A 72,089-nucleotide genomic window follows, 5' to 3' on the forward strand; every position below is an offset into this window, starting at 1 on the left:
TTGGAAAACAAAAGATTTTCAGAGGAAGCCCTGTTTTTATTATGCATGAGATTGTTATGGGAGGAGATAAAGGGAGTCTGTGACTTACACAAAAGAAGAGGGGAATCGGAGCTTTTGCTGGAATTGAACAGATTATTCCTGGCCTTAGCTTTGTGTACTTTTCCCCAGGAACATGGATTTTTATGTGAGAAAAGATTATTTCTGAATTATTTATTATTTATTTATTTATTATGCCGTCTTCTGTGCCTCATACAATGGGAGATCAGTTACCTGTGGGGTCAGTAAATGGTCCTGGTGGGAGCTGAGGGAAGGGAGTATGCCCAGAGCACACCGCGGGGCTGGGAAACGATGCTGTGGTGGGATGGGACTCACCATCAGCTACGACGGGACACATGGTCCTTCCTGGCAGCGCTCAGCCACCCTGGTCTCCCTTGCTCTGCTCTTGCTCCAAGTGGATGATTAGGCACGGAGAGTCCTGACTGCTCCTTTTGATCCACCATCTACACGACCTGGATGAAATCCCAGACCCAAAGAGTTTTTCCCTTGACTCCAGCCAATATTTCACCTCGTCTTCCAGTAAGTGATGGTGTGTCCTCTGCGGCAGCAAGGGTAGTGCCCTTGCTCGCCACGGCAATATCATCTCCCCATCTTCTAGGCTTCTTCCCTTGTTTTTTGGAAAGAGCCCAGGAGAGCACTGGGAGGAAATACCTCAGCAGTATTTCCCCTCTCTGGCCTAAAGAGAAACCCAGGAAAGCTGGGAGCCCGGGGCTCAGCAATGCGACCTCCCCCCCCGCCACATTTCTGTGTGAAAGAGCTCAACTATGAAGTAGCAAAATTTTCCAGAGGTGACAAGGGAGGACCTTTTGAGGGACCATGCTGGGTACACTTGTATGGGTTGGTGGATTCCAGATGAAGCAAAGAAAAACTCTCCATGGGAAGCTTCTGACTTCATATATTGCTCAAACACTAACCATGTTTAGCACAGGGCTGGATGTGATAAACTAGATTCATACAGCGACCCAAGGAAAAAACAACAGGGGAATGTGGCAAGCAGTCAGTTTTGTGGTCTGAACCTCACAGGAAGGACATGTTTGCAGATCAGACCCCAGCTGTAACAGCTAGGCTGAAGTAGAAGGAGAAGCAGAAGAGGCTGCTTCTTCTTGCAATGCCTTTGAGTTATTTCAAGACTGCCACTTTTGCTCTCAGGCAAAGGTACAGCCACAAGGAAAGGCTGATCTGCTGGTCCCACTACTATTCAAACCAGCTCCATGTCCCCAGGAATGGTCCTGCCGTGCATCCAGCCACTGGTCCTGCCTGGAGCAGAGCTGTGTAGTCAGGATGCCTAGATTCTGTTGTCTTACTCCGATTTGTCCTGCTTTCTGGGGAGGGCGTCACGAGGCAGATGTGAGACAAGTCACCCCGCCATGAAAAAGGAACAATCGTGCTCAGGGGGAAGCTCAGCTTGAGTGTCATCATCTGGTCTTCAGCGCGCTGCTCAAGTGAGTGAGGACTAATTGGAAAGAATCCAGTGGAGACCAGCACCGGGGCTGAAAGACTCGGGGAGGAGAGAGACAGAACTGGGGCTGGTCAGGGTAGAAACAGGAGATGTCAAATATGTAAAAGGCTGTTGCAGAGGGGCAGGGAATAAACTATTCTCCCTGTCCATGGGGGATATGAGAAGAAGTTGCAGGCTTACATTTCAGTAAGAGAGCCTAAGTAAAAACTTTCTAATCATAAAAATAGCTCCTAGTAGAAAAGGCAAGAGATCCTTTATGGGCACTGGAATAATCTATTAGTATAACTGAACTTGTTGTTTACTTCCAGAAAAATGTTGGAAAGCAGTTTTTTTAAAAAGTCTTTTTCATAACTCATAGCAAATCTCCCTCAAGTAAATATCCTTTCCAATCTTCATATATCTGTTGCGTCTTCTACCTCTCCTCCCAGGCAGAGATGAATGTAACAAAGTAGTGGGTGGGAGGAAACACAAACAAATATTTTGTAAGTAATGTACTATATATTGGGCACAGATAGAAATAGCATTGTACTCATTTTGTTTTCATTCTCACCAGCACAAATCAGGTATAAATCTAGTCACCAAACTCCTTCTACACGTAAAAATGGAGAAAGTGAGTGGTGAATGAATATGTCGCAAAGAGTTGAATGCGGATTTTTTGGTAAGCCAGCATCTTTCTTTTATTATCTAGTCATGCTTCTGTGCAAGAAGACTGAGTCCAGTCATTATATGCATTTTTCTCAAGAGCCAACACTGTTATGGGATGTACTGGAGACAGTGTGGGTGGAGCACAATAGTATTAAAAAATAAAGCGATGTCTCCTTTTTTGTTTTCCTGTATAAGAACAAATCATTTATTCCCCACTGGATTTCATGAGTGTGTTATTTACCACTGTTTACTGTAACTAGCTTCCTATTATTACAAAAGTTGGCAGAGTGACCGTGGGTCTGTAGCTTGCCCAGTTGCATTCCAATTCCTTTCTGCCAAAAATTAAAAAATGGGTTTTCCATGCACCTATCACATGTAGGAATATATTTAACTGCATTTCTTAACTTCTACAGATGCCAGCATCATTGTCAGAGAATTGTCAGGAATATGCCTAACCCTTTCTCTCCATCAGAGCATCCCATGAGCATCCAGAGGAGAGGGGGCCATCGCAGGGCTGCAGCACAGCGGCACAATACCCAGCCTAATTTTAACCCAGTTAGCTTGAGTACTACACACAACAGCACTTCACTTGGCCTGAGCTAATTTATCCCAAGGAGAAGGTAACCAGATATTTCTGCGCAACACTTCGTCACTTCTGGATAAACATGCTTTACAGGGTGTCACTGCCAAGTGGATTTATCCAGCCTTTCCCTGGAAAGCGTTGCCCAACACCATACCAGTAGGAAAGTGTGCTGAGCAGTGGGAAAAGCACCCCACAGCTCGTGCCTTTACTTCCACAGGCGTGCAAGGACAGGGATTATGCCTGATCACAGCATGCCCAAGTGTGACCATGGAGGAAAATGTGAAAGAGGGAGTAGATTTGGGGAAACAGCCCCAAAGGAACAGGATTAGCCCAGGAGCAGCCCCACGCTGGGCACAGGACTAGCTTGGGCTTCTCCAAATGCCGCTGGAGCGCCGTGAACATGCTGTGGAAAGGGACTCAGTGGTCTGGGTCACCCCTCTGTGGAGGATGAATAACGTGGTGCTCAGCAGAGTTGAGCTGCATGTGTTTGCACTGGAGAATCTGTTCTGGGTTTCTGTTTTACGTTTCCAAGAGGCCCGTGCCCTTTGTAAATACAGGGGCTGAGTAAGACATGGGAAGAGCCGGTGTGCTTGTGAGAGCACTGGCCCAATAAATGGATATATATTTAACTCTCTGCTTGGTGTTATTTTCTCTCTGCTTGGGCAAACAATATTCTGACTGCTTCCTAGCCCTAATCAAACTGCAGGGTACTAATAAAACAAATCCAAACTAATAAAGCACATTTCGTCAGTATTAATCCTCTTAATGTTATCAGGTTTTCACATCCCTAGATAGGAGTAGTACTGTCTGACATAAAGTTGAGAGATAAAAGTAGGATAAAAGAACCATCACCATACAACAGCATTAAGACAAAAATATAATTGCAAAGGCTGAACTTGATTATTATTTAAAACATGTGTTGGGTGGAGGCACCAGCCAGCAGGAAGCATCTGATGCTGATGAACCCACACAACCTCAGTATGACTGACTTTTGAGTATGAATGTAAAAGATTTAATAATTTCATTTTTTAAGATGTTCTATTTGTTTTGAAAACATTTGGGGTTGCAAAACACATGAATCCTGTAACTATTTCCATAAAGCCTGGAACAGTGGAACAACACTGGGGGGGGGGAACATCGGTATTTTTTTTTTTCTGGGAAGAATTTCCATTAAAATTAAATCTAGTTTAATTATAGCTCCTCAGCAGTGAGTATGTGATTTCTGATTATGTCCCTGGTGGATGCTCAGGTTGGTACTGCTGTAGTTGGATTGAGGTCTGCTCCATTTCATTACTTTTTCCTTGAAGAGAAACCTCACTGGTATTCGTGGAAACCATGTGTCGGTTTGTGCAGTGTGTCATTATGCATTATCATATCATACACTTTAAAAAACATTGCATTGTTGCTTCTGGTTGGATTCTCTTTATGTCGAATACAGATGGCATTATTCTAGGTAATTCTCCTTCTTAATTCCAGCCCTCAAGCCAATCAAACAAAGAGAAAATTGTAGATGGATATGAACTAATTTCTTGGTATATATCCAAAACCCACAAATAATTAGGGATGGGAGAAGCTCAAAAGCTCTGTAGATTTGGTTTGGACGCACACTCAAGCTCGACTCTTGTGCAAAGCTGTAGGGGAACCTCCATAATTAAGGCTGTGCTCCATTACACTGGTGTAAACAAAGTCAGTGGTTACACCAGGGAAAGACAGAGTTCAGAAAATGACCCCCTGGCTGAAGATCTCAGGAGAAAAGATTTTTTGGTGAGATTTCTATTATTTCCTGTTTCTGGTCAGGTTCAGGTCAAGAACAGCTTTCTCACAGTGCTGGGGCACTGGTATTCCCATTCCCGGCGGACCAGGAAGCACTGGGGAGCATGGAAATAAAGCCGAGACAGCCTTTCATAGCGCAGGAAAGCACTGCTTTGGGCTGGGTCGGAGCAACGGGCAAAGGTCGATTTTTATTTTGTCTGAACTTGTTCCTCTGCCCAAAGTGGCGGTATGGAAATAACAGTGTGAGATACGGGACTGCGGTAACGGGTCTGAGCCACCTCACCTATATGGCATGACTTGGGGATTGGAAACACGTCTCCTTGGCAAATGACACTAACGGTGCTTCTTTCCTATTTTTAAGCAGAGGGCATCCCTGATTTTGCTTTTGGTAGCAAGGACAGTTATTTTGTGACCCATGGCTGCTGCTTACCCACACCACCGCCAAATGATATCGCAGCATGACTGAACTCAACAGGGAAAACACAAGCATGCAACGTGCCTGCAATTCTTTGCAACCCAGGCTCAACGCTCAGCATAAGACAACCTCCTGGAAAAGCTCTCTTCTGCAGCTAAAGTGAAGGGAAAGTCTCGAGGTATGGGAAGAGCAAGGCTCACAACATCAAATGTAAGTTGCCAGCTACACCACATCGTGTTGTACCGATTTATCTAGAGTTCTGTACAGTTATTCCAACATGAAAGCATCGGTGTAGCTTAACTACTAACCTGGTCTCCCCTTACTTTGGACACATGCCCCATCCAGCAGACTTCAAAGGCTACAGGCACTGTTCAGGGACACCCAATGCTTCACTGCAAAAGCAGGGGACGTGAGCAATATAGAAGTGCAAAAGAGCTTTAGCAGGAAGCCCAGCCCTTTCTAAATGTCTGCTTTAGATAGCAGCATTCTCCATCTTCCTACCACTTTTCAGAGGCATTGTCGCTAGTGCTGCAGCCCAATGCAATACAGAGCAAAACCAGCTGAAATTTGTGTATTAGCGGGCAAATTTTACTGCTCACAAGGTGAGAATACAGGATGAGTAAGTTTTTTATAAGCCATCAGCTCCTTTGCTCAGACTCACACTCGGGATAACTTGGCAAAGAAGGGTTTTGTGTTGAGCATTGCAGGAGCCTGGAGAAATAGTATCAGAAAGGGGTGCTTTCATCTAAGGAAATAACCTAAACCACTGATGATCAGCCTGTGTGAATCTCTCTTATGTCTGAGTAAGATGCAGCATCAGACCCTGACATTGATGTGGTAGTTGCCCTAGAAAAAAGAAACAAAAAAAAACCCCAAACAAAACAGCATTTTAAAACAAAGACAGCTGGATTGACAGCAACCTACACAGACCGCTGTGGCCAGCAGTGACACTGATTGAGGCAGACTTCTCTAAACTGGCGACAGACTCTGAATGCCAGATCCCACAATCAGTCCTAAATGACACAAGATATAGCTCTATGTAGCTGTTGTGATGAGGGAACTTTCTGTTACAGTAGGAATGTATGAAAATGTTAGATGCATTGTTGGCCTCCAAACATTTTTCCTTCTTGATGCCTTAGACAAGCATTTGGTGAAAGGATATCTAACTTTAAATGGGAAACATCACGAAGCTTTCCAGGGAAAATCTGCACTTAAACAAGGAGTAATCATCCAGCTCCAACCGCTGGGGAAATGCAGCATCCCTGTGCAGAGGTTGGAAGGTTTCATAGCCCCCTATTTGCTGTGTTCGTTCAGCCTTCATTTTTTCATGTTTATTAGAAAAATTGGTGTGGTTTTTTGGTTTTTTTTTTGGGGGGGGGGGTTTACCCCTTTCTCAACAGAAGGGCAGAAAACAGACCTCTGATGCCATTGAGGTTTCTGCCACACAAGTGGTAATAAGGACAGTATCAGTGCTTTCTGCTGGCTGGAATATCAGAGCCCCAAGCTTCAGATGAGCTTGGGGACCACTGTGGTAATGGAAAGTCCAAGACTTTAGGATCATTTCTAACCCTTCAATCCAGGGTAATCACAAAGTGTGGTGCAGTGGCTCTTCGAGCACTTGTCCACAACTATTTCACTGTGGCTCATGTCCTGTGGATGCTCTTCGGGATAAATGCCTACATTTGTCTACATTTTTGCCTACACCCTACAAGGGCCAGTGCCTTTGCTTTGCACACCTTTATGGTCCCTACAGAGTGGCCTCCACCATCTCTCAGTGCTGTCTAACACTGTGAGGTGGCCCTAAGTGTTGGTCAGCAATAATTCTCTAGATTTTTTCCTAAAAACCTCATCCAAGCACCCTGTGATTGTGTGGTAAGAAGTGTAGCTATGGGAGTTTTAATCTCTGAAGGCACACTGGGGTCCCTTAAGAAGGTTATGAAAGATCTGCTTTTGAAAGAAGCAGTATGGATGGGTCCTTCCTGGCCTGAAAGATGCTTAAGCAATCAGAAGCTACAACCACATTAGAACATTTCAGCCACAGTGCTGTTGGGAACAATGCACATCCAAATCTCTGAAGATGGATTTGAGATGCCAGACATGTATTTCTTCTAGTTCTCTTGCAACTATCTCACAACTTAAACAGTTTGCCAGCAAACAGTTTTGGTGAGGGCGTCAGTGCTGGAGGGGACAACGTGGGGAACAGTTTGTGCCAGCCTGCCTTCACCCCGATTCCATAAAATGCCTTCTAATTCTCATTAGGAGGCTTATGTCATGCCCTAAATCATTCATCTCACTCCCCACATAGTCATGGTTTCTAGTGGACATTACTCATGCAGCACCCTCCTTTTCTTCAGTTTTGTTATGGATTCAGAAATTTTTAGCAAAGTCCAGGCCACAGTGCTTTTCTACTTACTCAGACTGAGGCCAAAGATTCATTCTGGATTCATTATGAATTCATATGTAGACTATCAGCTGATCCAAAGTCAGATAATTGACAGAGTACATATAATTATTCACCTTTCTATTTGCAAGGTCTCTGGATCAACAAAGAAACCTCCATTATGAGCCCTGCTTGGATCATACAATTTACTGGGGCAATGTTGGATTACATACAGGCAAGAATAAACCCACGTCTGCATTGATTTCTAACAGTAAGAAATCTCATCAGCCGCTTCCATGAGCAGCCTGAGATGTGGCTGAGGACATGCTGAGGCTCGCTGACCTCATGGCAACGTGTCCTGATGCCACGTCATCTGCCTGACTGCAGTTTGCCTCTATACGAGTTTGCTCACGATCAGTGTATCCATCCAAAGAGCACGGGAGAAACCGGTCATTCACGGTTGCTCCTGCTTCCTCCATCCTTCCCCTTTTCCAGACTCTGATTTATCAGTTGGGTCAGCCTTGAGCCAGTTTCCCTTTTTTGTGCCGCTTTATGCCAAGATGCATGTACAGACACCCCCATTCAAAATTGGATATTTCCTCATAATTGCTTCAGAAACCAAGGACTATGACTCCAACAGATGCACATAAAGATCCTGGCATGTAGAGTAATTTCAGTAATGGACACAACTTTCTCACCCCTTTGACAATCTTATTGTTCAATCAGCGACTGACGATACTCCCGAGGAAACCTCGGCAGATTTGAGGAAAAATACAGCAAACTTCTCACTGACAGTGTCCTCTACCGCATCTCCTGCAGACTCCGTTCCCAACATTTGACCTGTTTGCAGCATCCAAACAGCAAATACAGAACACGTGGCTCCAAAGGGCACCTGGAACCTCAGGTAGTCCCAAGCCTCTCTCAAAACTATAGTGCTCCTTGGGAAGGTGGCCTGACTTTGGCTGGAAGGACTGGATTATTATAAACTCTCCTGTCTGCTTCGTTTACTAGAAGGAGAAGGCCACCCAGATGCCTCCCAGTCCAAAGGAGTTCTCAACTTCCACTTGATCCACCCGTTTACCCCTTCCTCATTTTTTTATCCTCCCAGAAACCTCATGCTAACCACTTGGATCTGCTGTAGAGGACAAAGCTACTTCAATTTATACCGGCCCAGCTCAGCTCACTCAATACGGTGCAGACATGGTGCTACGTAATGGGCAAAAGGCTGTAAATGCGTGAGCAATATTGTCAGCACTTCTAGGGAGTTGTACACACAGATCTACTTAGTTAATAATGAGCCGTGCACACCTTCTGTGCACCTCACTGAACACACATTTAAACATATGGCTGCTGAGATAGAATATATCCTGCCAGCCTTTTTTCTTAATTAAAGTTATGCGAGTTATGAAATACTTTCCTTTATAATAAGCTCTTATTCCTGTGGAGAAATTTCTATTTGTTTTTATCTCATTTGAGCTTCAAGGTTAATCTTAGTTTAAGAATCTCGCTCGCTGTGATAGCAACCTCATTGCGCTTCAGTCTGATCTGTGTGCGTGGGTGTGCGCGCATCCTTTTGTTTCATGCTGAGGCTGGATGCCGCTAGCTGAGTATCCTGCGTGTACTGGTTATCCTACAGACATTAGCAATAGGTGTAGGTGACTGTGAAAATGGTACATGAAGGATATTTTCCAGATACAATTTAGGGCCATAAAAACAAAACCAAAAGGGCAGATGCAGAATTTGTATCTTGCTTTGCAAGACAAGGCAAATGTGAGATATTTCACTTTCTGATCTACTGTAAATGGGAATTTAATTCTGCAATCCTTGATATATATTTACTTATTTTGTTATATGACAGCAGCAAGTGATAATTTATTCCAGCATGAAGAGAGACATTAATAAAGGAGAAAGAATAAAGAGCAAGCCATTTAGATCAAATTAATATACATGAACTAAAACAATAAAAATCCCTGCTTTATCCACAAATAAACTTTTTTATGTCCTGTATACTATATGATGATTCTCATGTTGTATCTTAGCTATGTATTGGACAAATATAGTAGCAATACTGAAATAATCATTCACAGCTATAGGCTCTAAAATGAATGTCTGAATTATTTACACAAGTCCATCTTCCCTTGGACTTTTGGATCTGCAGTAATTTAGAATAATGGCTCATCTCTTTCCTCTAGTTCATCAGTATTATATGTTTGCAGTCAGCAAAAGATGTTCTCTTTCCTCTTTTTTTTCAGGATATGTAATGAGTAACATTTTATGGAAAGATAAAAAGCCACCTTTAAATGCTGCCACTACTGGCCACCACCTTTTTCTCCATTCTTCGAAGGTGCTATGGTATTTCTTACTCTCTCTATCAGCCCTCAAATTCTTCTTTCCACACATATTTCTCCTGAATCCCATCTCAATCTCTCTATTGGCTTTCCCCCCCCCCAGCTCTAATCCTTGTACTGTCTCTTATGACAATCCCTCGCCTACACGTATGTGCTTCAGCTCTCTCCTCATTTATTCTGTTAGGTCCTAAATGATTAGCCACCAGGTACTTCTTATATGTTTCAATTCCATGCTAAAATCACATTCATGTAATGTTCTGGGTGGGAAAATATGTCCCGATATGTTGTATGCTGTCGTAAGGGCTCTGTCTTGAAAATATCCTCTCTCACATAATAGGTTCAATCACAAACCCACTGAAAGTCTTGTAAAATCCCTCTAGACTTCCATGTGTGCACAGGTGGACCCAACGTAACATTTCATCTCTATTTGACATAGAGGGGTGTAAGGGCCTTGTGGAGAAAGTTAGCGCATGGTAAGAGAATTACATTTATACCTTAACAGTCTTGGCAGCCTTTAATCAGCACTTCTGAGAGCAGAGCGGTTCGGTCTAACGGCTCGTGCTTCGAGGAGCGACGAACTCCAGCACCTGAAAATCTCAACCCTCCAGTGATCCCATGTTTTGACTGCAGCACTTCCTCCTCCCTTGAAATATTGGAGTAAGAACTATCTTAAAACTGGGGTGTTATTTATTAAGAATTTTTCTAAAAGAAGACAACATTTGGGGACCAAAATGTGAGCTCTTTGTTATACATAAAAAGGGCTCTGTCTGCCTTTATAGAGAGGGTGCGATTCAATGCATCCATTGTATAACCCCATTTAACCATCAAAAATGTTGCTGAGAACTAAAAGATAAAATATAGATCTACTGTTCATTTTTTCCCCCACTTGATCTTTTGTGTTTGATCATAAATGCACATTGTGAAAAGATGTCTTATACCTCCAAGCTAAACACTGTTTGCTACTCATTAGTGATTTATAAATGATATTTTCTCCCTGGTGACATATCTTTTGATATGATTCTCTAATAATAACATCCACCAATATTAAAATAAGAACATCCCCATGTATTGTGATCACCTTCAACCACATTTCCTCACTAAAATTAAATTTTAGCACACCAACTGATATTGTATGCATATATTTGTCTACCATCATTACAAATCTCCTAAGGGTCTCTATAAAATGATAGTTTTGCCTCTTTGCAGTAATTCTACCTAATGCTCCAAAGCAAGAAACTAATTACATGCTGACTTTTCACTAACTTTGATCTTTCAAAACCCATACTCTGAAGTTTCTATAGGTAATCATATAATTACAATACACTAAGTGGGATGAAATTAGCCATCAACTTTTTTTCTCTAAATAGCATTAACTAAACATTTAATTTAAAAATATTAATCATTCAGTAGCTTTCTATTTATGATATCCTAATATATAAGTTTTTGTATGTAAGATTTCAAAATAAAATCTAATTATATGCACTAATATTTATAACAAATGTCTTATTCTAACACAAAGAGTTTCAGTGGAGGGCTATGCTAAGAATTCTGAAAAATATGTTTAAGGAAGGCCAAGGATAAACGATAGTGGTGTTAGGAAATTACTGAGATTTCTCAAGGGAATCTCTGAGTCTCTCGAAAAAATGACCTCATTTGTATTTTCCCAATGAATTGGTATGATATTTCCTGTAAGAAAAATTGAAAACAATTGTTGCTTTCAGTTGAACTCTATTGCTATAGCAAAAAAAAGATCTTGGATTTCCTCTTTGAAAAATGTAAGTTTAGCTTGCTTTTATTTTCAAGCATAATTGTAAGAAAGTTTGATTTTTTCAAAGAAAACAAATATCACAGCCTTCTTAGACAACAGAGAAATAACTGTGCAGTTCCATGTTTTTTCCCTTTATGCTTCCAACCTGCTATTTTAGCTCAGCAGTAAAACCATAAAATCCTGCCATCCGAAATGCCGTGGCCTCCTCCCTGCATTTCTTGCACACAAATGAAGACAAACACAAATTCCAACATGCACAAAGACGACATGCCTCTGCCTCTCATCAGGGTCTGCACTTATATTTCCTCACATGTAGGTGTCCCACTGACTGCCGCGAGGTCAGGCTTACACCCCAGAGGAGGCAATGAGGAGCTGAATTAACTGTCTTTCATGCCTCCATCCATTTTATACCCTACAGCAAGGAAGGGGCTGCTCGGCATGAGGAAAGGTGGCAAAACACAGCCCTGTGTGAAAACACCTCTCCTGGATGAGCACATAAAATTAAAGAAGAGCTCCGAGACGATGCTTGGCCAGCGACTGTGCGCTGGGAGGAGAAGAGGGATGCTATACGGTAAAATATTAAATCACGGCCGCTGTTCCCGATGCGAGCGGAGGCCGTAGGGCTGTGCCGTGGATCGAAGCGGCGGTCGCTCACCGCAGCCCCGCGCCGGCGGGTGCTGCAACACCCGTCTTACACCGGAGCGCCAGGGTAAGAGATGCAAGGTTTTGTCCTTTCCCTGCCATTTCCCTGCACCCGCCGGCTCTCCCACGAGCCCGGCCCCAAGGCTGAAATACCTCCGACCCCAGCGCGCAGCCTTCCCGGGAGAGAGGGGCAGTCCAAATCACAACCAAGACTTGGAGAGGGGCAGTCCAAATCACAACCAAGACTTGGAGAGGGGCAGTCCAAATCACAACCAAGACTTGGAGAGGGGCAATCCAAATCACAACCAAGACTCATAGAGGGGCAGTCCAAATCACAACCAAGACTCGTAGAGGGGCAGTCCAAATCACAACCAAGACTTGGAGAGGGGCAATCCAAATCACAACCAAGACTCGTAGAGGGGCAGTCCAAATCACAACCAAGACTTGGAGAGGGGCAATCCAAATCACAACCAAGACTTGGAGAGGGGCAGTCCAAATCACAACCAAGACTTGGAGAGGGGCAATCCAAATCACAACCAAGACTCATAGAGGGGCAGTCCAAATCACAACCAAGACTCGTAGAGGGGCAGTCCAAATCACAACCAAGACTTGGAGAGGGGCAATCCAAATCACAACCAAGACCTGGAGAGCACCGGAGCATCCTGGCGGTGGAAGGGGCTGCGGTGCCAGACGCCGCTGGCCCGGGGTGGCTTTGCGGATGACTCAGCAGTGCCGAAAGGAAACACGTTGTTGGTGAAACAGGCCTCTACCTTTACTACATCCCATATGTGCACCTTGTTTGTCTAATAACATTCAAAACCGCAGAAAAATCTGAACACCACATTCACTTTAAAGCTGAATAAACAAAATTTGTTTTGACTTATCATCAATCATGCCATGTGATCACAGGGCATATTGTGTGCAAACGGCAGTTGTTTTATCTGGAGCTTCAACCTTTAAAAAATTCAAAACAGTAAAGTTGTTTATTTGACACCGGTCCTGACCCCCAGACTTTAGCGCTGCATTCTGACAAAGTGAAAGAAAGAAAACACATTTTGCTTCTTCATTGCTGTGGCATAAAGGAAACCCGACTTCTCGGGAGACTTTTGACACATTCCTTGCATTTGAAATGTACCAATAAGAACTTTATCTCATTCTTTTTTATTTTTCTAGAAACTAGAGGAAGAAAGGTGTTTACATGGTATTGCACATGGTAGCAACTCTCATTATGAGGATCTGCAGACACACAGTGTGTGTATTTAGCTTTGGGAATTGCATTACTTAAAAGCCCTGTGGTTAGAAAGATGAATTCAGACAGACAATAAGGAATAACAGTTTGAAAGCCATGCTCATAAGCCGCTTGCACAGATCCAGTTAACAAATCATAGGCTTGCAAATATTTTTTTCCGTGAACTAACTTGAAAACTCATTCCAAACTATCCTTGAAAAAACACAATCTTTTCCCTCCCTTTGTTTCCTCCATCAATAAATAGATGTGAATAGATCGCAATATAGTACCTATATCTCATTTTGTGTTTACATGTGTATCTGTGTCTCTTTGGAAGAGAGAGAGAGAGTGTATTTTGTCTTCAAACATCAGAAATGACAGAGCACCTAGAAAGGCTGCAGATCACTGAATAATATGTGGCCATTAAGTATGATAATGAAAGTTTCTTTCTTTTTTTTTAAACCTCTAAAATTAACATCGTAATTCTCATCTAAGAATGAAGAGCAATTATACATCAGGAATATCTAAAACTTTCACTGCATTCTGTACAGGCAGTTTTGTGCTACTTTAACTTCACCATGCTCAGGACAAACTTTCAGATTCATCATATGGCCCTGAAAAAAACCTAAATGCATTCTGTTATTTAAGTCCTGTGGCATAAAGGAAAACTGACTTCTGGAGAGATATTCGACTTACCCCTTCCATACAACAGGGCTGTGGCTAAGAAGGACCAGAGCTGATTTCTTCTCCAGACTTCCTATTTTATCTTGCATAAGTCCATTCAGTTCTGTTTCCTCACATTTTAAAGATGATAAAAAATAATAATTAACTTCCAAATAAAGATGGCGTGATACCATCTAGTGTAATGTTTTTAAAGTGGTTTGAAGTCCCCAGTTACAGGAATATAAGGGCTACAATAAATGTTCTCAAGGAAAGGCTTGCTGGGAGAAGTAATGTCTTTTATTAGATCAACTGATATATTTGAAAAAAATGGACCCACTTTTGGGCACATGCAGGTTTGCTGCTTCCGTTTCAGCTCTGAAGAAGAACCTATATAACCACATCTGTTGATCTAATAAGGGATATTATGTACGAACCTTACTCCTTTCCAAGTCTGGACCATGTAAGCTTCAACAAACCTGTTTCTGCAACATAAATAATCTGCACAAGGGTCTGTGCAATCTCATAGAGTGTCTCTGGGAGCAACCAGCGTTGGACACTTTGGAGGCAGGTGAAAGAGTCCTTACATTGCATTCAGTGCGGAATAATGGGCTCATCAGTGCTTTCTACTTCATATCCCCAGTGAATGGTCTACCTGTTTTCTTTCTACTTGATCTTTCCCCTCGCTTTTTAAACTTGATGTTCATTTGCTTTTCAAATTCTTATGCTTGTTTCCACCTTAGATTTCATTTACCATGGTTTACATGCAGTCCCCGGGGATTAAGGCTTGATGTTAACAGGTTGGCACAAATAACCTCTTGAACTCATCAGTCTAATCCCACTGATCTGTTTTTATCTTCCTGCTCTCTCTTCAGTGCATCACCCTGTTACTGTATTGAGTGACTGCCACAGAAATGCAGTCCATCCACAGCAAGCGTATTGATGGAACTTCATCCAACAGGGTAAGGAATGAAGTCACTTATAAAACAGAATAGGGGGAAAAAAGAAAGAAAAAGAAAACAGACCTCATTCCCTCCAGAGCAAGAGTCTTAATGTCTTCTTTCCTTCCTTTGTGCTGCCCTTGGGAGGAGGGGGAGAGGTGAGGCTGTGGAAGATGAGTTGGATTTCTGCCATAAGTTGGAAGAAGCTCTATTGAAGATAACGACACACCGTTGGTGTAAGTTGGGTCAGGATCAGGTCAGACTCACAGAGAACCTCCATTCCTCCTCCCCACAGATTGGTGTGCAGCTAATTGTATCTGGGCGAATAATTCTAATAAAGATGTGACCTTTAATGCCAATTGGTGGTTTTAATTTTGATTCATAATCAGTCACCTCAGTCTGATCCCTTCTCATGTGTGAGCAGCAGTGAGGCCACTGTGCATATTTACACACAAAAAACAAATATGGGCCCAGGGAGGCATCCCACGGGGTGAATGCATATATTGCAGATCTTAAAAAGAGATTTGTACATTACTGGATTCTGAAGCAAATAAAAGTGCATAAATTCCTAGGAATCAAAGATAAGTCAAAGGGAAAAAAAAGGCATTCACAAGTAGAAAGCAACCCCCATAGCTCATGAATAGCCTAATTATGAGAGAGCCCCACAGGCAAATGCAAAGTTACCAACACAATTGCCTTTGGAGCTCACAGAGGGGTCAGACGCTACCCTCAGAATATTATCTTCTGTAGCACAGCACCTGGGTCCTGTACTTTACAGTGCCTTTCAAAAATCGCACCAAGGGACAGTCCGAGGAGGTAAGAGCTGACAGAAACTCAACATGGACATTGTTGTAATGCTTGTGCGTTCAAGAATCAGTTGCCTTTTCTCATTGTGAAGCTTCTCTTGACGCAAACACACTCAAAATTGATGCAACTTCTCTTCCTGAAATTCTCTGTTATATCCATAGGTAAAAGACTCCTTGTGGCCTTCAGCACATGGTAATGTTAAGACACACAGTGTAGATACCATCGTGTGGCAGAAAGATTTTGTGATGCTGGAGGTGCCACCTTCCTGCCAAGACACAAACCCCTGGTTTTCTCAATATTGTGAAAGCAGAAACAAGTTTTCTCTACCACCTACCATGCAGCAGAAAGCACTCATTCATCCTGGAGATAAGAATATGCTTGGAACTGTAATGGCATTTTCATTTCTTGGCCAAATACGTTTCAGCAAAATTTGCAACATACTCCGAAACTGCCTGGAGTCAACGATATGCAAGAAATGGCCACAGAAGTGAAGGGTACTGAAGAAAGGTGCTCAGACATAGAGACTTTGGCTCAGAAGGAAAAGCGCAAGAAAAAGCTTTGCCTGTCATCCATGGACTTCAAATTCCTTTGCGAATACAATCTGATCTGATAAAGGCTGCTTTTTGCCTTCCTCATTTGCTCCAGCCAGAGTGAATTTTGCTCTCACTCCCACTCCTATCTCCTCTTCAACCTCCCTTTCCACAGGCTCCTACAATATGAGTTTGCTTTGGGAAATTTGGTCCTTGCTTTACTTCCATGGCTGCACCAACCAACCTGTGACCACCTGGCTCTGCTGATAAGACTATGCAGAGTAAATACAACTGTATGAAGAGTTTGGCTGTCTTATACTACTCCTCTTTTTATAGAAATGCCCTTCATAACCTGAGTGCTAAAGTCATTACGCTCATCTACAGATCACTTAACAGGGCTCATCTCTTTTACAATGCTAAGAAGTACCACCTGCCAATTAAAGGTACAATACGGTCTCTTTAAATCCTTTTCACATTTAATATCACATGTATATTCATGTGCTTAAAGGATATATGTACACTTGCATTTCTGCATATTTCTACCTCTCTTTAGACACTGCTTTTTGCCTGAGACTATGAACATCAAATCGATGCCCTGCACTACATTAATGAATGCAAGGAAAGGAGAGAAATCATGTCTATACCTGTGTCCCTTGCATGTTTGTGTGTACAGGGATGTCTCCAACGCAGGAGTGGAGATAGATCAGAGGCGCTTTTTGATCTGCCTCAATAGTATTTAATGTACCAATCAGTGGTTTGAGCCCACTTCAAGGGGCTGTAACTTCTTGTAGCTAAATACACCCGAGATTACAAAAAGCTAAATGCTCGGTTCATCCCTATCGTGCTCAGGGGGCAAGGCAGGAGCATGCTGACATTGCTCTGTGATCAGTGAAGACGCACAGGGCTGTCCTGGGATCCAGTGCAGGGCTGATCGTGTCTTTTGTGTTCCACAGTAGAATGTCGTTCTGGATTAGCGGTTCATTAGGAAGAGTTCAGGATGGGAGGATGTGAAAAGGCAGAAGAAAAACCTTATCAGTTGAAAATGGAGCTTGCTAAGCTTATGAACGGAGTAATGTAATGCATTTTTCTGCAATAGCAGCCTGGAGAGCTCTGCTGCGTGGTCCTAGAATTCCTAAACATATAAAGTTATCTCTTTATTTTTACTTAATAAAGAAGACCCATTTATCCTATTAGACTATAGCCTGTTTTCCTATTTGCTGTGTTGAGATCCAGGAGCATCATATGGTTTTGAAATAGGCAGTTTAATCGGATTCAGAATTCATTTCTCTCAGAGAGAATCTAGACTGAGTCAGTATATGTGGTTTTAACTAAAATAATATTTTGTTAGACTCTAATATGATGTTAATACCCATATGAGACAGGGTAATACCATTCAGTGTTCATCTTAATTAACTAACATTAACTATCATTAGACTTTTATATGGTACAATGCACATTACTCCATAACTTCAACACAGATCACATACAGCTAGATTATAATGCATAATATCAATCATGGTTTTCTCCAGGCTTTCTTAGCACCTAGCTTTGATTTTAAAAGCTAAGGTCAATGTTAAGTGTTACACTTCGGCTGAAAAAGTTAAAATCAATGTTAATTAACAATGTTAATTAAATGTTAATCAGTTAAATGAAAGCATTTTTCATCCATTTCCCCGATAAATTGTGGTCAGGTAATCTTGCATACGTTGTTTCAGATGTCATACGAATATGTCATCACCCTTGGGATGACTAGGAGGAAAGTCCAAGACAACCATTCTTGCAAAGATAAAACAAATTGCTTATCTCAGTACAAAGGCAACTAAATTGCACTGGAAATCCAGACTCATGAATAGGAAATTAAAGGCACAGCAAGACAATACCACCACTGCTAGTCTCGATGGTGACCACAACAGTATCCTAAATCTGAGGGGTTAGAAGCATTTTGGGTGGCTGTGAGCCTTCGGCTCCTTGCCCAGCCGTGTGGCAACGGGGTCCCTTGGCCTGACTGTATCAGAAGCAAGAATTACTGGAATAATCTTTGTGTGCCCTGAGGACATGTCTGCCCATATCAGCAGCTACACACAGAGATCAGACGTTGGCCCTTAGAGACTGCACTGCTCCGGCAAGTTTATATAGCAGGGCAGGGAAGTGGGGAAAACCTCTTCAGCTCACCCAGGACCTTGGGTGGGTGGTGGGAGCTGAGCCAGGGCTGCTGCCGCTCACTTGCTCCAGGGACCTGTGATAACTGGGGGGATGGCAAGTTTGGTAGGATGTCCAACCTACGTTTCAGCCTCATCAGTGACTTCTGTGGTGCTGGACTGCAGCACAGCGTAAAGGATCTTACACACTGTCAGCATCAGAAATGGTCCACGGTCAGCTAAACACCCGTAGAGCTTAAGACATATTTGATTATACCCAGGGAAAATGCTCGTAAGAAGTAACTCACGTCCCATGGAGCTGACAACATAACAGGAAGGGACAGATGGAAGGTGTGCTATTAGGAGCATTTGGAAGCAATGGGTACTCAAAAGTGGGATGGCTGGCCCAAAATATAATGAAAAAAAATCTTGTAGTTTAACCATAAATCACACTGCTGGCACATCTACCTGGTCAGGTCTGGAGCCTGGTGTGCACACTCCGCCACACCAGCATCTCTGAGTAGTAGTTGTTAGCACGCCTATAAATCACCCATTTGCCGCTTGTTATAAAGACGAGCCCTTTTTTTCTCAATCTAGTCATAAATCTAACTGTCAAATTTCTAGAGCACTTGACGTCTACACATTAAACAATAATGTAGATAATGAATAATAGCAATTTGGTTTGTCTGTGTTCTAGCATTCTCCTCGTGTTTCTGGGGGGTGGGCATTCATTTTCTTGTGTTTTAACTATGTGCAGTGATTGCCTCCTGGGAAAACAGGTATTTGGGGTTCATTTAGTAAAAGAAAAAACAGCTAATTTTTTGTGACTGCAGGTCTTGATTTTGATTGTGGAATTAAAAACTGCATGAGGCAACTACCAGCAGCTCATGGGCCAAAGTAGATGGTCATCGGTAGCCCTAAATTATACCGGTTTGGACATGACTGGAATCCAACCCTATAACAGCAAGTTTTATGTTAGTTATTATAAAATATTAGATGAATACTTGAAGTATACAGAATATTTGAAGTCTACAACTGCCGTATCATGAGTTTATCACGTGAGCAGGCACATTCTAGTACACACTCCTAAAGCTCACAATAGTTTTCATTCAAGTTCAAGAATTTTGTGTATAGTATTGTACCTGGTGTGTATATATATATGTATCCAGTGTGTATATATAAATTTGCACTATTGTATATAACGTATATGTATTACAGACTAGGAAATTTTAAGCAAGACACTGTTCTTCAAATGCCTTAAAGATATTGCTTACAATTAATTGGATTTGAAATTTATGCTCCAGCTGGATTTCAGTCAAACCCACAGTTCCTTGCATGTTACTGAGATGGTTCTTTTGGCTGAGAACTAGGGATCTACCCTGTCATGTAGAAAATCTATTTCAAAAATAAAATAATAAAGCAGTGACATAATTGACTGTGGATATCAGCATTTTGCATGCCAGTGGAAATCAATATTTAAAGTGTGGTTCCACTTTGAAAAAGGTCCATATAAATATATTGTGCCCTCCTCATCAGATCTGTCTGGCCATGTGTTCAGGGAGACAACTCCTGTTTCTGCTGACCAAGCATTATCCTTTCCCTTGTCTTTCCTTTCAAGTAGTACTGAAAAGAAAATGCAAATAAAGAAAATTTAGCACTTCTACAAATCCTCTGTGAGTGATGGCTTTCTGGTAAGTCCATCGCAGTGATTCAGTTTGGCCTGATGTGAACACCAAGTGAAACTTTGGCTCTGCCTCTTCTCTGTGTTGGCCATTGGAAATGCTCAGCCGCAAGAGGAAAAGGCGGCTATGTTGTACCTCTGAAGAGCTCTGAGTTGTCAGCTTTCTTAGCAGAATCTCTTTTGGCATAAAGACCCAAATCTCCCTACAAAGGGAACTGTAGGTGCCTACTGTTGGACAGCCATAGGTGCTCTGCCATATGGCAGAATCTACAACACTGAAGTTAGGTCTCTGGTCCCTCATATATCCATCAGGACGGAGCTCAAGAAGTGCCAGAAATTAGTCAGTTAATAGGAATTGTTGTCTAAATCCCACCTCTTTCAGGTAGAGAGGCACCTTAATTTGGACTGCAAAGTGAGGTCTACTGGGGATCCACAGCCCTGAAGTGAAACATTCAAGCCCTTCCTTCCAAGATGGGAGAAGAGGACAAACATTAATTCCTTCTACCCTCTCCCTCCCTCCCGCAAAATGGATACAAAATATTGTTAAAGTTCTGATATTTTTCCTGGTAGTTAGTGGCTAGAACCACGTCCTGGACATGAATCACCCTGTATAGGTGAATCCACAGCTCTCTAAGAGCATGTTCCCACCTTTCAGCATTAATATTGCTTTAAAGTGTACAGGCTTCCTCTCTTCTCCTGCGATGATCAAATTTTCATGGACTAACTGATTATTTGTTAAAGCTTGGGGTAAGTGAAGGTAAGGAAGGTTTGAACAGCAGAGTAAGCATGAAACCAGGCTATGATGATCATGTCTCCCAGTGGTATGAGGTAGACTTCTACTCCAGCCCATGTTCTGCTAAGTATGTCATTGGTTTAGGTTACGTTTTCAGGGGAGCAGACGATCTTCACAGCACAGCAGTGGATCTACAGTTTAAGCGTTAGATTTATGTTCATCTTGGTTCTCTTTCTGTCCTCCACAGATATTCAACTAACTCCATCAAGAGCTTCAGAAGAGTAAAAAAAGTCCTCTGTAATCCCAGAAGCCTTCTACAATGCCAGCAGACAGTTTCCTGAGAGTAAGGAGATAAAGCTTCAGCTATGTAATAAATTAAAGCTGAAAACAAAGTGTTTTGACGGACATGGCTATGATCATTACCTTCCTTCCTTTCACCTGTCTCCATCTGCCATGGTCCGAGAATTCATACTTGCTCCACGGGCCAGATGAGCAGAAGAAACGTGACTTGTGGAAAGCAGCAAGGCTTGGCACAGGATCCGTGCTGGACTGCCAAACACTGAAAACTGACAACTTCTGGGTATGCCAAACTTTGAGAGGCTTAATGTAGGCTCCTCTGAATTTCAGTGCTTCTAGTGTTAAGGAACAGCTAATTGGGATCTTAGAGAATAAAGTGTTGGGCTAAGTGACGAAAGAGGCAGGTAAGAGTGTAAATCCTGGCTGAATTCACTATTTTGCAAGCTTAGAAAAAAAAAAAAAAAAATTCCACTTCTTCCTCCCCATCTGCCTAGTGTCAAGAGTTAGACCGTTCCTTTCTCTCCCCACTTCTCTACCTTGGGCACAGTGCCACCGTCTTCCGTGGCTCTGGGAGGCAGGAGACCTCTCTGTGCTCACCTCTCCCATTCTAAGTGCTGAAGCTCCCAAATAGGCTATTCCTGTAGTCATGCATCTCACGGGTAGTGCAGGGAATGACCCTGGGATGGTTTTCCTTTTCTCTAAGGAAACCATCTGGGCAAGAGCACAGTTCCTAGCAGGCTGGAGAGTTTGTTCCATGCTGCTTCTGCTGAATAAGATCATTCTGGGAAGAGATCTTTGGCAGGCTCCATCTAGGACAAAGACAGCAGCAGACCCATCATTCCTGCGTGATCACAGAAGAATTTAGCTGAAAACCTCAAACATGTATGAAAAACACACCTAGAATGGCTTTAGTATACCAGCTGAATATGAATAATTGGCTGACCGTCACGGAAGAATGGAAGAAAGCGTTTATAACCCATATAATTATTTCTAAGCAGCAGACACATGACTGAACCCTAGGAGGTACAAAAGAAGAGGTACCAACTTATGCAATAGTTGCAGTGTTGAAACCAAACGGCAGCTCGGGAAATGCCAGAGCGCTTCTGCCCTGGAAATTTCACAATGATGGAGAGAGACTGCTGGCTGAAACGAGCAGCAGTGTTGATGGTGGGAGAGGTAAAGATCACCCACGCTGAAGGCCAGCATGACCCCAGGGCTCTGCACAAGTCAAACTTGTTTAAGCTTAGTTTGATAAGAAAGCCTTGTTTTTAGGAACATTATCTATGCGATTGTTGTTCCACTTCCACAGCCTTTCTATCACATTACTTCTGTGCTGTCTCCCAGTCGTATCCTGTCCAATACTGCACGAGTGCAAAAAAAAAAAAAAAAAAAAAAAAAGAACTGCACTGCTTTGGGCACAAACACAGGTTTTTTTTGTGCAAAATGCAAGCTTCATATATAATGCTACAACCCAGTTAACTTGGTTATGCCATCGGGCCTGAAGTGGATTTCATGAGACATGCCAGAATTGGACACACCTCGTCAACACAAGCCATCTCCGTTTGGGTGAAGACGGGTAAGCAAAGCCACGGCACCCCTGACTTGTCACCCTCCTCGGCCGGGTGTAGGAGACACGTCCACTTTGGGACACCAGCACAAGGGTTGCAGCTCTACCCAGACTTTTGGGATGGTTTCTCATTCCCAACTGCTCAGCGTGGGGGAACTGCAGCAGAATTTTGCTTTGGGAAGAAAATAGGGGTGAGGACAAACAGGAGTGGTATTTTTGAAATAGCTTTGCTACCCAGAGACCCAAAGTTGGAGAGGTAGGGAACAGGCAAGGAAAAAAGCTTTTGGGGTTGAAAGGAAGGCCCACGTGGGGTCATGCAGCTGGGAGATGGGAAACCAAAGGGAGAAAAGACTTGGGTTTGGAACCTTGGGTCTTGATGTGCTTGTTCCAGGATTCCTTTGGTACTTGGTATTTTTAAAAAAGAGCGCTTCATCCTGCCTGTGTATTTGGGAGCTATTCAGTGCTTTAATGACTAAAGGACAAATTAAAAGGAAACGCTGTCCAGGATGAGATCTTGAGGGGTGGGAATAGGGGAGCTGGCAGGTGGGATGAAGAGGGCTCACCCCCTCGCAGCCCTGCTTCATGCTTCTCAAACCTGAAGGGACACATAAGGATGTGTTAAAATTGTCATTTCTTTCTTACTGCACTGAAAAATCTCCATTCTATCCTATACTGAAAACTTTCTTTTTTTTTTTTCTTTGCATCCAAGAGGACAGTGTAGTAACAAACTGCCAAGAAAAGAAACTGTGGTGAGTCACTGAGAGGAAATTTAGTAGAAATGATAACACTTCACAAAAATGAAAATTATTACATTTACTGTACATGGGAACTGTAAAAAGTCCTTTTTTTATTGCACTTGGAGTTGAATAAGAAAGGAGTGACATTTCCACACTGGTATATAATATAATTTGCTTGCCAGCAATTTGTTTTTCTCTTAAATGCAAGATGTATTGACAAATTTCTTAGCAATACAATACTCTTGTCAGAACCTGTGCATGGCCATTGTGACTATGTAGGAGTCTATTTTTCTGGCCTTTTTAATTTTAATAATCCAATATCTTATTTCTCAAAGGAAACTCTTAAGATTTCTGCCCAGCAGCATCTGGCAGTTTCTGTTTTGCAATAATAATAATAATAATAATAATAATAATAATAAAAACCATGGAAAATACATGCAAAGCGTCTCTAACATCTTTTATGGCTGAGGATAAACAAAGAGATTTTTTTCCATTCATCTCTTCAAGCAAACATATCTGAGTAATATCCCTGTAGAAGACATCAAAGTTTAGTATGTTAAATATAGGATTTCCCAGCCCTAGTCTCAGTGGAACATAAGAGGATGATGCATGGAGTAAAAAATTTAGTTACCTTATTTTTCATCTGTGGATTTGGTTTGCTTTCCTAACTGTTTTTGCTATTTATGGAACTCGCATTATAATGAAGCCTGTTTTTCAGCTACAGTGAATAGGACTTTCTGCTGCTGACCTGGAGCTTTTCAATCTGGTATCATAAAGTCAGATGAATAATAGTAATTTTCTAATATGTTGGGTCAGTGATCTGAAGATTCACTTATATGAGGTTTCTTGGGTAAAATAAACTTCCTTATAGAGGACTAGCACAGACTACATGCAGTATTGACTCCTCCGGATAAATTCATAGTTTCAATGAGTTAAGGGCAAAAGATTTCCTGCCTATGGCATTTGAGCTAATGAGCTTGGTAAGGCATAAGCAGGTCTTAAGCGGGTTTTAGGCCTCATGCAGACAGTCTGTGTAGGTGAGAAATTTACATTCAGTCTCGGACAGAAGCATGGATTAATGCAAACCAACTTGTCTTGGATGGAGAGGGAAGCTCCTCTATGTGCACCACAGCAATATGTTCCTTTGATCAACATAAACCAGAAGTCCAAGCTGGTAAGTTCGTTAAAGCGCAGTTACGGAAAAGTTTAGCTCTGTAAAACAAATTAGCCCATCTCGATAGAAGCTTTTTTCCTCATCTGTATCCAAAAGGGGTCTTTCTCTTTTAATTTTCAGATATAACTTCCAATAGCAGGCACCTGGAGCAGGGGCCGGGGGACATGGGCATGGGGGGTCCCACAGATAAGAGAAGCTCCAAAAAATCCATGGAGAGTTTCTTTTGGAGACATCACCTCTGCCTTGAAGAACATTTGTCTTGACTAAATATAGCCCTAAGAAAGGCCCATTGACTGAGATGTGCTAGTCAGACGTGTTTAAGTTACACTGCCTGACTTCAGAAAGAAGAGAAACTAAGAAGGGCAGGGAGCTCTGATACGAGGTATTAGTTAATCAAGCCCAAATATACATCTAAGCTTCTCATTCCTCCATTTGTTTTTCCTTTGCAAAGTTTTAACAGTGTTTTCTTTCCCATAACTGAGTTCCCCTGGACTTTAATTTTCTAATGACAGAAACCAAACACACAAGTTAGTTTTACTGCAGAGGAGAACTAGCTCTAGTGTGAGAGATACATTACAACATGTGAGAGAGGAGTGTTTGTTTTTGTAAGGTTTAAAATATTGTTTCTTTATTTTCCATCCTAACTCTGAGAACTTTGGCATTTGACTAATTTACCGTGCGTTTAAGGCTGGTAGCAATATTGGAAAAGAAATATGATAATCACATGCTGCCACAAAGCATTCTATACCTCGCTCTCTTTTCCAGCTCTAGTTTCACATGTGTTGGTTCAATGGAATATTCAATAGACATTTATAGGAAATAAATTGAGAGATGAATGTAAACCATATGGCATCTGGAGGTTTATTTGTAAAGCCCCTGCATCAAAGCTTTCTCCAGATCACACCATATTAGCTATGTTTTTCCAGTCCAGCAGAATCAGGAAGGTAACCACAGACTTCCTTGATGGAAAACACATGAAAAACAGAGCAAATCTTAATATGTAGCTAGAGCAACTGTTCAAGTAGCATCATTTAGAATAATTTTATTACTAATGTGTAAGGAGCATTGTTTAGTGATGGATTCCAAACCAGAGACCAAATGCAAGTTCATTTGCTAAGCTCCCTGACCATTAATTTGTAGAACTCGCAGCCCATTAAAATGTATCAAACCATACATATTTAGTGTTTGTACTTTTAAAGTACTTAGGACAATTAGATACTTTCTCGAAACAGAAATGCTGCACGGGATTTTTTATAAAAAGACTTTTCCCACACTAAACACTTCATAGCCAATCGCATCCTTCTAAGTAATAAAAATTATTGATTGGACTAAGAAGTTTGTTGTCATACTTATTTATTTTTGTAGCAAAAATAATTTAAGCCGCTCTCAATCTGAAATGCTTACTGTTTGCTCAAGTTTGGCAACAGCCAGCATTGCATCTGAAATCAAATTAAACTGTATTCTCCTGCAATATGTTACATAAATCATTAGGAAATGTCAAGAGCTCGTATATAGTTGTGTTTTGGGTTTTTTTTAAGTTTCCACTTAGTTTCCAAAATAGTTTTCATTTTTCAATGTCAACCCCTTTTCAGCCACTTAGACCAGCTATAATGATTTGTGTGTTAAATTTGCTCGTCACATGAATATTTTTAATAACCCATTTAATATTTAATACGCTGCACATATTTGCTGGGCCAGTAAGTTACAAGCTGCAATGCCAACTCCAAGTTAGTACTCCTAGCGGTGCAAGCATTTACCTTGTGCACCAGAACAACAAGCTCAGAAAGTGAAGTGAAGAAGACAGAAGAGTTTGCAGGGGGGTTGATTTCGTTGCCTTACGACGCCTCATTCAGGAAGCATTTTTGCCTAGGATGAGACAATGGACTAGGGCCTGTTTCAATACTTAACTTCTGGTAGACACTTAAGTCTCTTTGACTTTAATATTAAGCATGTGCTTAAAGACAGACATAAAATGCACTAGCATCTGTAGGAATCTTTCCACTGACTTTAATGGGCTTTGGATTGCACCCTGATATCTCAGCTCAAAATAGCTGTTATTACAGTAATAAATGATTTGTAAAGCCATTCTTTTGAATAGGTACATTTATACTACAAAATCATAATGACTTCTTTAAAAACTCTTACACTGCAAATTCATACATTTGGGATAATTGCTCTCCTCTTCATTAGGGCTTCACACTTCTGTGGCGCTTTCCAGTCCAATGGTTTGAAATCTCATTATGGATTTAGAGAAGTATTTCTACTCCCATTTTACAGATGGGCTAAAGGAGGTGGAGAGAGACAATGGGCCTCATCCAGCGTGGAAAGCTTCCCGATGACTCGGGTGGGTGCTGGACTGTAAGGTCCAGCCTTCCAGAACACACATAGGCACCTATTTCACACTGAAACCTATGGAATTAAGTATCTAAAATCTTTTGTGTATTTAGCCAAAAAACCTCACACTCCATCAAAGCGCAAGAAAGTCAGAGAAAGAAAGGTTTTATTCACAAATCCTACTCTCCGGTGATCTATCAACAAAGTAATTCTTCTGTAATATTCTAGCACGTCTGGCACAGGGAAGTGAGAATGGCATTTGAAGATCCTAGTTAATGTCAAGCATGAATCACTAAGCGGCATCCGGTTCCCAGTCGGAAATGCTCCCTAGTCCGGGGTGGAGGGAAGACCAAGGACATTTGTTTGATAAGAGGCCTTTTAGAAAAGTACAATGGCTTAAGAGGGGGCCTCATGACACTGTACGATTAGCTATTTTCTAGGCAATTTTTTGATGGGGAGAACTTCTAATTGGAGAAAAATGGCAATCTATAACACTGGACTGAAAGTGTTAGACTTCCTACCTAGATATTTTAATTCTTGCTAAGCACCCAGAGTCCCAAGTAAGCAGCAGCGAAGTCAGAAATGAAATAAACCTTTGTGAAATCCAGCTTTGGTTGTTTGAATTTCAAATACCTTCAGAGTTCATGTCATGTGTGGATCGAGCATTTTAGCTTGAGCCCATCTCTAGTTAAAACTCTCTTCTCCTCATCAATCTCATTCATTCATCAACATACAGGTTAGCCTTTAAACATATGGCAGTCAATGAATGCCACTCACAAACCTTAGAAAATAAGTATGCAAGCAACATCAGTTTAAAAATATGCAGCTAACTGCTGGAAGCTATTAAAACCCAAATAAACAAAAGAGATTATACTTCAAAGAAATGTCAACAGTTTTTCCTCTCCTAGAACAGAGCAGTTTTCTTTGCTTCTATCCCCAGCCACATCTGGAAAGTGCTTACTGCTTTACACATCTCTAACGATAAAATTAGTTTATTGATTTTTCAGAATTTCCTGATAGATTTATGCAATTTCCAAAACAAAGGTAAACTCACATCCCAGTTAAAAATCCTGGTGGTAACTACAAAGAATTCACAAAATCATAAAAACACAAAGTTACGCAAAGGAACAAAAACAGTCACTTGCTAAATAATGCTGTACCTCTGCGACTACTGTTAGATAGCAAGAAATTGCAATTTAAATTACTTTCTTGTATATAAATGAAAAAAAGAATTATCTTATGGCTAATTATGGCGGGTGCAAAGTTGAAATGAACCTTCTTTTCCAAATAAATAGAAAGAGATTTTAAAATGAAATCCGCATATTTCATGGAAAGCATTAAGAAGAAAAAGGAATCATAAATCATGACTGCAGATTCAAAGAACTATACAAAAATTACAACTATTAAAGGTATCTGCAACTCTATGCAACTGAAAATTTAGAGTCTATTTTCCACGACAGTAAATTGTGTCGTTTTAGATGGTCCAAATGTTGGATTTTTAATTTGCTTAAAATTCCACATTTGTAGCAGCCAAAACCTGCAAAGGCTGTTAATTTGATTTTGGTTTACAATTAACTAAGCAGTAGCAACTTAGCCTATACAGAAGACTGCCAAGAAAAATGATATCTTTGGTAAATTACCAAGGATCAAAATGTGGACAACAGATTTCTCCCCTCCCACCCCCCACCCCCCGACTATTTTTAACTTACAATGATAGTTTTGATAGAGTAAAAGTATTTAACAGAAAATATAATGACAAGGTGCAAATTTTGCAAAACAGTCCAGAATTTCAAAAGTAGCAGTATATGTTTAAAGGAGACAAAAAAAAACCCCAAACAATTTAAGCATTAAGCATACAGTAAGTGCTCTGTAGTCAAATAAAAAGAAAATAAACTCTAAGAAGACTGCTGCAGAATGGGAAAAAGCAGGTCTAGTTTGTTTATTTATAAATTGGTAACAAGTAGATTCTTTCGCACTAACTAAACCAGACAGTAATTATAAACACAGATTGGTTAAATTCCCTGCACCCTATCAAAGGAAATGAGTTCCTCTCTTTTCCAAACATTGTCATTTGTTTATTGAGCCTCTTTTGGGCTTGATTTCATTAAAAACGATGTAAAGTCCACATCTGCAACCCCCAAAACAATGTTAACCTTGTTAAGCTGATCCAGAGTCCTCATTACAAAAAAATTTGCAGGCAACATAACCAAGCATTTTAAAAGGGAGCCACTGGAATACAGAGCAAAGAATTTGGATTATTTTTGTTCCATTACAGAAAACTTATATTACTATGCAATAGAACAGGAAGCAAACAGTAACCGCCTCAGTAGTTCTGGATAATTAGTTACCTAAATTCTCTGAGGTGAACAAAATGTACTTAGATGGGAGAACATTACTGCTTGTATGCTGAAATAACAGAGTAATCTTGGTTAAAATGAAAATCACAAATACAGGAGGAAAAAGTCATGTTTAAAATCATTAGTCTTTATCAGTAAAGTACAACTGAGTTCCTCATTAAAGTAACAGTTTTATTAAAAAGGGGATGATACTGCTTATATTAGCTAGTGTCAGATATCAGATTTCAACAAACTTTAACACTGTAGACGCTATTAAAACATCATTATTAGAGTTGCCATGCTTGAATGATTTGAACTAAAGTGAATTTCGTGTATTTGTTGGAAGACAGCAATAATAAATCCTGGAGCTCGAGCAGGTGAGACCTGACCTGGACTTTGCAGACAAAAAGTTAAGAAGTTTTGCCCCCAGCATGGCTGGGAGTGGGGTTAGCGAAACTCAGCCCCGTGCCTGCCACCACTGAAATCCTGCCTGAAACAGCTGAAGTGGGACTGGGGTGGTCTTGTCCGCAGGAGTCCCTACGCACTAAAACCAAACGTTCCCCAACACGTGCTTCTGAGCCTGAAGAAGGGCCGGGGAGATGCTGTTACACCTGGTGTATGTTCCCCGCGGGACGTTTGCCTCGTGGTAGCACAACCAAAGCAGAAGAGCAGTACGGGGAATTATCCCGTCTCGCGAGGGTAATGGCTTGGGTTCCATGACTGCGGTGCCTGTCCTAAGAGGTGAGTGCGATTAAGGCTTGTTCCCGCGACTTCAGAGAAAAATACACACGAGGGCAGTGGGATCAAAGACAGAGTAATGTGCACCACCTAATGCTCCTGGACCAATTAGCCTGACAAACTACAGATGTCTTCACAGAACACATTGCATTTATTTACTGATTCATGGCAGCGCTGAGCAACTTGCTATCACACGGCCGCATCCTCTGGTCGGGTAAATGCTGGCTATCTCCCTCCCACCTATGGTGAAGACCAATCAAGGAAAAACGATCAGGTTCCCAAAAGGCAAATCCTTTTTCCACCACTGTTCCTGCCCTCCTCGTTTTCCTGGTGCCAGGGATCGGCTCCCTGACGATGTATCCATGCAACTTTTTCAAATGCAAACTGCCTAAAAATCTGATTTACGGCAGGTTTGCTCCTAACCTTAATCAGGTTCTCAAATGTGGCAAGTACTTTGATAAAATGAAGATAGTGTTTTCTACTTTTACACTCTGCTACCATTTTATGATACTAAATAAAATGCTTTTGATTTTTCAATGTTATGATTAGAATAAAAAACCCCACATATTTGAAATTTATATTTAAAATAAAGAAGGACCATCAAGAAGGGGGGAGAATATTAATGACTCATTTTGATTTCTCTTGGTATATTATTTCCTCTGAGCCCTTATGTATAACTTTAAGTTTGACCCCATACTGAGATTTCCAGCTCAGCTTGTCACAGGGAATTTGGGGCAATTAATGTCTTGAAAGACTATGCTTTTAGAATAATCAGGTCAGGAACTTTGTCTTTCTAAATGCTCTGCTGTTTCTCAGGAATATCTGTGGATTCTTGAAATAATAAGTTACAGTAACACTGGGCCAGATCCTCAGCTGGTGCAAAGTTAGCTTTTCTTCATTAACTTCAAAGGGACTATGCTGATTTACACCAGCTGAGGGAAGATGTGGCCCACGGTGTCCAGGTGGAGTTAAATCATACACATGAGAAATACCTCAGTACCTCCAGGTTTGTACTGAGGTTGAACATAAAAGGCCCGGGTAGCGGGAAATCTATCCCTTTTTATTTTTAAATGCTCAAATGTTTACCAGCTGACCTTCCCCTTTACTGCAGATCTGGGAATCAAGGTGCATACAATAAAGTTCAAACCAATCAACTGCTTTCAGCTGTTCTTGTGCAATGAATTTTTAAACATTTGATCATTAAGACCAATCTATATGCAGGTCAGTTTTCTGAACAGGATGGGAACAGTTTGGGAGCAGATGCCAGGGCACTGACTCATGAAGAGGGACTGCTAAAGAAACACAGAGAGTACATTTATCTTGGGCCACCCATCAGGTGAACACTACCAAGACCATCTCTTTGCTGGATGGATGCACAGATCAAAACAGTTAATCTCTAGTACAGCGCCTTCGTTAATTGAACGGTTCCACAATGGTAGTGCAGAGCTCACCAGCAGCGTTGAGGTGGTTTTCTTGTCGTAAATAAATTTCTCTGCAGTTTTTGGTCCTTCTCCAATTGGTAAATTCTCTAGAAACAGCAATCCATGCAGCTATTTACTTATTTATCCTACAAAATTGCCTGGCAAATGCTCTTAAATATGTGGACAAATTTCAGCTATGACTCTTTGTGATATATTCACTTCCAATACCTAGTACTCTTAACTCACAAGAGTTTGTGGCTGGGCAGCAGCCTCAGACCATTGAGCCCAATCTCCAAATCACTTCAGTGTTATCAGTGGGGCACTGGCTGCACCCTAAAGCCCACATCCACCATCCCAGCCACATCACTGTGTACGTGGGTCCTGCCCTGACCTTTCCAAGCCCCGCTGGCTCACTTGGCCCACCTAGACTGGAAGGTACCTGGGGATTAGTCTCTCATCTGAAGGCGACAGGACTTAGATAAATGTACTCGAGGGTCACACAAAGTCATGTCCAACCCAGAGTGGGAGAAGAGCAGGTGACTGACACAGGTCCACTGGCGCTAATTATGCTTGGAAGCACATTAGACATGCTGGTAATGAGCGGTATTGAAATAGAGACACAGTTTAAGCCTTTCGTTTCCTCGAGATGCATGTGCAATATATCCAGTCTTTATTTTAAAGCCCTCTACTTTCAAAGCTAAGGGGGAAAGCAGGCCAATCCTGGCAGCACTAGGGTTATTGTCCATTTTTAGTTATTATATCTGTAGAGGGGATGATCACTGAAGCTTGCCTGATTTTATCAGGTATCTTAGAAGCTGCCCTTTGAAGGCAGAGCTGCTGTGCTGAAAGCCCATTCCTAACATTATACAGGAATGTTTTGCAATTTGCCTAATCTATATGTTCATTGATTGGATTCCATTTTCTTCCAGTTCAGTGCTCATGATTGTAATGCACACAGCTGCTTTTGTACAGATGTCTTTAGCTGAATACTGTGTTGCACCTAAACAAAAGTATCTAAACACCATCCAGCTAAGTTGCCACCTTGGTGCCTCTGGAAACACCACCAAAAACATCAGAAAGGTCAAATTGATGCATTTGATTTGAGGATGCAATTTACAAATCACAAATCTTTTCTTTCACCATTAGCCCAATTCTACAGGTACTTCAGTCAAGGTGTGTAGGCAATTAATTACTCAAATATATCCCCAAACATCACCTACGGGCTCTTGGTGCTAAACCCTTGGAAATGCCCTTGGAAATGTCAGCACCGGGCTTGAACTACTTGGAGAATTTTAACAGGAAGATTTTTTTGGAGAATATTTGCAGGTGGTGAAATCTGCCAAGGTTTTTGTAGTATATCCAGGCACCGTGATACACTTGTAGCCAAACCAGAGCATATTTGTTTGACCCAAATGATAGCATTTGGGTCAAAGAACAGGTTGACCGATACGACGTGTTACCGCAGGCTGACTGAAAGCGTACTTGCAACCGTACAAAGCAACGAGGAATAGGAAACAGAAAGCTGAAGGTGCAAGTCTAATTCTAACACTTGCCGAACACATCATCTTGGCAAGTAACCCAACTGGTCTGTGCCTCAGTTACACTGTCTAAACTACTGAGATAATAATAATACTTAATCACCTTTGAAAAGAAGCGAGAGATCCTCAAACAAAAGCGGCGATAAGTGTGAAATATTCATTATAATATTAAAGAACAGATGGCCAAAGCAGAGATCCAGTTAAAAGGACTGCACAGAGTTATAAGAAACCTCTTGCTGTGACGTATGCACTTTACGATGTGCATTCCCTCAGACAATACATGATGAGTCGGCTGCAGCAGTTTATGTTCTGGATTAGAGCATACACATAAATAAAGCTACGTTTTTATGTGATCCCAACAAATAAATGGGAAGCACGGACAGGAATGTCTAGCTGATGGAAAAATGAGACACCACAAACAAACCACAGCTTGATGATAAAAAAAAGAAGTCTAAGATTTATATGGCACAGCTGGCTATGTGTAGTGCTTTTGTAAGCCTACAGCATCTGGTCACTTGTTTTAAATGTCTGAATAGATAGAGGCTTGAACCTTGCACAACTCTGGAAAAAGAGGCAATGTTTCATAGTAAACCACACAGCTACACATTGCACAATGCCCGGGCGCACATGGAGATCTGCCTGACTTCAAACACCAGGTGAGAAGGGGGAGGACGTCTCCCGCGCCGCCGGGCACGACTGTCCGACTGCACGTCTGTCCTGCGTTCAGGGTATCACAGACATCTGTGCACCCACATCTTTCTGGACAAGCTCTGCTGGAACTGGAGTATGTCTTCTAGAGGGACATCCAAGCACAGCTATCATTGACAACAATTTTACCATCTCGTTTCTGCAGCTCCGCTGGTTTAAATGGAGTTATGCTAACTTGCACCACTGGGGAATCTGGCCCGTTGTCCTTCAGCAGCTCCAAGAAACCGTGCCAAAACACCCTAGATATCCCTTTGTGAACATGAATGGTGCTTCTTCATCTGTAAAAATAGGGTGAAATGATAAAGCCTGTTACGGAGAGGGGAGGAGATGGACCACCTTCATGCTTTACTTGCAGAGTACTCAAGCCTTCCATTTCTAACAGATGATATTTTTACCCAAATGTTCAGAAGAGACATTGCACAACAAGTTGTGGGAAAAGCAGACTCCCAGCCGCGGGGTGAGTCACTCAACAGAAGGAGAGAGCGGAGCTTGTTGCATGGCAGAGCGGCACCATGGCGGTGGTGGGGATGGCCCAAGGGTGCTGAAAAGGGAGGAGGGCAGGTACGTTTTACGTCTGCATTTGAAAAAAGTCTATGGAAAGTCAAGAGGTTGAACAACAAGAAGAATAAATAAGGCGCCTCCTTGCTTCAGAGCACAAACCAGTCCTCTGCAACAGCAGGAACATACTGAACACAACTAGCTAAATTCCAAATTTGTGCAATCTGTTGCAGCCTATGGAAGACGTTTCTAAGAATTAAAATATTTCTACAGCTTTTAAACCTGCCATGCTCTCATTAGAAAGGTAAGATGTGGTAGACACAACCATTTATTTTTAGAAGTCTCACAAAAACCCAAAGGTTTGTGCTCCCTCTGTTGGTTTTAGGAAAGAGATTTGGTTTGGTTTTGTTTTCCCCACAAATATCATCCTTCATTTTGTTCTGACATCAGTGGAAGGACAAAAACGCATTTGTGTGACGAGATGTTATTTACACTGAAGTTTCTCTTGTTTAAACAAGAAAATGGACGTGCTAATTTCAGCTCCATCCCAAATGCAAAGAAAATGAATAAACATTTAATAAACCAACTGCCAAACTGGAGGAAGATTAAAGTATTTCAGTACTGCTGAAGGAAATACCGCAAGCAAAAGGGGGATAACACTGCACACACACACAGAGTTATGTCACAGGTATCTGAGTTGGCGTCTGTGACATTGTTCACCAGTATACAGACGCCTACATACCCCAAAGCGAGTGTTCCTCATAGTGTTCTCTATTGCACCTGCTTTCCCTTTAGCACTGGGAGGAAGAAAAAAAAAAAAAAAAGAGTAAGATGAAAAAGCCCAGTTGCAAAACTGAACTAGATGAGTATGAGTGTGAGAAGATATGGAAGACGAGTAAGAAAAAAAGCGTGACAGAAGGATGGATCAAATTATTGCAATTTTTTTTCCTTTGGTGTTAATTATTTACAATATATGTTTCTTATCTACAATCTGTTTTTCACTGCATCTTTATTCAGCACAAGGGAGCCCTGATCTTGGTGGGGTTTTAGATGCTGCTGCAACAGAAATACTAAAATATGATATCAGATACACTTGTTCAATTATTAATTTTTAGGAACAGAATGTGAAGTCCTTATTTGCAGAATATGAAACCGCTTTGGCTTAAATGGGACTAATGACTTAGGAGATGCTCATTGGAACAAAATGTCTACACTTTGGCCCTGGAGAAGGCTGAATCCATGGTCTCTGGGGACTAACCCATGGCCTTATCCAACACTCTCAATTTAAATGGGCGAAAACTGATAGGTGCAGGCAAAACGTGAGGCAAGGCTGCATATCAGATACACTATTTGGTTTAGTAGCCTTGAAAGTAAAAGGTGGCTTCTCAGCCTGCCTCCATAACCACAGACTAAGGCAATGCATTAAGGAAAAACTACCAGGCTATATAGCTATTATTTAACACAGCTGTGGAAAGGGTGGCTGCCTGACCCACAGCTCTAATGTATTTGACAGCAGCACCGCTTTGGCATACCCCGTTCGAACGGCTGGCTCCGCGTCCGTCCCCCTCCCTGCCTGGCTGAACTTGTTTGTCGCTGGCTCCCAGCCTGAGACTTGTGACACCGCAATTACGCCGGGGTGGCGTGCGGAGTCCGTAGGCATTTTACCCACTTTGCCAAAGCTAGAAAAATCCTGACTGAACTGGAGCAGGAAAACAATTTGCTGAAACATCACCTGGAGCAGGAAGTTATTAGATGCTTGAGTGACTTCTAGAACAGAAAACTATGTATGAATATGTACACAAGGCAAAACAGATGTTGTCTTGACCTCTGCACACTGGAATCTTATAGCTGCTCTGTTTACTCTCTGCTGTCCATAATGCATCTTTAAGCCAGGTGCTGCCACTTATCAGGTATCTACATCTCTTGTTTAAACAAATGTTAACTGAACTTGACAGCAAAGGGGACCCCTGCAGCAAAATCGGCAGAAGACAGCTTTAAAGCTACCTTCAGTTCTTACTCCTGAAATAACTGAAGTTTTGTGTGACTAGGTAAGGAGCGAGGGTAGAAAGTTAAACTTTTGACCCCATCTCCATGGGATTTCGTACACCATCTGCCTGGTTCTCTGCCGGGGTGTAAGGCTCAGCTCTGCAGGCAGGAGGAGAGCTGGTCTTCAGGAGCTGGCAGGAACCGTGCCGTGGGCTCTGTTCCCTGCCCACCAGCCTCTCCAAGATCTCTTGAACCAACAGGTCCCTTCTGTGGCTATCGTTGTCACTACTGCCTGCATCATAAACTCCTCCTCGCACCACAGCGGCTGCTTGCCCCATGGCTATGGCTACCATCTTCCCCCAGGGCCACGTCCTTGTCTCCGTTGGAGAGAGCTGCAGGAGAGCACTGTTAGCCGTGCTGCGAGTCGGGGAGCTGAACGCTGACTCCCCCCTTTCCCAAGCTCGCAGCAGGGTGTCTCTCTCATTTTTTTATTTGGGTTTTTTTTTATCAGTGACAACTTACACAAAAGCTCTAGGGCAAGGCAAGGCCAGAGTGCTCTAGTGCCTGGTGAGGCCCCAGTGAGATCTTACACCATGTCCATCATCATCACCATGGCAGCAGAGCATCTCCACCAAGGGCTGCGGGTTTCTGCAGTCCCCGTGCTCCTTTGGGAAATCATACAGCCGCTTGCGATAGGTGTGAAATTAAACTCTGTCACCTCTTTGTTAAGGGCAGCCCTATAACTGTTCATCCATGAAGCAAAGACAACAGGCACTTAAAGGAGGTTTTACAGAAAGCTTCTGAGCCTTGCTCCTTCCCTCTCTCCTCCCAGCTCCTGGCGTACGCAGCTGAGATAAAGGGTCTTCAGACCCACACGAGCCCCTGCAAGGGACTGAACTGGGGCAGCCGAGGAAACGCCGCCACTCGCAAGGAGGTCAGCGCCAGGGGTTTGCTCTCAGCAGAGCGCCAGACAGCACGGTCAAGACAGAAGCAACCCAGACTTAGCGTAATGCACGTGGTGAAAAATGCCCTAGTTTCGGGGCTGTGTTACAGCCTTTTTGGTGCCCAGTGGAGGAGAGTTGATAGGATGCGAGCACAGCTCCTTCACCATCCAAATGCTGCCGAGGAAATCAACACTCTTCTTATCAAAGCTAACTAACTACTCCTCTTATCAAAGCTAACTTTGAATTGAAATTGGTCCTCTGGTTGATTGGATTCAGATTTTCTTAAGTGTCTATCATTAACTCCTCAAAACTGCCTCGGGAACTCGGAGACAATCCAGCATGCATTACATAAATACCTACATCTATATGCTTGTCTACCGATCAACCTATCTGTGTTTATTTTAATTAAACATGGATAAAGGCCATAGCAAATAGGTACTGGTAGCACTGACAACTGTGAGAGAGAATGCTGAAACTCTGCCCGGATCCTGCTAATCAGTTGCTTATAGAGAGTTTAGGAAATCCTAAAAATTGGAGGGCGAGAAGTGGTATCCAGCATTAGAGATAAAGCTCTGAAGTTTATTTCTGAAAACTGAAACGAGTACTTGTGTAGAACCAAGGGAAGACACTTTTCTAAACTTTACAAAATGGGAAATAATGTTAGCTGTTCTTATTCTAACAAAAGAATAGGTCTATCTAGTAAAAAGCATGTAACTGTCCAAAAAATGTCTTTTGGACATCAAAAATGGTTGTGGGATGAAATTTATGTGCTTTTCTCCAGGCTGGGAATGCCGCTGGTTCACAGCTAGAGCTTAATGCCCAAGATCTATCTTTTGCGGCTTCAGTGAGCTGTGTCTGCAAGCGATTCCAAGCACAAAGTTAAAGGTCATTAAAAAAATAAAACATTTTGCTCCTGCAGAGGCTCAGGGTGTGTACATGCTGAAATAATCACCTGGAGAAAAATATTCAATTAAACTATAGTTTTCTGTCTTACATCCTTCACTCACAGCCAGTCCTTTACCCCCTGTCACTTCATCAGAAGACAGAAAGGGAAGAAAGATCAGGTCAAACATCTCCACTATCACGCGGAAGACAATTTCTAGAACTCATTCGTTCCCAAGGTTTCTTCCTTAATGCCTTGCAGAAAGGAGGTCTGGTATAACGAGACTTCACAACTTCTTTCATGTAACACAGATGCATACAAAGGAAAATCACACTCTAAGTTCGTTACCTGATCTCAGATGGTAGTGGTGGACTCAGCACATTGTCCAAAACGTACTAAACTACTGCTGAAGCTGAATATGTTGGATATATTTTATATGCATATACTGTGTATACATATTCCTTCCTGCCTTTAGCTTAATAAGCACCCCTTTGTTCTGGCGTGACTAATTTATGTTGGGGGTTTCTACTGATGCATGCTCACAGATCTATTATACACTGGGGCAAACATTCCTATTTTGGCTGGACTACTCAAGTCTTTTCTTGTTCTTCCAAGAAGAAAATAAGGCACACAATTATTTCTTGGGGGGCTGGTGGTGGTGGTGGTGGAATCTCTTTCAATGATATTGGGAGGACTGGCATTTCGCTAAAACACTTAACTTTTCTCCCAATATGTTTGGGAGTACACACAACAGTAATGGGCTGCAAGTCTGTCTGGTATCAGAGTTCGAAAGTAATACCAACCTCTGAGACTACAAACTTTCAGCAAACACCTTTGCAGAAAGGTTATGCTGCTCATCTCAAAAAATCCTCAGGCTGTATAGAATTAGCAGCAATGGATGCAGATCCGCACAGCTAGTCTCTGCTTTAAAACAACGGCAGCGAAGAGGAAGAAATATGCCAAACTCTGAATAACATTGATCACAGAAACAGGTAGAGACACCTTTTCCATTGAAACCTGCAGGCGGATATTAGGGAGAGCAGGGATGTGTTATGGAAAATGTACTGTGCTACCTGAACATCAGAGGTTTGAAATTTTCTGATGAAAGGGAGTCTCATCTGGTTCCCTCTGTCACACGGTCCATTTAATCCTGGCTGAGAAGGAAGGGGGTTGGTGAGAGTTTACTCACCCTCTGGCCACCAGATCAGGCTGTGGGAGATGGTTTGTGTAGCCATCAAACAGAACAAGGAAGTCTGTAATGGACAATATAGTGAGCAATGCCTCGAAACAGAGGCCGGCTCTAGGCCAGAAAGGATAAAATATTAGGCAGATGAAACGGGTTGGTTTTGAGGATGCGCAGACTTCAAACATGGCAGTCTAATTCCTTATGCGATAAACTCTGCAGTCAGCAGAACTACAGACTGCCAGAAAAAAAAGCATCACTAACACTCAGGAGGTTTTTAGAACAGGACAGCTTGTTCCTGCTGCAAGATGTGGGAACACTAAACGAGCTCAATAATTTCAGTCTCTAAACCTGTCGTTACCTGCCCTGCTGCTGATAGTGCTGTTATCTTGTTACTTCTGCATGCGTACTTCCTTAAAGGATTTTAGCATTATACCTCTGAAAGGATATCTGGTTTGCTTAAACATCAGGAGACTAAAAAGCTAAACCGAAACAAACCCCACACCTACAATGAGGTGAAAAGAACCATGCATTTCAATGAATGGAGGACATACACTCCCTGTAGACCTGAGTTTAGTTACAGAGAAACTCAGAAGAGCACTAGAACCACTGAAAGTGTATAATTTACCAACCATTGAGGCTTTGTTAATATTCCCCTTTTACAGATTTTTTTTTTTTTTTTGCACTGGCTGATTAGCTAATTAAAGTTGTAGGCTGTTTCCTTTCAATCAGAACTGTGAGCGTGTACCAGGTGCCAAGCATCATGACATGCAGAAAGGCAGACGAGCTCGGAGAGATGTAGGGGTACAGAAGATGCTCAGCCCTACCAGATTACCCCACTGGCAATGGGCTGACACACTGGGTTTGCCCATTCATCCTGTCCTGGCATGAGGTTCACTACACCTCACTGTGAAAACAACCCAAACACCATGAAAAAGCGGTACAGCGTCGGGTGCGAAAACCAAATACACCCCTAAAAAATTTGCACCAGTTTCACGCGAGCGTGGTTGAGTTAGATGAGAGGAACAACGACCTCTAGATTAGCATCCCTTGGAGCAAGTTAGTCTCCAACGAGCTCTTGTTGGATGTATTGGCACGTGAGCAGAGACCTGGACCTGATCCAGCTGGGCACAGCATCTTCTAACCTGAAAATCCTTACTGACATCTTCACCTGGAGCTGTTCACAGCGTTCCTAACAGAGAAGTGGGTTTTCGTTGTTCGCAAGAAACCGTCAATAAAGAACTGTTTCACAACCCTGCATAGAGCAAAATCAGCACCAAAACAGGTATTGTTTCCTGTGGCCGTACGACACTGCCTTCTGCATAAGAGAAGGAAAAAATCCAAGAGCTCTTTGGGACCGACTGAATCAATGTTTTCTTTGTTGTGCTACCAAGCAAATAAACTGGGCACCTCCCAAATAAGGTGAGACAAATCTTTCGTCTGAAAGACAATTAGAAGGTAGTCGGTTAAGGTTTAAATGTACTTGGTACATTTAAAGGTACGTGGTTAAGATTTAAAGGGAAGATGTGTTTTCAAAAATCCATGTTCTCAGTTTGGAATTTTATGTCTCAGCTCTAAAAAAAGTTTATAGGTAAAGAAATTATAGTACCTCCAAGATGCATTTGGCTGACTTAAAGAATACAATTGGGGCATGGTCTGTGACAGGGTTAGCTGAGGTAAAAATTTCCCACTCCTCTTCCAAAATCACTGGAAATTGTTGTTTAAATAGAAATTGGCTGAGCTACCCGTTAAAACAATTTAGATTGAAAAAGGCAATGTGGTATAAAACAGAGATACTTTTGATCCACTGGTAAGGTGACCAAAGTACAAGATATCAGAGAGGAAATGATCAAGGCAAGGCAGTCTAAGACTTCCAAATTGAAGAGTAAGCTGCAAAATGCTTTGCAATGGGACAGAGGAGCCTTTAAATATTTAACTGTAGTAGTTTTAAATGCAGATTGGGCTACATTTTCTTGGCATCGCAGAATTTTTTTCCATTTCAAGGCTAGCAAACCTCCTGGAATCTTACCAATAGCCATGAAAGATTTAAAAATTGAGTAACTGTGGTAAGAATGTGCATAGCTGATAAATAGGAAGAAAACATTTGGACTCTCTTACAGTTAGTCCTAGTGTTTCACAAATTTCTTTATCTAAAATTATGGCAACTGGAAAACCTAAGCTAACATTAAAATGTTTAACTAAGAGTTCAAATACACATATTTTATACAGTGGTAGTAAAATTTCTTTTGCCCAATGGAGCTCACAATGTTAGTTTGCTTACAACCAGGGCGATCCAAAAAGAAATAATGCCAACACGCTAAGCATATTTCTAAAATATTTTTTCCGCTAAAATGTGCGTCATTCCGAAAACATGTCTGAGTGGTTATATTTTGGGTGAGGAACAAAATCATAGAAAAAGTGTCAAATACATCTTTATACTACAATATTTCATGGTCTATTATATATCTAAGATGGTTATTTACACAAACAGAAACTTAATATATACAAAGGCAAGGGGGGAAAAAGCTTGTATTTAGGATTTTCTAGAGAAAACCAGTGAAGCTGCAGGTAAACTGGGTAAGTCATTTAGGTCAAACTGGGCCATCAGGCTGGCTAAATCCTGAGCTGGCATCACACCAGTAGGAGACTTCTTTTACAGAGGCTTCCACATTCATCGGACAGACATATTTAATTTTGTACGCTTGGTCAGTTCATCACTTCTGATTTTTAATCAAGATGCTGGACACAGGCGACGCAACCGCTCCCTCCGCAGTTCCTGTAGGTTTCTCGCTTTAATTACATCAATCAAACCGCAAAACTATTTGTTGCTCTCAGGCGGAGCCAGAGCCTGCGCATCCCACAGGGATCAACTCGCCCTCCCTGCCTCTCCTGAAGGTTGGTAAGACTCTGACGAGGCTGTGAGTGTGTGACAGGCCCCTGTAAATCCTTGTGCTTCACCTTCAGGGGGGGACACTTTGCAGACCCACAGCTACCCATCAGCGCGCTCAAAACCCACCTTCACCCTCTGCCCTGGCAAGGGCTCCGGTCCCGTTGACAGCTCCCTGGTTCCTGCCTTGCCTGGGATGCTGAGCAATTCCCGCTACCAGAAGTTTCTGTGGCTGCGCATCTCCTCCTCGTTAATTTAGCTCAATAGGTAACATGTGACTGCAGGAATTTTGGCATGAGGATTAGGAGTTAGCATAAGAAAGAGCATAGGAAAAAGGTTACAAGGGCTAATCTGAAGTGACGCTAAAGGTTTTACATGGCTGTGACTAAAAAGGAACTTGTAAATAGAGGTTTTGATAGTCTTTTCCGAGGTTTATAAATGACATTTCCTCTACTTCACCTTACTGCAATAATAACACAGATTTGCTATGCTACATTTTTCTAGAAATCTTGCAGGACACTGAAAGCCGACTATATCCTATTCATCCTTTCTGCATGCAGAAAAGTATGCTCTTGAACTTTTAAAAGTTTTCCATTTGGGGGAGTAGAAATTTCTCCTCTAAGAACCAATTAATCATTGCATGCTGTGAGGCACCTCTAATGTACAGATTTAACGAGACAAGCCTTCCTGGTTTAGTTTTTTCCACCTTTGAATAAGTACTCCTTGACACATAAAAATCAAATATAAACAGCACTAGGACCAAAACCCATGTTCTTGGAACTGCACCTAATTTAGAACTGTAAGAACTTGGGAATGTTTATATTTCATCCCTAAAGTCTTCATCTGTTTATATCTAAACTGCAATCTGAACTTCGACGCAACTACAAGGCTCAGTGAAATAGGAGAGTGTTCCCTTGAGCCATAGTCCTGGAAATCCACCATCTTTTTTCTTCATTAATATCTAATCCCCATTTAGTAAAAATTTAGCTACTTTTATCCTGATGTGAAACTTCAGGGCTGCCTATTTCGCTCTGCTGCCTGCTGCTTCTAAATACAGCAGTGCTGGTGGCGGAGGTGGTGATTGTGAGTCATAAACACTCTGTCATTGTAACATGTCAGATTTGTCCAAAAGAAACATATTTTTATATCTTAGATTATTTTATTATTAGTTTAAGAAGGTTCGTTTAGCTCCTAGCAAAGCCACGAGGAAGAATTATGCACTTAAGCAGTTCTATCTCTGATGTGTAATGCCTTGCAGTCATTTAACATGCTGAGACAAACAAGAGAATCCCCAGAGTGCTCATCTACTACAGGACTTATTTCATACTGCATCAATAATGTAAATTGAGATGTGAAGATAGCTCCTTGTTTTTGTAAGGTATGATTACACTAGTGCAGACAACATCCACTCAGCTTCACTGGAAACACTGAAGTCAGCTCCCTGATAAAAACCTGGCCCATCCTTTAGCTTAACAGAAGAAAAAATTATACTATCAACAGGAAACTGTTGGGAGCGGACCGGCTTTGTAAGATCAGTTGTTTGCTGCGATGTTTTCCAAGCATCAAGTGTTGAAAAGCCCAATGCAGGGGTTAATATTTCTCACTAACATGACTTCTGATATGAGTTTTTGTTCTTCTCAGTGGACTACACTGTCCCGCATTTAATTACTGTGGTGAACGCCAATTTGTATAAGTAGACCTCATAAAAACGAATTCAGCTGGATTTTTGGAGTCTGTGAGGGCTCACCCATGAAATACTTGCATCATCTACCTTGATGCTTTTGTTGGAAAACGGAAGTCACCAAAAGATTCATTTTTTCTCAGTTTGACCTTTTGTCTGCCCTAGTAAGACACATAGCATTATGTCTAGTTAACATACTGGTGCAGTGCCCATATCTACTATTGTACGATACGTAGAACAAACATAAAAGACATCAATCAAAATCCTCAAAATGTCTTCTTCTGCCAAGATGCATAAATGTTTCCTATCTCCCATCAAATTATTTTAATTACAGCTGCTGAGCTTCATAATTATTTTTAGCCAGGCTGGCTTTTCTGTTTTTATTGAACATACGATATGCAATATATTGCATTTATACATCCTATTGGATTTTTTTACAGCAGAGCGACTCCTGTAGTTGAGATGGAGACTCTTTTTCTGTTATTATGAAACCATTTGAATTCTTGCTGGAAATTTTCCATCTTTGGTATCTTACTAAAATATGGTTTGGGGAGGAAAAGGAAGAAAGAAAGGAAAATTTTGTATGCTCTCTCAGGTTGTTTCCTCCCGTAGCTTTCCTTCTTCTCCCCAAGATGTTTCATACTGATGAGGTTTTTTTATAAAAATCCTATAGTTCCAAACCAAACAAAACTGAAACATGATATGGACAGATTCTTACTGACAAGAGGAGCCAAATAACTTTTTTTTCATGACTCGTTATAATCCAAGATCATAGAACCAGGACCTTTATCTTTTCATGATCTTTGTTTTCAACTACGCATCCTTAACTTTGCTTCAATTTAGGGTCTCTCCCTGCAGGCAATAAAACATAAGGTAATTACTGAAAGAAATAAAAAAAAGTAAGCTTGGCTTCAGCTGAGTAAAAACAATTGGGTTTCAAATATATACCAGCAAGAAGCCTGTATGTTTGAGTGCTACTGAAACACATGCCATTTGTAACACGACAATAGCGATACTCTTCTGAAAGACACTGCTAAATGTGCAATTCACTTACCCAGGAAGAATTTGTATTGCATTTCTGAAAGCAAAATTACAGTAGCTGACAAAACATGAAAGTTTCATCATGGTGGATTAGAATGCGCACAAGGAATTCAAAGGAATTTATCGTTACTCAACATTTCAGCTAGCGCTCTTTAACGCGTCTTTGGGGAGCAGATTTGTCTCTGCACTCTATAGAAAACCCATGCACTTAAAAAGGTTAGATTACAGAAACCTAGTAAATAATATAACAAACAGCTAGTTAGACTATACAGCCAGATGAGCGAATATGTGTTGCTCCTACACTTCTGATCCCCAAAGAAAATGTGTCTGACTGTACCTCTAATACAACTGTTTCTTTGCGCAGGAACTTCCATGACGTGAAGGGATTGGCAGTTGATTTTAAGATTCCTTGTCCCTCCTTGCTTGTCATGGACCATGCTTGAGCAGGTTTCTTTACATTTCAGGGTACTTGCAGATATAAAACGTGATGCCACCTCTCCCTGTCAAGTAAGAAATGCTCTCAGCATTTATGATCTCCAAAGATCTGTCCAAAAAAGGACAAGAAAAGTACACAGTTGATATTTCTTAGACATAGCAGGTTTAGAAAAATAAACAAAAAAATTGTCCTATTGGCTGAAAGGAGACACAATGCCATTTGTTTTTGGATAAGATCAAGAAAAAATTTAGCAACCTTAATTTATTATTAGGAATGCAAACACAAGGTACGAAAGGGAGGATATTCAGTTTTTCAGTCAAGTAAATACTAGTCAAAGGTACAGCACGAAAACCCTTGCGGTAGCTACAGAATCACAGGGTACAAACAAACTTAGGGAAGCAAACTGAACGAACTGCTCTAAGCTCCATCCTGCTGCAGATGGTACCTTATCTAGTAGGTTACAGCTAGCTCAGAGATAACCATAATTCACATGCAGTGTAAATGTGCCGTTGGTCAGTAGACTTTTAATGTCATTAGCTTTGCTTTTATTACTCCAAGACATTTTGATTAATAAACCAGAAAAAACCACAGCAGCATTTCATGCAGTTTTGTAGGGAATAGTTCTTGGCTTTGTACTATGTAATATTAGTACACATTGGGAGAAAACCAACCACTGCTGCAAAGCTCAGAAGCGAAACAAAGTTTGGAAGAGTGGTAAATAAATTTGCAAAAGGGTTACTGAAATAGAACAAGATTGACCATAAACCATCTGAAGGCAAAAATCTGAGTTAGAGATGTGACTTTATATACAGCTAGTATACATATACTTTTATACACATACATATACTTTTACACACATCTAGTAATTAAAACATGAAGACCACACTCTCTAAATGTGGGACTCCTTAGTTCTGAAGAAGACATGGGGATGATCCATTCAACATTATATCCAAGTGTTAAGCTGTCAACTGGAGAACAAACTCATCCTAAGATGCTTAAATATGACTATACTTAGCAGACACAATTCTGTATTTCAGCCTGCTGTTACCTCTGTGAGAATATTGAGTTCTGGATCCACACTTTGAAAAGTACATTGAAAAATTAGGCAATTATAGTAGAAAGTCATAGGAAACATTAAAGAAATTGAAAAAGATGCTGTATCATGGAAAAGCTCATTTTGCCTAACTCTGAGGGGATCACAGAGCAACTTTATCATAGTCTGTAGGAATTAGACAGATGCTCTGAAAGAAAAAAGCTGGAAAATTCCCTGACAGCCAGACCACTCGCCGGCATCATCGCAGGTTGTGGTGGATCCTCTGTCGCTTGAAGTTTTTAAACTGCGGTTTCAAAACTGAAACTTCCCTAAAAATTTTGTCCCTATTTCTGGCCTTTTCAGGCCCAGGTTGCACAGGAGGTCACAGTGGGTGGCCGTGGCGGTCCCCTCGGCCCTTACCCGTGATTCACTGCCCAGCGTCTCCAACCCTCACTGATGATCCTGACCGGTTGTGACTTGCAAGAACCCCATTGAAAGACCATGGGCTACAGCAGCAACTCCCACATGTCACCCAGGGTGGGTAACCGCTCTCATCATCAGCAAATGCTGCACGGTGACATTATTCTGGGGTCAGTCTTACCCTTCTGCACGTGGTCACCGTATTCTGCTCCCACTGCCATGCAAGCAGGTGCCACTTTCACTGCCCAGGATGTCTTCGCACTAAGAAAGACCTCAATTTTTTCCTAGGTAGGAAAAATGCTCCACTGATTCCAAACTCTCCCGCCCCACGCCCCATGGAGAACATCTTCCATACCATCTCCAGGAAGGATCCCTGCACACCCTCCCATCCACCTCTTGGGAAAGCAAACAAAGGAGGATGTGGCCCCACGCCCTTATATTGTATATAACACTTTTAATCATCCTACCTATGAAAACTGCTGTGTAAGCTTTTTTTTGTCTCCTGGCTAGTTTTGTATTAATATATTATCTCCCTGCAACTCGTGACTACTTCCAGCTGGTGCCAGAGAAATAGGAAAGTGTTTGGATGCTTTCTGCTGTTCCTATGGCAAAAAGCAAAGAAAGAAAAGGAGAAAATATATTACAGAGAATTGAAAACAGGTACCTTTTATTAGTGTAGCTGATAGTGCTGTGCAGTTCACTGTTCTTGTTTAATTGGGCTACATATTGATTCGATTGTGGCAATGAAAATAGATGAATGTTCCTTAATTACATTTTAAATTCAACTTTCTGAGGCTGAAGGTGCTTTTGAAAATCACACGTAGCTGCCGGCCTCGCTGCAACACAGGTTGACTTAAAGTTGCGCTAATGCTGAGTGGTTATGCCCAATGCTGAACCGGTGCAAAGCCTTCATTAAAATAAAAAGCAGCTCTATAATGATATTTACATGACATTCAAAGTGCTCTTTGTTCTTACAATAAAATACATTCCAGATAATTCCACACTACCAACCATAGTTCCTATTATTCAATTTTGTGATTTTTCTTATGTAAGCAAAGTTTTTTGTAACATGTCCGCTAATTATTACTTTTGTAAGGAAAGGTTCAGAAGTATTTAGACTCCTAGGAGAGTGAAGACAAATGCATTATAGAAATAATGCATTTAGCCTCCAGGAGTAACCCTCAGCTCACTTATAAAAGCTCTTGCCAGTCAAATCTACAGAATACGATTTGATTCAACTCTAGGGGAGGAAAGAGAAACACTTGCCTGCCTCCAAAGTTCAAGCAAAGATGCTTGAATTGCAGCTGCCAAGTTGGGAGGTGGCAGAAAATGGAGGATTTGAATCTAGGGGGAGAATAAGTAAAAAAAATATTTATACATTCTGTCGTTCAGCTCTAATTGCTTCAAAGATTATTTATTTTTCATTTTTTTGGAAAATAGCTTGCAGCTTCTTAACATATTTTTCAAAGAAGGAGCTGGAAGGCATAATAAAAAGCAAGCAGGGATATGCTTTCCGAATAGACTGAAATAATTAATGTGAGAATGCTTCCGCTTGAGCATTTTTTATGAACCAAAAATACATTATTTTTGCTTTTAAATTGGAGATAATTTGTTACACGGAAGTGGTGGTTTCTTTAATCTTGAAATAATGCTAATTACAATGGTATTTGGAATCTGAATTCTTGCAAAGCTATTCCCTTGTTTGCTGCTGACATAACGAAGCTACTTAGAGACTTCAGAGCCTTGTGGCACAGTCCCACTTTGTTTGCCCGTTGTCCCTCCTTGGTTTCCCAGTCCCAGACCTCATTACTCCCTTGATTTGACCGCGTGTGGGTTTCATCTACTCTAGTCCACAGTCACTCCATAAGCAGCTGGTTAGGACGGGCAATGGTGTAAACACCATCGTCCTGGGCTTCCATCGTTAATACCGACTCTTTCCAGAGACCCACCAAAGCTCACGGCCACAGCTAAGCCTAAAGAAACAGCAATGTCTCCCCACGCTACGCCGCACCACAGCACATTTTCGGGAGGAAGGTAGGAAGGTTTTGCCCGTTTATTTTCCACTGAAAAGCAGCTTTTACTTATTTTACTTTCATGTACTGTGGGATTGCCAGGGAGCTTAGTCATGGAGCTGCACTAGGCACCTGCACAAACACAGACAAAAAGCAAAACCAATCTTCGTCCTAAAAAGCTTACAGTCCAAGTACGGGGCTGATCAGGTACATGGATGTACCTGGACGCTCCCTTAGCATCCCCTGGATTTCAAACCAAGGTCGGTTTGATTTAGCCCAGAGATGGGACTTGAGGCTTGAGGTCCCGCACGCTCCCTCCCCATCGCAGCCGGCAGCGCCGGGCTCGTCCCAGAGGCGTTTGCCGCGCTGCGGGGCCGCCCGGCGGGAATTCAGTGGGTGTATTTACCTTCTGGAAAGCAAACGCGGACACTGTTTCTGCAGCCACAGAGTTTCATTTGGCAGAGGAAGCGGTGCTTATCCACCAGGCAAGCCCGACACTCCCTCGTCTCCACTCAGGGTTGTGTACACAAACAGAAACAACGCGCTGCAGGTACACGTACGCGCCGTGTTCCTTTCTCCAGGCAGCTTTCATTATTCAGCATGTTTTCACCCCTGAACAACAAATTGTTAGTGGTGTAACAAGACAGGAACACGTGTTTGGGTACGGTGTGCTACCTGCAAAGCCTGGCACTTGCTCTGCCGAGCTGCAGTTCTCCGGTCTGGCACGCTCAAAGCGGCAGCTAAGACGGCAATGCAGCTTACGGCGCTGTTAAAAAAGGGTAGATGAGAAAGCCTGCGTTTGTCGAGGCTAGGAAATAGGACAAAGATGATGAGAGGCCATATTATTGAGTCATTTTGCAGGGCCAATATTCCCTCTCCCCCATAAAATACAAATATAGTCTGGAATAAGGAGCCAGCTGAGGTCCCAAGTACAAATAACTTCCAGGTTCTAGACCTGAGTTACCAGTGGGCTGACAGTGTTACTTAATGTGATCAAAGGAAAAGCAGGGGGCAGAGGGAATTGATTATAATGAGATTCTTTAAGCTGTGCTGAACTTGGTGGAGAACAAAACGTCTGCAATGGTACAACAGGAAAACAGGCTGAGCTTTTATTTTGAAGAACGTTAGCTAGGTCTGAAGTAGGAAGATGGATAGACCTGTGAATCATCAGCATAGAGGTAGTAGTTAAATTTGTGTTTTCAGATGAAAGTGGATAAGGCCAAGCCTCTAAAAGAAAATCAGAAATAGATCTGAGAGATGAACCAGCAGAAAACAGAGACATAAGACCAAGAAACAAGTTTAAGAAGGATGTGGATGAAGGGTATTCACAGTTCAAACCAAGACAGTCACGGGGTTCTCGGGAGGTCACCCGGTGCATCCCTCTGCCCTACGGCGGGATCAATTATCCTCCTGTCTTTCCTTTCAGAAGTCTGTCTGCCCTGCTCTGGAAGGCCTCCAACAGTGGAGATCCCACAACGTCCGCAGGCAGTCTACCTTAGTGCTTTATTATCCTGATTGTTATGAAAGTTTCCTGATGTCTAACCGGAATTCTTCATTGTAATTTAAGCCCATTATGTCATGTCCTTTCTATTCTGCACAGATTGTTTCTGTCTTCCCTGCCGCTGTTTCTTCTGTAATTACTTTCACGTCCCCTCTCAAGCACTTATTATTTAGGCTAAACAACCTTGTTCCTCCAATCTGTCCTGCTAGGTCCGGCTTTCTAGACTTTGTATTCAGCCTCCTCTCCAAAGAAGCGACATCTTTTCTTGAAATAAGGAACCTAACCCAGGAAAAAGTGCTCCAGCCGGGGGCTGCGGCAGTGTTGAGAGAAGGATTACTTCCCACGTCTCACGGGTGATAGGTCTGTTTGAACACTGCAACTTGGCAACTACCTTTATCACAGCAGGATGCCACCGCTGACTCCTGGCCAGGTTGTGATCAGCAATGATCCCAAATCAGTCAGTTTTTCCTCTGTGTAATTGGGTAGCTTGTTACGCTTAAATACTGTCAATTCACACCCATAAGACTTTCATTTCTGTGCTCAGCTGCATCCTGGAGTCTGCTCAGAAGGATCATTTAGTTGAGGATACAGTGCATCTGTCCTCTGTATTCCTTACACATTGATTTTTGATATTGCGCCTTTTGAGAAAATTATAAAAAACTATCAATCTAAAATCAAATTATTTTTCCGTCAGACTTCAATGACTATTGCATCTGGGCCCAAAAGGTGTTTAAAATTTCTGTTCTTTACAGACTTCTAGAGTCTATGAAAGATTCAGAATGACATTTTGTGAATAATATTTTCTGGGTTTTTTTCTGCAAATTTCTTTTTTTGAAATAGAACATTCCTTTGTTTTATACATTTATATTTGTTTAAAGACCTAAGCCTTGGTGCGTTGAATCTATCAGTCTTCGGAAAAACATTTTCCATGACCAAAAGTGAATATTCATGTTTTCTTATATGAATATCTCTTTCACAAAACCTCTGCAGAAAAGTACTGATTTCCAACTCATGCAGTGGCCCAGCATGACTTTATATCTTCCCCAAACCACTTGTCCATCAGACACTCAGAACAGCAGTCCACTCTATTGGAGTAAAACAGCCCACATTTACAGTTTCTCTTTTTTTTTCCTAGCTATTAGCTCGAGAAGTCTACTCCTGTTGGCAACTCTTACTGCTATGTAATAATTTACTAGCTACTAGCACCCTAGCATGCCTGTGATGGTGTAGCAGCACAATCATTAGTTTCTATTCTGCAGTGGCAGGATGTGACAGGGAGTCTACGATTTCAGATGATTCTGGTGTCAACTAACTGTGACACTCCATCAAACCCTGCATCCTTAATGTCATGGAGAGTTACATCCTTTCATGGGTGATAAAGCATGGGCATTCCGACAACCCCCGTTTAAGTGTCCTCGTTGGCCTTGCTAGGCTCATGTCACTTCATTGTTTTATAACTTAAATTGTCTCATATTGAAAATGAGGATTCAATTTGAGATTTTATTGTTAAGCTTTAAGGGCCTTGGAGCTCAAAGTCTACTCAAGAGGTAAGTGAAGTTTATGCTCCAATTCTTAATCTCCCTTCAGTTACAGATTTCTGCACACGGACCCCATTGCTTCCTGATAGCTGTCTGAAAACTTTTCAGTTTTTAGTAACAAAAAGGAATGAATGTAGATCTTCAGCGGTTTCCAGGGATGTTTTTAAAGATAGGTTCATTTTTCTTCTGTTTGTTTGAATCTTGCCACTTGTTTCACCTTAAAATTTTATGTTAGAGCTGGAAAGAATGGTTCTTCTTGCCCAGCCTCCTCTTTGAGGAAAATGCTGTTAAAAAAAACAAAAATTCAAGGAAGCTTCCAAAGGGCAAATGCTAACTTTTAAATTGAAAATGCTTTAAATTTTAGTTTATAGCAGGAATCTTCTTTGTTCTTCAAGTGGTCATTTTTCTTTTATTAAAACCCGCTATTATCACAGAAAGCATGCTCTTTGTGAAATAACATTTCAGTAGTCAAAACCCCAATTTTCCCTAAGGAAATATTTCAAGGGAAAACTTTTTACATGCCCTACTTAGCACCAAGTCTTCCCATTTAAACACCTCCACAAGTGGCCAAAGTTTCAAAAGAGATGCTCTTCCACTTAGGCACCCGAAGGAAGCGTTTGAATTCTGAGCAGCTTTTGAAACATCAGGCCACCTTGTTTGAGGTGTGTGAGAGAAAGACGTGCCCTTTTCAAGATGTAGCTCCAATGATGGGTCCTTAAGAACTTTTGAAAAATTCCCCTTTAAGAAGAAGAGGATTAGATCAAGGCGTGAATATTCCAGACATAAATACAGATATAACTCTGAAATCCATCTGTATTACATGTGTTTATATGCTATTACAGCTTGCTTTATCTTTGTGTTTTCAGCGCAAGTATCTTATATATGGACTTGAATGGATTACAAATAAGCTGTCTTCAGAACGGCTTGAAAATTATTGCTGTTGAGAAAGATGTTGTTTTTGTTGCACAGAAACACACCTAATTTCTGTTTGTGCAGTTGAGTTTTCTTGAGGCCAGGGCTGACATCCAGCATGCCATTAGGTACGGAAAGAGGTCCATTGTGCTCCAAACTGGCAGAGAGCTTGCAAAAACTAAGCTTAAAGAGAGGTGGATCCCAGCCAATCCCACTGTCAGCTTTCAGATCTACTCCCCCGTTCTTTCCCTGAAACAAGTAACCTTTTGCCCTTCCATTTTGTAAGGCATAAAGTAACTTCTTAATTAGGATTATTTTTTTCCCCGCTAGAAAATGTATTAACAAAGATTATTGTCAAAGCATAAAACTGCTTCCTCTTTATCTGGCACAATGCTGCTACAGAACAACCAAGAGGTTCACAGACCTTAAAGTCAAGATGCTGTAAAGTATTTGCAGTAATAGCTCAGAGAATACCATGAAATTGGGGGCTTTCAATCACGCTAAAGAGCACTCCTCCTTCTTTCTGTGTATCACCCCTCCCTGTTTTAACTCGGCCGTATGGACCCGTCAAGCTCCATTATTTTTCCTAAAATAATCAGGTCTGGCCACTTGACTATAAACCAACCTGTTGGCCGAGGTTATTAGTTTCGATGCACTTCATGGGATGCTAAGAAAATATTAAACTTGAGGAAGGTCTCCTTCCATTTCCACAAGGCTCTGCAGGCAAGTCAACAAAACCTCATTGTCAATAACATCAAGGACTGTTGACAGATCTAATAAAATCAACATAGATTTATTTTCTGTGGCCATTGCCAAGTAGAGATCAGCAAGAGATAACTACCCTTATATTAAACACACATCTAAAGCCAACACAGTAGGGATGAAGGATGCTTGTGAAAGACATAAACAGGCTTCTTCTGCTTGCATCATCCCAGAGATACTACAGAGATTAAAAATTCCTGTCAATATAGGGGCTAAAATCACCCACTGTGAACAAACTCATGAATTACAAAGAACTGGCCATAGCGTCAACAAACCAGAAGATTTTATCATCAGAGTGCTTTGCTGACTCCTCTCTGCTGTAAACTCTTGTCACACCAATCATGATGAAGGCAATAGCATCAAACAAAAATGCAGCAAGGACACATGTGAAACTGTGAGGGAGATTTTCCCATACATCCCCTCTATGAAGACAAAAAGCTGTTTTTGTGCCGCACATCAGAAGGGTGATCTGATAAAGAACTTTGCCAAAAGCCCTTCTGGAAAGATAAGCCCATCTGCTCTAGTAACAATACACAAGGAAAAACAAGCACAAACCCCAAACAAACAAACAGATCCCAATGTATGAGTGAGGAGCTTAACAGACTCTGGATATATTTAGTCTGATTACCAGAACTGTTTCCTCCATATATATATATATATATATATATACACACACACATACATGCATATAATGCTTTTCAGATGGTCAGTGCAGGTAAGGTACCAGACACAAAGTTAAACTGATTTTTCTGGTGTTCCTAGGTGCCGTATTTAAAAATGGGATTATGTTGGCTGCTTTCCAAACTTCATAGATCTTCCTGAACTAATAACCTACTCTAAGTGGAGAAGATAAGTCTGGTGATGAAAAGGAAGAGTGCTAACACGTCCTCTTTGATTTTGAGTAGATCAGTTCAGACTGAATTCAGCTGACTCATCCCGATGGCAAAGGTAAGGCTGGAGATGCTTCCAATATGGGCTGAGAGACAATTTTGTTGCAAGCAGAGCGATCTCCTTCGAGAGCTGCAAAGTATTTCCTAGCGATACATCTACTACCCTCATCAGCTAAACCATTAGTAAGCATTAACAGCAGTGAGCAGTGAATTTAAAATTATTTCCCCTATAGGGCAAACAGAGCTGGAGCGTGCTCACATATTTCTTGACAGAAAATAAGGCAAAACCCATGTTTTTTTAGCTTGGCTGCTACAAAACTCTGCGTGAGAATAACGGAAATAACCGTCATCTCTAGGGATCCTCAGCTAGTTTGGAGAAGTCACTGGAGCATCTCTGGACCAAATCACTGAACACCCTACAGTGCTCTGCATGCTGTCTCATTGGCATTATCTCAAGACCAAAATTTTGGTGATTGCTTCTATCCATGGCTCCTGGCAAGTGACAATCAAACAGCTGACATTAAAGGGCATACAAAATAATCTTTAATTTAAAATTTAATAAATAATAATGATAATAAATTATTTTAATAAAATAATTTAATAACAATGTAAATTTTAAATTTCCATTTGAATTAAAGAATTTTAAACTGGCAAACCCAGGCACTTCTTAAGTAAGAACATAAGAAAGACCGTACAAGGTGGTAGCAGAGGTTTTTCTAGCCTGGTAGCTTGTTGCCGGGCCTGAGAGGAGAGTCTCGGGGGAAGTACGCCTGAACAGGACAACCAGATTGTGCCTATCTGGGATGCTCCTGCTGTGAACTGCAGCAAAACACAGAAGTGTTATCAGGAACAGCTTTTCTGTGGCACTTCTGGGACTAAGAAATAAATTTTTTTCTTTTAATTAGACATCCTGGTGTGTGTCCTCCTCACTGAACTAAACATTGTGTTGAACTACCTCTTTCGCTTTGTCTACTTCCTTTTCAAATTACGCTCAGTAACTTATATTAAACGATAACACATACCATTTAAAACATTGCCTAGTGTGCTATGTAGCATCATCTACCTTCTAGATAAAAGCCAATAATGCTTGGTGTCTCAATCTAAATTTTTATTTTGTCCGTAAATTTATTTTCATTTCCTCCGCACTTCTGGATTGCACTCATTACGGGAAGCAAAAATCCTATTTCCAGTCTGGCAGCAGTCCAGGAGTACCTGGAGCCTTTAAAAAAGGGCTTTTTCTCCTCCACACCTGGTCTCCATCCCCTTTCTAGCCGCAGAAGAGCGAGCACCTTCGGAAGCACAGATGATCCCCTGGATGGCTTCAGCAGAGGCTGCAGAGCTCCAAGGTTTTGAGGCCCCTCGGCCACTCGAAATACAGGACTCCGGTTCCTCCTGTCCCCTTTCTCCCTCCTGTGCAGGCAGCCAAAGTGGAGGGCAGTTCAAAAGCAGTTTTTATTTGAGCAAAGCCCTGCAAAGCCAGAGTAAAAATTGGAGGGGAAAAATGACAGTAAAGTACCCTACAAACCCAGATTCTCCGCTTAAAACTGGTCGCTCAGAGGCACTACAGGGGTAATAGCAGAAATGCCTGGCCCGTTATCGTGCCACAGAGGCATTACTGCTCTCTCCTGTTCTGTCTTTGCTGGGCCTGATGCCACGAGTTCCTTTAGGAAAGCAGAGAGAACTAATTGCAGAGCGCTTTTGTGGGGTGTCCAGGGCCGGGACTCCATTCTGCAAGGCTTGTAAATTCTTGAGCACTATCCCAACGGTGAATAAGTTACCGTCATAAAGAATAACGCTAATACGTTAGCCTTCTGCTCTGCAAGTTGTTCGGTATTATTTGTGTGTGACTGTGACTTAAAAGCTGCAGGTCTTTTGACGGTCACAAACAGACTGGAAATAGCAGATGTATTTTTCATAGTAATTATTGTTTATCTGAAAAAAGATTGCTGAGACAAACAGCAAAGTACAAGGATCATAGCCATCTCTGCTGACTAAAAAGGGTCTTAAACACAGTAAGAGCACACGCTAGACGCGATTCTCCTCCGCTGTACGCTTTTATAGCCTTCAATAGAGCAGTGAAAGTTCCCTTCCCTCTATCTTGAAAGCACTTAGGTTGGTACCGCAGAAAGATGTGAAGTAACTGAAGGGGAAAATCCTGGCTCCTTGTGGAAAACAACAAGGTGTGAGCTAATTAAACAGCATTCTGTGAGATGACAGATTTCTTTTTAGAACTTCCTGCAGCTCCGCGTTTCATGTCTGCACCGTACAGAAGCACCGCGCTGGATTAAGATGCTGGGCTGATTTACTTAACCTACGCCACTCGCGAGAAGCAGACTAGTAAGCTGCTGTTGTCCCAGCAGTCAGTGATGTACCTAGAGCGTGGTCAAAGAGGACTTTGGTTTCCAGTAAGCTTAACCCCTCTATGAGTGTAAATTGATCACTTAACATTAAAAAAAAGAAAAAGTCAATTTTGCATCTGACCTGTTCACCTTCATATGACGACATGACATCTTAAAATCATAGTAAGTATTAGAAAAATTATGTTTTAAATATGGGCCTTTGTATCTTTTACCACATTCTCTCCTGCAGTGGTTATTACCTAATAATTTTTGACACTAGTGATTAAATAGAAAAGTTTTACATTTTATGATTCTATTTCAAATACACAATTGCCAGCGTATATATCAAGGCAAAAATTAGGCCCTTCTTAAAGAGTCTGTAATTATATTTATGCATTAAAGTGTCAACTGTTTAAAACGAATGACTTCAAACAATATTTTTATGTAATTGTTTTAAAAATCAAACTATTAATCAGACCTTATTGTCAATCGCGACTAATGGCTTGTGTTTCAATATTTTAGACCACTCAGGACATTCTCTAATCTGAGAAATCTTTATAAGCAACTTAAACAGTTACTTAAACAACCACCACAACTAAACTGGCGAGCACACTCAGTAAACAAAAAATCCTCAGCGGCAGATCTCAGGCTATAGCATCAGCAAAATCCATCACCGAGAAAGCACTTCATGGCTCACAGTTCTCTGCAGCACTCAAAAATATGAGAGGAAGTTAAAATGGGACCTTTCTTGAGGAGTTCAGGAGCAGGAAACTTTTAAAATTTTATTTCAACAGTGATTTATTTTTCTGGCCTCTGTTTCCTAGATCTTTTTATACACTTGCTCAGGAGGCCAGATCTCCCTCCCAGTCAATAATATATAAACAAAATTATCTTCAAGTTCTGTTCTTCCCTAAAATGGTGTTGCTTTTGCCACTTAGTATATGTCATAGAGCCAAATTAGGTCCCTGAGTCAGTGATGTTGCTGTTTACTCAAATGCCACTGGGCATACGAATCGCATTTGAAGTCACGGATATTTTTAACATCCATTTCCTAGATGATGAGCTCACATTGCGCAATAATTTCAGGCCAACAGCAAATCCCAAGGAATTTAGGATGTGGCAGCCAGCGAGGATGCCTGGCTGGAACACCTCGAGAAGAATGATTTAAAGGAGGGGGAGTTAATTTATAAGTTTTTAAACAGCGTGCCAAGGGAAAAATAAGTCTTCTGTACATCTGCCTACATTTTTTTGAGATCAGATTTCAGTCACTGAATGATAAAACAAAATGAAACAAAACAGAAAAAAAAAGAAAAAACCCAACAAAAACCAGATGAGTGGATTTGCATGGGAGGTGATTTATTCTTTAGTTTGCCTGCAGGAAAAAAATAAAGTGATATTGCAATTTGATAGGTACATATTTTCAAATAACACATCTAGCTCAATCACGGATATGGACTTCTGGATCTTAACTGCAGCTTTTAATTCTGCTTTGACAAATTTATGTAAATAAATAGACCAGGAATGGACAATCACTGGAAGTCTAAATCTCTTTTATGTAATCTTTGAGCTTCCCTACTGGAGGCTATCTGTTAACTGGATGTGAATTATTGCTTGTGCTTGTTTCCCTCGTGAGTAGTACTCCAGGTGACTACAGCTGCTGTTTAAAGAAAACAACTGTTTTCGTATGATTCAAAATGTAAAGGTGGCTGTGGCATTTTTTGCAATTTTGCCAGTTATCAGATATGATTTCTGTAATTTCTCCAGTCCTTACAAAGACCCTTACCCATGGAAGTGATCTTTGTACAGCATCACCCCATCATGGGAATCCAATACCTTGAATTCCTCTATTAGCTTTGGATTAATAATACCCTAAAAAAGTAAATGGTGACTTAGTTCTCTGCCACATTTCTCTTGGTTTCAGTTGATTTCTACCTGAAATTAGAAATCAGTCCGTATTTGTTCATACGTGGCCTGACAACACTTGACACTCAGCCCACGTTTGCCAAAAGGTCTGTGAACCTCGCTGAACCTGACTTAAGCCCTGAATTTGTAACAAAGGCTCAAATAAAGCAGCTTTCACCCTGTTGCAGGTTTTATTAAGGAAAGTTTAGCATTGCTCTAAGAATAACATTCTACTCGCTTAGAGGTTAACAAAAAGTTATTAAAATAATAAGATTGGAACTCACAGTGCAAATTAATCTGCCCAGGACTGGAAGATTGTTGGATGAAAATAAAGACTTGTAAATAAAGTATTTCAGAGGCTACAGACTTGACACCGAGGATGACACTGCAGGCTGGATTGCAAGACTTCAACAGAAAGTTGCAGTGGCCCCCAGACAGATACCCAAGAAAAAAAATTACAGAGGACTTTTCAATTTATAGATCTGGCACGCAGCAAAGTTTGATTGTTTTGATGAATTTGGCTCAGACACTGAAGGTATAGCCACAGGTAAAACACAACACACCTTTGTGTTGCAGTTTTTAATGCTATTTGGTTCAGAAGGATTGCAGTAAATGGAAGGGATAACTAAATTTTCTGAGTGCTGATGAGTTCCTTAGCCTCTTACAGTGAAACCCAAATAAAATTGAGGCCCCCAAATAAAAAATAGTGTAAGGATGAAAGCAGCAATGAAGAAAGCATCACCAGATATTCGTGCATACTGCAGGATCAAATCATTTGAGCAGTAGCACTTTCAGCACCTTTTGAGTCACTGGACAGGTAATTCTGCTAGAACTGAACCCCATCTCCTGTTTACCCATAAACGTGGAATACACCAGGAAAGTACGTTCTTGAATAGCCATCTGAAACGTGAACGGTTCCCCTGCCTATTACAATGCCGGGTTTGCTTCATATATGATGAGGAGCGTGTTCTTTTTTTGTCCCCACAGTCATGGTAAAGCATTTGGTATATACTGCAAACGTCATTGCTTACCGAAGGTGCAGACAGTTGGCTTTACTAGGCGATTTCCTGACTTTTAAGACTGCATTCTTCTAGCCAATCTTGCTGTAGTTTAAACTGCATTGTATGAGTTTCCCTTTCCTTTTTGGAATAGTATAATTTGCTTCATAAATTACATATGGTGGAAGCCTGTTGAATGAATAACCTTGTTGCACAGAAAATTAATTCTTTTGACAGGTTTATTCCTTTAACAGATATTTGGTGGAGGATTTTACTGCATTATTGTATATATTGTGGCTTGCTGCACAGAAAATGTTTCACAGTATTTCAGCAGATTTATTCCTTTAACAGAAATAACTATTCCTGTCCGTTTACCATTTGTTACCTATGAAATAAATTTCTTAGTTACAGATTCTTAAAAGAAGCTCACTTGTTTTGCTCTTGTGTTTCATTTGAGTGCAGAGAAAATACATTTTTCCTTCAATCAGCATTCATTTAAATGCATGGTAATATATGCAGTTGTAATGAACCATATTTTGTTTGATTATGTTAATCTGTAACAGTGTTAATTTCCTTATATATGTGTTTATGTGGTTTGTTTTTTTTTTTAAATTAACATTTTACCATGCCTTACTAGATTATCTTGGATTATTTAAGGCTCCATATACTATTCTGGCATGAGAATTACATAGCACAGATAGCACGACAGCAAAGGAAGTCAGATTGAATGCCACATGACCTGATTTGAGCAAGGCTAATTATGTAATTAAGATATTGAAACAGGAGCCAGAATATCTGAGTGCTGCTCCCAGTTTCGCCAAGAATCTCCGGTGGGACATTTAGCATTTAGCTTTTCTGTGCACTGCTTTTCCCTTTCCCCCGTGAATGGGGGTACTAATACTCAAAAAGTATAATACACAGAATAAAGCTGCTCTGGGTACACTGCCTGCAGCACATCGTGGCTCAGATGTGCAAAGTATTTGTAAAATAATTTCAGTATTTTGCACTGGTTTTTATTTTATGCATAACTTACACTCAGAGTAGGCACTCGGATAGAGCTGTAAAGGAAATGTGGTGCTTATCCATTAAATTTAGGGAAGAATGAGTTGATTTTTTTTTCTTTTCTTTTTTCCCTCTTCATTATTTGAATGCTTCATCTAGGGAATTAAAGTTCTGTTGCTTTGAGATTTAGAATTTGGTGTGTATTCATCTTCAGGAAACTGATATTCTGAGCTTTGTCAGTGGTGTCTACCCTACGTTATACGGGAACCCAAGAAATAAGAGACAAAGAAAATAGACATGACAGGAGTTTACAACCAACTTCTCACAAGATATCAAGACAAGAGACATGTGTGTTATGTCAGTACAAACTTCTGCATAGGCAGTAAACTTCTTCAAATAAATGTTTGTAGACCACTGGCATTAAAGGAAAAAAAAAAAAAGAAGAATAAAAAAGTCCTTGCAATCGATTTTTTTCTTATAGCATGATTTTTTTTTTTTAGTATTTCCCTATCAATGCCTGTATACTTGACACATGAGAACTTTCTCGCCAAAGACTGTAGGCCTTCCTTAAACTAATCAATACTAGTATAGTTTCTACAGGCTAGGAAACCAGAACACCAATTTTCCAAAACCGAAAGCAATCATCACAGCTGTCCAAGACTAGTCAGAAAACTCTCTCCTCAAAGCTAGTGCAAAACATATTAAAAATATAAATATAGATAGATATATAACCTTGTCTGGAAGGCTCTAGATTAAGATTCACACAGTTCTTACAGGAGAAAGACAGTAGCATATACACGAGACCCCAATCCATCACAAAAATAGGCTCTATGTAAAAAAACGTTTACTGTGCTTTCTTTAAACTTAGGGGTTTAATGTAACTTAAAGGTTACATTCGGTTTCACTATCATATTATTCTAAAATGCTTTTAAATACTTATCTTTGGACTATTGTCATGGCTCTGATGTGAGAAAAATTGCAAAATAACATGTGGTGAATGTAAAATCAGAGACACGCCAAGGTGACGAGAGTGTGATGGGACCGCAGTATGGAGTGGTAGAGGACATGGCATAGACACCCACCATCTCATACCCAAAAATCCACACCTGTGTGGATTTCCATGCTGGAGTATTTCAGAAAGCCCGCTCAGTCTTTTTTCTGCTCTGACCATCAGATGGTACGTGCAGCTTGCATCTGAAGGCCAGGTCTCCTAAGACAATGGTGTCAATGCTTAACCCAAGTGAGTGAAGAAACAGAAGCTCGCGTAGGTCACATAAATACTTTGGACGTGGGTGGGTGAGAATGTGTAAGCCATAGTGAGCACTTTGAATGACTTCCCTACTGTCCCACCTAATTTAGCAGTGTACAGACTCATCTATACCAAAAAACGTGACCTCTCGATTTAGATCGCGTAGCTCTCCAATAGTACTCATCGCAACCCAGAAATAGGCTTCACACTCCCGATTCAACCTGATTCAGGGTAGGGATCTGTAAAATGGTAATTACCCATGGATACTGCAAAAAAGAATATTCTTCTAATTAATAACTTCTTGCTACATCAAGACAACTTTGTAAGTCCTACCAACTAGGTAACTCTGATAAGGCAGAACTCTTTCAGAAAAGAAAAGCTACACCAACACACGCATCCCAGCAGCTACTCAACATTATGCTTCATTGAAAAAAGCAGAGAACCTGACTCACTGCTTTATAAATACGGAAAGCTGGAGTTATATGCCAGGGAAATCAGCAAAAATGTAGGCTAGCATAGGAGTGAATTATTCCCAGAGATACAGGCTCGCATGGCACCAGCTCAAGTGAGTTTCTAGGGGGCAGGGGAAAATAATACAGGCAAATATAGATTGGCCAGACTGTAGAGAATTATTTAAACGACATTCCTTGTACAAAACTTAAATCTGCAAAAAGCATATACAAAAAGATCATGTTTTAGTCCCGTCCCCCCGCTACCTCATGTCTCCATACCAAGTCTGTACTCGCTTAATTTCCTTGAGATTAATGACCAACTCTGCAAGTGGCCACCACACACTCCTTGTCTTGCGATTTCTGGGGAATACCCTGTCTCAATTGCTGTTGTTTAATTGTAGTCTTGTAAAAAAATATTCCAAAGCTCTCAAAGAGAGAGGCCAATAGATATATGGAAAACACATGAATATGTAATTTTAACAGCTGAAACTATATATATCTGGCAGGCCTTACCTAATGGTTCAACCGAATCCCCTTGGCAAGCTTATACCAATGTTATTTTTACTGTTCCACTGGTTTGTTATATATGTAAAAGAACAATATTTTATCCAAGTTCCAAGGCAGCTGGTCCATTCATGATAGACCCAGAAGAGAACTTTGAAAAGGACAAAAAGAAATTGTTTTGTACAGAGTAGCCAAGCGTCCACTCAGAGATAACTGCTTGTATTTGTCACCTTGAAAATCAAACAAATTCCCAATCAACAAGTTACCTATGACTGGAATTTGAAACGGTAAATTGTATTTCTCTAACAGACACACTGGATTTCACAGTAAGATGACTTCTTTTTTTCTTCACAGAGACCAATCCAAAACACATAATGTCAGGAAAATATAGAATTATACTTCGAAAGGTTTGGAAAAGACTGTTTTACAATCACAGCGGCGCTTTGGCACGTGTGCGCCTGCATGTGCGCGCCTGTGCGAGCACAACCTCGCGTCTCTTCCGTTGGACTTGACTTCATCTGTATTTGCATCCAGCTGTCTTCCTGCACGATAACCAGAACACCGGAAATTTGCTGAGGATGACACACATGATCAACGAGGAGATTTTAGTCATTGCATCAAATTAGAAAATTCTCAATCCTGACTAAGATGCAGCTAGGAAACGAGCTGCCAGCAACACCCTCTGAAGCAGATGGTTCCCACCACTTGGAATGCTCCTTTCCGCGCACTCCAGTGACTCCTGAAATAACAGAGCGCTACAGACCGGGGAGGGAAGATGAGTGGAAAGTCAGACACGGCGCTGAGCTCCACTTAGCAGCCTCTTACTGGTGGTTTGGTCAATGCTCCTCTGCCCACTTGAGAAAAATCACTGGCAGGTCATCACTAATGACACATCTTTATCCTAGCCGGTGCCGTTTTACAAGCATCAGTTGGGCACCTCGCAGCCAGTATGACTCAGACTTGGAGAAAAAAAAAGAGGATATTGGAGAAGGATGTCATAAAGAGCAGGCCACCTGCAGATCTCAGAATAATTGGAGTGCTAGACGGGAAAGACTATATTGTACAAATTGTCCAATAAAATAAATTACTTATAAGGCATCTCAAAACATGCTAGAAAGTTAGGAATTATGATCAATATCACACTGTGAATAAGGTGCATGTTTTAATAGTTCGGATAATTAACGAAGGGCATGGTTTGCCAAGAGTTGTGGAAGGTTATCAGTCACATGACATTTTAAAAATTAAGATCTCATGTCTTTCTAAAAGCAAGCTTTCTTTAGGCCACGAGTTACTCAGATTGGTGAAGGAATAACTAAATGAAATGCTAGGGATTTTGCTCCACAGGATGTCAAATTAGATTATCCATCCTTTAAAGCTATAAATACATGAATTATTACACTTGTTTTACAAATGAGAAAACTGAGGCATAGACAATATCAAAGGGCTTTATAAATGTGAATGACTCAATAACATTCTGCTATTGTTTATTATCCATATTCCTGTTTTTAAATGACAGAACTGAGGCACACAGAAATGAAATGACTATCTAAAGTCACACCAGTCTCCTCCTTTAACCTGATAAATGGGTAAGTAGGTATGCCATTTTGACATACTAATATATGTGTTAAGGTATTAATTTCCCATACATCTTGAATATATGGATCATTGGGGAGCAGTTTCTGTTGAAAACAGCAACAGTCATATTTTTCTCTCTTCAAACTTTTTTCTTATCATGAAACTTCTATTTAACTGGAAAAAGTTCTTGTTTTTCTCTAAGCTTGGCAAGAACAATGAATAAAAAGTGTAGTGGTTTGGGTGGCAGAAAAGAGGGATTTGGGTCTGGAATACACAGCGGTCTGAGCTGAGGGAGTGGGATGCCATCCATGTGCACTGGCCTACAGAATATCAGTGGTAAATTCCTCTCGATCCATTCAGGGTGGACTACTTTTGGTGAAAAATTAATCAATGGTGTTTCAAGGTATTTAGGAGGGCAAAGAAGCAATGTCTTTCCTTTATGGCTACACTGCAGTGATCAGTGCCTCTGCAGGTGTGTAATTTAAAGAGGTGCTAGGAAAAAGATGAACATAAACAGGAAGGATACAGGGTGTATACGAAGGTTACTGTAGAGGTTGCAGCTGAATGACTGCAGGGCTGCATAATCCTGTATCAGATAATGCTTGAGTTTATTTGCCTTGATTTGAACTCTCTGCTTACAGCCAGGACACAATGATCAGAGGTTAACGGGGCGATGCCACACAGAACAAAATAACCTGCACAGAGAAGTTTCTTACAGAATCAGGCATGACAGTTCAGATCCTGGCCGCTGTAAATCACTGCAACAGCACATATATTCACAGTAACTCCATGTATTTCAACCATCCCAGTACTGTAATACTGCTAAACATTGCAACTATTAGATCAATCCCCGCAGAACTAAACTCATCTCCCACAATCCACTAACCATCTAGCCACTTGTTCGGTCTGGCCCAGAAATAATTAGAAAAGAAAGTTTTCTTAACGACATTGACCCCTGTCAGAAAGCAAAGTCTTCATTCATCTGTTTGCCTGTCTAACAGTGCTAATAGTCAGGGATATACCAAAAAGGAAAAGTGCCTTACTTATCAACATTATTTTCCTTGTTCTTGATCTAGGTCATCAAGTAGATTAATATGTAGTTGCAAGCTGTTCATTCATTGTGGAGGAGCATGTACATAGCAGGAAATATCTCCCATGGCACTGATAAACTCTCAGAGGCTATAGGCCAAGGTGTTTATGCTCCAATGGAGACATTTGTGCCAAGTACCTGCTCCCAGTGATATAGTTATAAGCATTAAACTCGAAATGTAACTTTAAAAATCTATTACGGTCTATAGCTTTTATTATTTCCAAGACGGACAACTGTGTTGGTTATTATCAATATGTTGTGAAAGGAGCTTTGACGCCTGGGATTTGAGGCGGGGGGACGAGGAAGAGGCATGCAGGAACATTTAGACCAAATGTTAACAAACTGATAAAGCGTTACAAAAATGTTTGAAAGAAATGTTTCCCTTTTCCAGCCCCAGCTTTCAGCACGCACCCAGCAAGAGCAGTGCAAAATAACCTTTAACTGATAACATCTAAACACTTCCTTGCCAGGATCCCTCTTTGTAACTAGGATAGCAGCTTTTCCAGTCTCTCCATTTCTAGAATCTTCCCTCAGTATTCCTCTCCCGATTCATCCATCTTTTGTCCATATGGATGTCCCACAGCCAACAGGACTTACTGGTTTACCCCAACCATCACTGTCTCTGAATCTACTCTACCCGTTACTGAATTTTGCCTTTCTTCCTCTTTGCTCTGTGCTCGTAACTTTGCCATCTCCTTCAAGAACAAGTCCTCCTCACTTCAGTACTGGGTTCAGTCTGAAATACAGAGCTCTCTCTTGGCTTGGAGGTTCTCCTCTTTGTGGCCAAGCTCACCCTTCTGCTGGAAGCATCTCTCATGAGCTCAGGCTCCCTCTTTCCTTCCTCAGATTTTCCCTCCTGGCTCCTGACGTAACACTCGGCTGTAGCAGATTAACAGCCGTCTCGGTGCAACAGAGGTACAAGGACTATTTCTGCCTGGTGGTTCCCTGTCAGGACACTTAATGTCTTCTTCAACATAACGACAGGGGAGGGGAAGGGGAGATGACAAATGCATGGCTGCAAAAATTCTTCCTGAACCGACAGAAATAAATAAATCAGGCACAGAATCAGCCCATAAATGGTAGATCGCAAAATCAAATCACCTTAATGAAAGGAAAACATTTCCAATGCGTTGAGACACTGGAAGTCAGAATACACCTAGAAATCTCTCAAACTAAATTTATGTTTTAATTGCTTTGGAGGATAAGGACACAAAACATATACCAATATTCCAATAAGAAGTTACTTCTCCGACCATATAAAAACATGGAATGTCAACAGCCATGGGTGTTTCAGGCTGTTTAGCAGTGAAATTGTTATTGCACCCGTTGTCATGTAGTATTACACCACTTTAAATGTATTGATCTCCTTGATGTGAATTCTGGAGCAGTTGTACCCATATGTGGTAACAGAGAACTTGACCTTCAACGTTTTGGAGACATAACACAGAATCAAACCCCAAAAGGCTGTGATTTCTTGTCCTGAATGATTAGTTTTATAGTTTTACAAGAAGAGCTGTACCCCACTTCCCCTATGAAAAAAAATAGGCAGTCTCAAAGCTGCATATTTGGATTAGAAAAACATTTACACACATGGCCCTCTTACTGTCCAATGCTTTTAAGAAAGTAAACCTATGCTGTTAAATCCACTAGCATAACTTCATTTGGAATGATGGTAAAAAATAGATCCAGTCAAGAAAACATTGGGTTTTATACAGACCCAGTCAACTGACATACTTGTGGCCATACAACAGTTTCCCTCTATTAGCTGACATCATGAAATTTTTATAATCTCTTATGTTTAAATTCTGAACTTTTAATATTTTGAATTAAATTTCTGATTGCTTTCCTTCACCAATTGATACAATAAGAAAAAAGGAAGCATTTACATAGGCTCCAGTGAAACAAAGAAGTCAGTTAAAGTTAAGAAAACCACCAAGAAAAAAAATATCCTACAATTAAAAATAAAACACCAGCTGTTAAAAAAAAATTTTCATAGGCTTCAGCAAAATTATTTTCTTACCTTGTTGTGACATTATGAAGAAAACAAAAATCAGAATGCAAGTTTTGATTAAAAAATCTGTCAGTCAACATGCAATTTAATATGGAGTGACATATACTGCTAAAAGGTGCATTTTAACATTAAAGACCAAAACTCCAGTGATTAATATTACAGTGATGACAGAATGGGAGTGCCTTATTTTAATCCACTGTTTATCTCAACAGGGTAATTTATAGATCACTCGACATGTTTTAATAGCAGGCATAAAAAGGTACCCTCTAATATCCACTTGCTTGCAAGATCTGACATTTGGAGTTACGTGTTCAGAAAATATCAGCAACTGCATTTGTTGGACATATATACAAATAACTAGTCATCCTACACACAGTTTATAAAAAGTGATCTATTAATAACAAAGCAGCTCCGGAGACATATGGTCTCTTAATATTCAGGTGGAATATCAAGTGTTTAAGTTAAAATAAGGGCAGGAGCACAAAGAGTGGTCAACGCATTGATTTGGCTGCCAAATATAGTTTTTACCATCATAAATCTCTGGCTGACAACTGCACAAAGGCTGCTTTACCTAAACCCAGCCAAGGAAGGGTGTTTGCTGCCGGATTGCCTGATAGTCACTATGACAACTGATGCCACAATTAGACAAGTACAATCCCACTTTCAAACAGGCACACAAGTCATTAATTCAGCAGGACTTTTGTTGACAATATGTTATGAGGGAAATATTTAATACAATTCCAAGGCTGATATATTCTCCCGTTATCTATAGTAAAATAAATTGCAAGAACTGATGAAAACAACCATTTAATTAGTCTAAAGTGAGCCAGGGAAGCTACCCTGTACATTTTGGTTTAATGAACTCACAGGTGCACAAAGCTCCTTAGAGTCAGAGTAGACAATTTGAAGAACATGCTAAGAAAGATGTTACATTGGGGCAGACAGCAAAAGAGAAAGAGAATAAAATGTTTTAAAAAGTGAGCAAATAAATTGTGTCCCCAAGTCTCCGATACTATGAAGATATCCATGAGCATCTCCTCCTTTGTGCCAGGGAAAATCCTGCAAGGGCTCCACTAGTTGATCTGAGGAACTGCAGATGAGTAAGACTCTGTGGTGATCACCACTACAATGACATTTTCCCACCTAGGAGAAGTGAAGTGACTTGTTTACAAGACTGTTTTCCCACGCGATTTGCTCTTTGAGGCCGCTGGGAAGTTCAGGAGGAAGACAAAAGAGTCATAGAAGGAAGAAAATGCGGAACAGAAAGAGTCTTACCCAACTTCGGGTGCTAAACTTAAAGAAAGGCCTTGAAGGAATCAGGGCAAAAAGAGAAAGATCAGTAAAATATTGACTTGCATGTTCACAGTAATGATAGGGAGAGCTCTGAGACCCCTCAGTGCTACAGAAGCACTGTGAGATATCCTTGCGTGTAACCCAAACATGGCTGTAAAGCAATTGCTATGGGGAGGGCAACACCAAGGCAAGAAGCATTTGACATTTGTGGGTATGGCTGGCAGGAGGAGGGTGAGTTCACCCTGGCTTGGGCATGGGCTGGGGGATCTCTTAAGGTCATTCCAGCCCACAAGAAAAAACTATGTGCAGATGCTGACACTGCATCCACGTTGACAGAGAAGAAAATGTCAGTTGCTGGAGCTGCTGAAGGATCCGGGTGGTTAGAGCCTAAGCCAAATTCAACCCATTTCAGCCCCACATGAGTCAAATTTGTGAGGCCCATGCATTCCTCCCTGTCCAGGTCCCAGTACGTTCAAAAGCCATATTCAGCGCTGCTGGTGAGGCTGGGCATGGGGACAGACCAAAGAGCGCGGGTGATATTAATGTAGGCAGTGTGAAGCATTACACCTTTTCAAGAGCGGATCTGGACAACTTCCCAGGCGAGACATCCTTGCATCTCATTTCAGCTGCAAGAGCAGAACAAGGAGGCAGTGAGAGGCCGATCTGGCGCAGCGGTTCCTCTCCCCATCCCTGCAGTAAGTGGGCACTTTCCAACCACTCCTCACCTGAATGGCCCCAGGCAGCCTGGCCAGGAGGCGGACAACGAGGCCATTTTGCACAGGGCATCAATGCCCTTATTTCTGAAAGGAAAAAACAGCTCTAGGGCTGTTGGCTTGGGCAAGTTCTTCCTCTGGCGTCAATTAATTATTTCCCCAATAAACACTGCTGCTTACTATCTACCAACAGTAGCGTGAGCAAAGTGGTGGAAAGTTATGCTGCTCTCCATTACAGTCATAAATAGGCAGATGAGTCCTTAGTATTTTGGTGTCCTTGGGCCTCAAACCTGAACACAAAGCCGTAGTCACCAAAAGACAGGTTTTCTGGCTGAAGCCTGATCTCATCCCTCAAGAAAATGGACTCTGTACAGATGATGTTTTTTTCTCCATCCAGCCAAAGCTGAGATTTGTACAAGAGCATGTGGTATATGTGCAGTGGGTATGTGCCTGGAGATGCACCTACACCTCGGCTGCCCCACTCCTGCTCTCCTCTCTTCCATATCCCTACATAGGAATCACTGTCCCTCTCCAGTTTCAGTTATTAGTTGCCATGAACAGACAGAAAATGAAGTTTTTTTCTGACCTTATTAACCTGAAAGGATAAGGCATTCCACCCTAATATAGGTGACATCAAACTCTGTTTGACGGATAAATGTTACCTATGATCCCTCTAACAGACCAGCTTTTCAATCAACAGAGAAATCTCTGCAGCCATTATGGAAGATGGGCACAAGAGCCCCAGGAAAGCCCTGTTCTACTGCTTAAGCTGAAATATGAATAGCTTAAAAAAAAAATTACAAAAATAAATCAGTAATTTGGTACATGACAATCAAAATATCTTAGGACTTTGTTTCCCTTATACTGAAACAGGATATCTAGATACTTGCAGCTGCTTCTGCAGTTCACAAGATAGAGCAGGATTTCACTAGTGTGTGCATTATAAAGAAAATCAGATGGAAACCACACTATGATAAACAACATTAGTCATACTACTTTTTTCCCCACATTCCAATGCTTTTAAAAATCAGGCAAATATATATCATTCTCAGTTAACACGCACACAAACCGGTATACAGAAGTTAAACGATTTACTCGATCAAAATGTAAAAGAGTGCAAGTCTGCTTCTCAGACCCCTCTGCTCACTTGCAAGAAATATTACATCCTCTGTCTAACCAAAGTACAGATTAGAGCCAGAATAATTGATTCCGTTCAGTAACAATAACCTGATATGTATAGGCAGTTTAAGAACATGAGTGACATGTGTTTCACCAAAAATCAACGGTTACATGGAAGCTTCAACTTCCTTACTACACAAAATTCCCCACATGCCATTCGCCTTCAGGGAAATTCAGTAAGGGCTTAGTCCAACTTCATTACAATTAATAAGGTTTCTGCCTACTTTGAATCAGCCTTAACTATTTTCTCCCTTTCTCTCCCTTAATCGCTATTCATGCTGAAGACTACAAATAATTCAACATCTATTGGTAGAGGAAACACACAAAGCTAAAACTGTTGCACTAAAATAAATTTCCATGTTCTTACGCCTTGTGGCACTAATGGATGCCTGCCTGCAGGGTTTGTTTTGTCAGTTTTAATTTTAATTAAGAACTAACTCTGCAATGTGTCTATTTTCTTCACCCCATTTTTTTCCCCCACTGGATTGCATTTCACTTGCATCATGCCTCCTTCCTAAGTCTTCCAGAAGGGCTCTGCACCCAGGCCAGCTTAATGATAAAGATACCAGTTTTCCATCCTGACTCTTTCTCATGTTTGATTACATCATCCTCTTCTAAATAAATGTGAGTGTTTGTTAACATAATGACATTACTGCTCAATTTTAGCAAAGCAATTAAAGATGTGTTTAATTTGAAGAATTGCAGTTGTTTTATTGTCTGCAATTAGGTATATTAACTTCCGTGGGAGTAGTAAATACTAATAAAAACGCTTTGCTGAACTAAAGTCTTTCAGAAGGATATACAGACAACAGAGCTGCATACTTTTATTTTACAAATTCAGCATGATTTTGATGTATAGTTATTAGAGTCACTTCCATGCTTGTAACGCAGAAAGGATCTTACATTATAGCAATAGTCCGCATTTTCACTCCCTACCAACTTGGCTTCAGAAAACGCATGCTTAATTTGCATGCAAACTTTTTTGTTTCGACTGGCAAATATTAAAAAATAAATCTACTGTGATTGAATCGATAAGGATGCCTGCCCAATACACTGTTAAGTGGCAATATCCACTTTTTCTTTTCTATGGGATAAGTTTACTGCTTTTTCAAATGAATGCCTAGTGGCATTGTTAGTGCCAAGTTCTTATGTAAGAGTTATTAGATATTTAAACAATGGTATTTGAAAGTCTGTTGTACACTTAAAATAGATGGCTGTCAGGTCTTGTAAACTCCAAAGCAAAGGTTAAACATTTATCTGATCTGAAAGCCATTTATTGAAACTGTATTTTGTGACTTTCAAATGGTACTGCTGTTATATAAGAGGAAAGCTGGAACTAACACTGCAAAATCCTAATGATCCTCGCCTGCCTTGCAGAAGTCCAGTGGACCAGATCCAGAATTCATTGGAAGTGACAGGCGCCTGTCAATGCCAACATCAGTGGTCACTGGGCAGGGAGGAGGGTAAATGACAGTGATATGGGAATTTCAAATGGATTAGTGGACCCAGACATAGCTTGATGAGGAAAGGAGTGATA

This window comes from Buteo buteo, chromosome 21 (genome assembly GCF_964188355.1).
Source record: "Buteo buteo chromosome 21, bButBut1.hap1.1, whole genome shotgun sequence".
NCBI classification, from domain to species: Eukaryota; Metazoa; Chordata; class Aves; order Accipitriformes; family Accipitridae; genus Buteo; species Buteo buteo.